The sequence below is a fragment of the Pinus tabuliformis genome, chromosome 3_2 (assembly GCF_031772625.1).
Source record: "Pinus tabuliformis cultivar Carrire ecotype Pingquan chromosome 3_2, CPIR1, whole genome shotgun sequence".
Lineage (NCBI taxonomy): Eukaryota > Viridiplantae > Streptophyta > Pinopsida > Pinales > Pinaceae > Pinus > Pinus tabuliformis.
Window position 1 is genome coordinate 554,990,836 of NC_142302.1, and position 72,089 is coordinate 555,062,924.

At 37.6% G+C, this 72,089-nt stretch overlaps 1 pseudogene; it reads left to right on the forward strand.

Annotated features, from left to right (window-relative positions):
• Nucleotides 1-12,189: 12,189 nt before the first annotated feature.
• LOC149181723 (putative receptor-like protein kinase At1g80870 pseudogene) lies at nucleotides 12,190-12,687 on the forward strand (annotated as a pseudogene).
• The last annotated feature ends 59,402 nt before the right edge of the window (nucleotides 12,688-72,089 follow it).

Genomic DNA, 72,089 nt, shown 5'->3' on the forward strand with positions numbered 1-72,089 from the left:
GTTTGCCTAAGATCAAAATGTTTATATGGACTCTCTTAAAAGGGAAGATCTTGACCAGTGAAAACTTAAAAAAGAAAGGCTTCCAAGGCCCATCACGATGCCCAATGTGCTTGCAGGCTGAAGAAACCATTCAACATTTATTTCAAGAATGCATTTTCGCCAAAGAATGTTGGCAGCAGCTCATAAGTCCTCTTGAAATTAATATAAATTTTGAAAAGCCTCTGTCGGACTTTCTCCAAACTTTGGAGAAGGCCTATCCATATACAACAAAGAAGAAAGTCATGATACAGAGGATCTGGAAATGCATCCCAGTAGTTCTTTGTTGGCAAATTTGGTTGACGAGAAACAAGTGCATCTTCAAAAACCAAACTCCAAGAATAGGGAAAACCCTCTCAAAAACTTGGGGATTAACTTCTGAAATACTTAATGTCAAAGGAACAGCATCAACAAACTATAACACTCTTCAACAAGAAGAGCGAGACTGGCTCAACAAAGCCATAATAAATAACAATGGACAAAAAGGACAAAGGAGGACAACTTCAGAAAATAGCTGGAAAATGAGAATGAATGAAGAGGAACTCGCAACTTGGAAAAAAAATCAGAGAAGACATTGTCTCTACTTTGATGGGGCCTCAAAACATAATCCTGGAAAGGCAGGGGCAGGGGGAATTATTCTTGATCCGGATGGGAAAGAAAATGTTACATATGAATGGGGACTTGGAGAAGTCTCAAATAATAAGGCTGAAGCTTACAACCTGTTAATGGGAACAAGAATAATAAAAAAAAAGAGCGATACAAGATCCCATTATAATAGGAGACTCAACCATAATAATAGAGGCAATGGCCCGTCACAAAAATCCAAGCAATGAGTTCATGAATAGAATATATAGGAGAATCAGGAAGAATTTAGAAGGCTCAGGAGATGTAATCTTCAAACACGTCTTACGAAGCTATAATCAATAGGCAGACCATTTTGCTAATCAAGTAGTGAAAAGAAATGAAGGGAGCATTTAGGAAAACAAAGAGGAATATCACAACTCTGTCCCATAACCTCCATCAAAAGATCACAAGCATGATTTCCAACAAAAACAAGGAACAAAGTGCACTCATAAAAGAAATTAAAAAAAAGCAACAATCAGAACTCAGCAAAAGGCATATCTTTGCAATGACAAGCAGAAAGTCACGAGAACTTAGGAAACATCATAGCAGCTCAAAAAATCACATTAGTGTTGGCAGCAAGGACGATTGCGATCTTGGTCACAAGAACCACGCAGCAATCCATCCCATCGGCGAAAGGCATTGGGCAGCCCCCAACCTCTACAAATACATTTGGAAATGCAACATATCATGCAACTCCAGTTCAAGGAAAAGTTATATGTTTGAACCGCTCCTCATCTCCCCTGTTCTGCTCCAAGCATCTCCACCTTCCCTAAACTCCTCCCTGTTTACTCTTCACTGCCCAAGAATCCTACATCCCTTCATCTCCTCCACTCTCCCATCCACCCTTGGTGTGAAAATCCTCAGCTCCCAAACACACTCCCCCACAAATGATCATCCCCACCTCGTAACTCTTCCCTCCTCAATGACCCTCTTTCCTGACTGTCACATTCAGGATAGCCAAGCTTCAGCAAGCAGTAAAGTTCAGAACAAAAGACAGGCATGCAACAATAGTAGAAGAAGGAAACAGTTGCAGACAAAGAAAGAACATCAAGCAGAAGGAACAGTCGCAACCAACAAAAGGAACAACGCAACAATAGAGGGAACAACAAGCAGAAGGAACAGTCGCAGCCAATAGAAGGAAAAACAAACAGAAGGAACAACAAGTAGAGGGAACAACCGCAGCCAACAGAAGGAACAACGAGCAGAAGGAACAACACAACAACAGAAGGAACAGCAAGCAGAAGGAACATCACAACAACAGAAGGAACAACCCACAGTAGGAACAACAAGCATAAGGAACAACACAACAACAAAAGGAACATCAAGAAGAAGGAACAAGACAACAAAAGAAAGAACCTCTTAGGAGAAATCAGTCTACAATCCATGAAAAAATACCAGAGAATCAATGTTATGTAAATTTGTTTTACTAGTAGGACAATATGTTAGACAATATTCAAGAGTAGCTACAGAACTCTATGAATTTTTAAATATAAGCACAAGAGAAGGGACTGCGTTGCCAGCACATTCTCATGGCTCAGTTTCTACTTATGCTACAATCGATTGTAATAGGAGCTTGCTCACCTCAACTTTTGGTAATATATCCACTCCACCTCACCATCACCTTAGATTTATGTCTCCAGCAGCCGAGGAAGAGAATTTCGTGTGCCTGTCTGCTACGTGTTTTTGGTTGTAGCTTATTTTTCTCCATAAACAATTTTATATCTTACATATAAATACCTGTGTGAAGAACATAGACCAAGTTCGAATCCACTCATGTATTAAGTTCAGATTACTGCTCTGTAGTTTTGAAAACTCATTTCCTGTGTTTTTTTTTAATATGAAGACCGCAAGTTTCATGGATATGTGAAGGAGTTTCTTGGAGTTTTGATTAAGTATGCATAACCTGAGCAGCTGCAGAAGGCCCATGCGCTGACTAAGGTTTCATTTCATTATGTTTTGTCTTTTATAGTTAAACTGTAAATTCATTGTTTCTTCTGTAATGTTTATAACCATTTACTAACCTTGTTTATAATGCAGTCTTTATCATTTTCTTACTAACGCAGAATAGCTTCTTTCAGTGCAGAATAGTTCTTTTTGCTTAATTTCTTTCTAGTTTCTTATTAGTAGTTAGAAGTTGAATTCAGTAGTGTAGAGTAGTTTGTTTCATTTGTTGTTTCATTAGTCTTTAGGTTTTCAATTAAACTGATCAGTGCCATTACTGTTCTTGCCATTTTATTACTAGTTTAGTGACTCATGGTGTAGGTGAATGTTTCTAAAAAGCCCTTCTAGTTGATGACTCATCTTAAACTAAGTGGTTGAATACTTCATTCATGCAATGAGTCTTTTCTACGTTTTGCATTTATTTTCTTAGAATAATGGAGTACAAAATTCCTCAAAATTCCATCACAAGGAGGTTTTTCTCCCAAAATTGAGAGACATAGTAACTAAGCACTTCATTTAGTTTTGTCTCCATAATAGATAGTTGCAATTTCACTTTCAGTTTAATATTTCATTTATTTTTGATTCTGTAATTGATTAGACAGTAGTTGCAATTTTACTTTTTAGTTTGTAGCTCATGATTTGGAAATAATGATATGATTGGAAATAGAAACTCTGTTTTCATTTCTTGATTAAACTTTACTTCCAAATCTTACTTAAAGCTCTTTCAATTCTCATTTCTTTAGGTTCTTAGCAGTCTTTACAGAAGTTAGATTTAAGATTTTGTTAAGCACATTGTAAATCAGTAGGGATTAAAGGATCAAAAACCCCCAAAACAACATAAAACTCAAAAAACAATGAAGTAAGAAAGGGTCATCTAGCACATATAGTGCACTACACTTCATCAGTTTATGATACTTGGATTGATAATTTATGTAGAGAAATTTAGGACACTAAATTGACCAAACATTTTGGCGCCGTTTCCAGGGAAGTGTAACTAGGTAACCTTATCTCTTACATTAAAAAAAAAAAAAACACAAAACAAAACAATGACATGCATAGAGAAAGAGACTTTAGGGGTAGATTATAGCTAGGGGCAGAAGTTCGATTCCTACAACACCATCCACTACACCAAGAGTAAGAAAAGATACACCTCCATCACAAACTTATACTCCTAGCCATAGGATTCCTAGAATTCAAGGGGCAGAAACTCAATCAAAAGATTCTCCTACTTCATCTACCAAAACAGTCCTAGGATAGAAAATTTTTGAATCTCCAACAGCAGGGATAGCATTTTTCACCTCCACAAGAGAGCCTATTGTAGTTGAAGAATTAGGAATACCTGGTGAGGAAGAAGAAGTAGAAACTCTCTCTCATAGTCCATTAATAGAAGAACCAGAGGAGGAGGGAATAACCTTGCAAGTTGAACCCTATACTGACTTTGAAGAAACTATAATGGAAGAAGAGGAACAAGATGGAGAATTCTCACTGTTTGGAAGAGGGGGTAGGAGAGGTAGAGGTAATAATGGAGGAGGTATAGGTAATAATGAAGGAGGCAGAGGAAATAGGGAAATAGATAACTTATTTGGATTCCCTATAGTGGATGAGGAAACACATACCACAATGAAAAATATCTCACCATCTATCCTCCCAAACTTCTATGGGTTGAGAAGTGAGGACCCTGAAACATTTTTGTTTGAGTTTGAAGTCTTGTGCAGAACTTATGACTATCTAGAAGACTCTCAAAAACTTAAATTGTTTCCTTCAACACTAAAAGGGGCTTCTTTGAAATGGTTCATGGGGTTAGTCATTCAATCCATTAGAACATGGAATGACATGAAAAAGGCATTTTTGGATAGATACTTGGATTACTGCATGCCTACCAATCACAAATATGAGGTGTTCAAAATGATGCAAAGAGAGGATAAAAACTTAGAAGAATTGATTGAGAGATTCAACTATAATTTGAAAAGAGCAAAGATGAAAAATTTAGATGAAGAACTTTGAAAACTCTTTTGTTAAAGGCCATTAGAGATGAGTGGGTAGATATCCTTAATATGATGGAGAAGGGATATATCTCTCAACTTCCGTTGAGTGACATATTAGAACTATGTGTTTATCTCTCAACAGGGAAATCTAAACAGGGAAAGGGCTGAAAGATCCTTCTCTTGTTAGAGCAAACAAATCTGCAACTGGTTCTGTAAGTAGGGAAGAAATTGGCAATATGCTTGATGAGTTTAAAACTGACATTCTAGGGAGCCTTAGTGAGCAACTAGACACCCTTAAAATTCAAAACAAACAGAAAACGGAGGCTAATGCTTTAGCCATTTTTTGTCCAAAATGCAGAAAAAAAAAACATGCTCTAAGGGAATGCCCTTTAGATGCAAAAATTGTAGAAACTTGTATGATTTGTTTGGAAAGCCATGAAACCAAAGGTTGTCCTTCAATCCCAAGTCTTAGGGCTGTCTTTCAAGAGGAAACAATCCTAAATCTTGTAGAACCTTTTTGTTTTGTTGCAAGAAGACCTTGGCAGGGGCCAAAAAATCAAGGATTTAACAATCCAATGTATCTTCAGCCTCCACCAAACTGGAATTCTTGGCAGCAACCTTGGCCTCAACCTCAATCTCAGTATCAATCTCAACCGTGGGCACAAGGGGTACAAAATCCTTATGGGAGATTTGCTCAATATTATTAATATTCTCCATCCTATCAGAATTTTCGTCCCCCACAAAATCAACAACAAAATCAGAAGCCACAACTTCAAAATCAGAACCCTCAACTTTCATTGCCATTTCCACAACAACCTCCACAACAAAGTCAAAATCCTCAACTCTTGCTGCCATTTCAGCAGAAACCAAATCAACTACCTACCCAACCATTACCAAACCGCAACAATAAAAACCCTCAGAATGCTTACATGATAGAAGGACAACAATTTCCAACTTACATGATTACTCCTCTAGATCTTGATGATGTTCAACTAAGATCTGGTAGGATATTAGAAAAGGAAAGACCTTCTGTAGTTATTCAAGAACAAGACACTTCTAAGAAGATTCTCTAAAATTCAATAAAAGTTTTGAGGGAACATCTCTCCAAAACCAAAACATTAAAAAAGGAAAACAAAAAGAACCAGTGAACACAACTCCTATCATTGAGCAACCAGCATATACTTCTACGCATCCTTTTCCTGAGAGATTACAAATTGATAGAGGGGTAGAAAAATAGATCTTATTGCCCAATTATGATTTTCTAGATGAATTGAAGAATGTCTATATAGAGATTCCTTTGCTACAAGCCATTAGAGAAATTCCAATTCTAGCCAAGGCAATAAAGGAGTTGAGCATAAAAATACTAGGGAGAAAAGCAAGAAACAAAAAGAATTCACCCTGTAGGAAAGATAGCAGACATAATGATGGGAAAAATTACCACACAGAAATATGTGGATCTAGGAAGTCTAATTGTCAACACACATATAAATGGAATTGAAATTCCAAATACATTGATTGACTTAGGGGCAACAATAAACATTATGAGTAGACAAACTATGGAGCAACTTAAACTTCCTAATCTTCTTTACACACCTACCTTACTGCAACTTGCAGATAGATCAGTAATCAAACCAGATGGTGTGCTAGAAGATATTTCAGTATCCTTAGATTCTTGGGAATATCTTGTTGATTTCATGATCTTAACTCCCAAGAATAATTTAGGAGGACACCCACTCATATTAGGAAGACCTTGGCTGGCCACAACTGATGCTTTTATTAGTTGTAGATCTTGTGACATGTACATTTCTGATGGTAATTCAACAAAGAAATTTACTTTTATCCTCCAGCAAAAGAAATCACAGAAATAGTTGACAAGGAATGGATTGACGATGAAGATGATATTTAGCCTCTCTTTACTATGTCAGAAATTAGTGAAGATAGTCAAATTCTGAACACATTGGAAAATTTTGAAACATCTTCAGAATATGATCATGTACAATTTCAAGAAAAATCTAATGTTGAATACTTGTCATCTTGGCAGATGTCTCTCTATGCTATGGAAGAGTTTGGTAGCTCTACAATTGAAATTTTTCTAGGTAGGACATTGAACATAAACAAAAACTTGGAGAAACTACAACAAGAAGAGCTAACCAAAATATTACAAAAACATTTTCCTGCATTTGCATGGGAGTACACCGAAATGAAAGGTATTGATCCTAAGACTTGTATCCATCATATCTATATTGAGGAAAACAATAGACCAATCAAACAACCTCAAAGAAGGATGAATCCAAATCTTAGGGAAATTGTGAAAGAAGAGCTCCAAAAATTACTCAATGTAAACTTCATTTACCCAATTTCAGATAGCCAATGGGTTTCTCCTTTGGTAATTGTGCCTAAAAAGAATGGTAAATGGAGGTTGTGCATTGATTACCGATAATTGAGTAAAGCAACCCTTAAAGATCATTTTCCTTTTCCCTTTATAGATAAAGTGTTAGATACATTAGCAGGTAAGAAGTATTTCTCATTCTTGGATGGTTTTAGTGGTTATAATCAAATTTAGGTAGCACCTGAGGATCAGGATAGAACCACATTTACTTGTCCATGGGGAAATTTTGCCTACCAAGTACTTCCTTTTGGGTTATGTAATGCTCCTACAACATTCCAAAGAGCAGTACTAGGAATTTTTTCTGATCTAATACATGATTGTGTAGAGGTATATATGGATGATTTTACAGTCTATGGAAACGCATTTGAAGAAGCTTTGGAAAATTTGGAAAAAGTTCTTAAAAGATGTAAAAAACAAACCTTTCACTAAGCCATGAAAAATGTTTTATGATGTTTATAGAAGGTATTTTTTTAGGACATCACATTTCAGGAGATGGAATTAAAGTTGACAAGTATAAAGTTGAAGTCATCTCTAAGTTATCAATTCCAAATTGCCAAAAGGATGTTAGAAGTTTTCTGTGATTTACAGGATACTATAAAAGGTTTATAGAAAACTTCACTAACATAGCATCTCCACTCTTCAAATTTCTTACAAAAGATTGTGAATTTAGTTGGAATCCTGATTTCCAACTAGCATTTGAAACCTTGAAAGCAAAAAATTCGGAAGCACCTATTTTAAGAGGTCCAAATTGGAAACTTCCTTTCCATATTTCCACAGATTATTCAGATACAGCTCTGGGAGCTGTATTGGGACAAAAATATTTGATTCCTTATGCCATTTACTATACAAGAAAGAATTTGACTCCCACTGAGTTGAATTATACTCTGACTGAAAAGGAATTTTTAGCTGTTGTTCATGCAATTAATAAGTTCAGACACTATATAACATGCTATGAAACGTTTATTCATACAAATCACTCTACAATTAGATATTTGATGAATAAACCTACTACTAATGGTAGAGTTACAAGATGGCTTTTACTTTTGCAAGAATTCAACATTACTGTGCTAGATTGATTAGGAGCTCAAGACCAAGTGTCGAAAAATGCTCAAAAATAAAAGTGTTTAGAATTGGTTTGCACCTAAATGACCAAATAGAGCTCATCCTCCTGATTCTGGTGCCATGAACAGTTCGAAAAACGGACTTTGTATGTAAAATTTATCTCAATCTCAAAATCGCCCAATATCCTCCATTTTTTGAAATTTTTCAAAACAAAAAAATTTAAAATAGAATATTCCACAAAATATTCTAAAAAATATTCCACAAAATATTGCAAAAATCAAAAATATTATATTTCTAACAAGCCAATAGCATGTTGCCACGTGCCAAGCCCAGAAGCCACCACGTGGCACAAGTGACATCAGCATATATGGGTGCATTTCAAAGTTTTGGGTATACTGTGGATTTAACACATGACCTCTAGTTTATAGGCACTATGACTTACCAACACACCACGCAAGCGGGACGTGAAATGAATTGGGCATATGTCTATTTAAACGTTAGCAGACTGCCAACCAACCAGCACGGAATCCAAGGCCAACCGCGCTTCTAACGGTCACATGTGAGCATGTGCACTTAAGAATTAAATGTAACTTATGTTCTGGCAGAAAAATTGGCGGTGGCGCCATTTTTGGCGGTCCCGCGATATTTGGCGGGTTTATCTGGCCTTAACTAAAGTTAACTTGAGTATTTATAGGGGCAAACAATTCATTGAATGAGTCATAGCTTTGGCTAGGAAAGTCCTTTTTGGACAAATTTTTTTATTTTTTATTTTGGGTCTATTCGACATTCTGAAGCCATTGGCATAGGTTTCACAACCAACAGAGATCATTTGTAGGTTCTTTTGCTTCGTGGAAGTTCCAGGAGCCACCAGGGCCATATCAGTTTGGGAGCTGCATTGGGATGTGTGCAACCATTGAATGTGAAAAGAAGGTCATTCTTGACTGTAATCAGTGTTTTGAGTCCATTTCTACAACTCTTTTTGCCTGTTGAGGCATTCTTAACCTCGAAATTCTTCAGGGAAGCTTTCTGGGACACTAGGACACTAGGGTCATTTTAGTGCTTGAGCTGTTTGGGGGCTGTATTCATCTATTTTCGGTTATTCAAAAGCCTAATTATGTTGTCTTCAACCTTCTGAGTCCATTGGCAGAGGTTTTAGAACCATTTGAAGTCATCTTCACCTCAAATTTCTTAAATAAGTTTAAAGGGCCAATAGGGCCATTTGAAGAAAGTACTATTTAAGGTACAATTTCACTGTTTAGTGCTTGGGGAAGAGCATTCTTAGTTGTTTCCTATCTTCTAATTCTGTATTTACAGTCAGATTTTCCTTTAGAGGCACTTATATACTTGTATTAGCCTTTGCAGCATTCTTAATACAAGAGGACAAGCCCAGTTTGGGAGGCTTGGTCCAACAAATGTAGCCCAGGAGGGGTGAACTTCTTCATCATCTTTGTGTCATTATTTGTTGAAGGTTTCATGATAAACAAATCTGATATAATGTGTTAAACAAAAAATTTAAATAACTTGCATCCACACAAAAACACCTAAACAGTTTTACAAACTTATATGTTTTATTCCGCAAGACATCAAGCTTCAAGCATGAGTATTTTAATGACATCTAAGTGTTTACTTCTATTATTTCTTTAGGCAGAGCCTGTAGAGGGCCAGGTAGCCTCTGGATCTCATCCTCTTTTTAGAGGTGACATATCCGGTAAATGCCCCTACTATCTATCTCTGTATTAGAAATAAGAAGTTCTCACATTTTCAGAGGTAACCTTGGAGTTGGTTGCACATTTAAAATTATTGGAAATAGATACCTTGCACCCTTTATTCAAGTACATTCCATTTTCAGATCAGGTTGGTATTAGAGCAATAGGTTTGCTTGATTAACATCACAATAGCTTGAAAGGTGTTTTAAAGCAGTGTTGAAGATTAACTGGTTTACTATTTTGCAAACTGCACGTTGTTTACGTTTGCTGAAGTTTGGGGATAGCTACTAATTAGCTAAGTCTTGGATAAGACAAAAAGGGATAGAAGATATTTTCCTTACCCCAAAAGGACCTAAAAACCATTCCAAGATTTTCACTTGATTTGTGTGTTGTTGGCTGCTTGAATATGTGATGGCTATAAAGACATTTGGATGAAAAAGCTTTGTCATTTGTTTTGAAAAGCTTTAAGAACATTGTTGAAGTTAATTTGTTCATTGACATTATAATGACAACTTCATCAAGTGAAGTTTCCTCCTTCACAAGGTTCTTCGATGAGGATATGAAGCATGAATTCCTTATATTGAAGGATATGGTACATATCATATTTGAGGATAGAAGAGAAAGCACAAAGCTTCATGAGAAATTGTTGGCCATGAAGCAGGTGAAGGAAGAAATTCTTCAAAGATTGCATGATATGGAGTTGCAGCTTCATCAATCCCAAGAGGCTTTGACAAAGAACATGCATGAGAAAGAGGTAATCCATTCTGATTTGTCTTTAGTTTCCTCTTTAGAAATATGTGTTGGATCTTTTGAAAAGCATACAAGGGGAGTAGGATCCAAGTTAATGATTAAGATGGGTTATGAAGGAAAAGGATCCAAAACCTGATAATGGAGGATGGATTGAAGTACTTGGGTTTCAAGATCAAAGCGGATGGATATAAAATTGTAGATTGGACCTGATTGATTGCAAGGTGGAAAAAGATTAAACAATTGGAGCCATCGGTTACTGTCCAGAGTTGGTATATTGGTGCTCATTAAATATGTTTTGGAAGAAACTTTGTTCTTCTGGATGTCTCTGGCCTGGATCCCTCAAGGTATCTTACAAAGGATTCAACGAGTATGTTTCCATTTCTTATGGAAGGGACATAAGGATGGGAAACCCTGTGCATGGGTCAAATGGAACAGAATTGCAGCTCCAAAAAAATGGGGAGGCTGGGACCTCAAAAACCTTTCTGCATTTGCACAAGCACTGGCAGCTAAACTAGGATGGATTCTCCTGAAGCACAAGGGCCTCTGGACGGAGATGGTTACCTATAAATATATCTAGCCTCGTATAGCTATGGACTGGATACGGTTACCTGCCTAGAACATGAAAGGAATATCAGTGATTTGGATAGTTGTTATACACACCCTTCCCATCATAAGAAGTGGTCTAACTTGGAGAATTGGAAATGGTATGTCTACTCACATTAGGACCGATCCATGGATTGGATGCTAGCCATAGAACAAAATCATTGGAATGCTGGTGGAGTTGGATATGGAAGCTGAAAGACCCATCGTGTACTCGTCTCCTGATGCGGAACATAATTATGGATAAGACCCCATCCGAAACAAATCTCAGGAAATGCTCTTTTCAGGGACCTTCATGGTTTGTTTTATGTCGTGGGGGGGAGGAATCAAATCACCATTTTTTTCTATCCTACCATATAACTCAGTAGGTCTAGGAGTAGGTGATACACACTCTAAATTTATCTCTACATTGGGATGGCGATTGTATACTAAATGCGTGGAACCACTGGTGGTCTGAAGCCTGTTAGGTAAACTTGACTCGGGATAGAGTCAAAGTTGACCAGGTTAAACAATGATGGTTTTGGGGCACATGGTATTGTGCACCCATAATATTCTACCCGTGGTATTATATGTAATGGAGCTTATAAAAGGCTGGAAGGACTTCATTGTCATGTAGGCCTGGAGGTGAGCGGTGAAGGCTCGCTTGGTCGGATTGGCTAGGGTTTTGGCCAATGCTAATGAGATATCATTAGGTTGGGTTTTTCCCCGGATTTGGGTTTTCCCGGATAAAAATGTGTGTTTATGTGTTTATGGTTGTTGCTGGTTATTTTTATATTTATTCCTTTCGGTAATTATTTATGTTATACAGTCAATTTCTTAACAATTGGTATCAAAGCCAAATGTTGGCTTCAAAGGGATGCTTTTGTTGCCAAGGTTTTTATTGGCCTAGTGAATGAAAGAAATTTGATTCGCTGCACTCATGGAGGTCTCGATCTGAATATTTGAGGTAGCATGTTTATGAGATTGCTATATTACTAGTGGTCGAGTTGCGACACAATGCTCACGTATGAGAGATCGATGTTGATCTGGACACCGTTAAAATATAGGCGCAAGTGGCTGGAGAGCAGATCCATCCAAGGGGAAATTGCGTAATAGAATGGAAATTGCCATCAAGGTTTTGCATACCAATTCCGTGCAGAGAGAGCGTGAGTTTCAGAATGAGGTTTCAGTTATAGGAAAGGTCAGCTTGCCGCACATAGTGGGCCTCCTCGGTTTCTGCGTGGATCGGAAAAGAAAGCTTCTGGTTTATGAATTTGTGCGAAATCGGAGCCTTCAGGGTGCTCTGTTTGGTGATAAATATTATGTGCAGCTCGACTGGAAGAAAAGATTTGGGATTATGATGGATGCTGTCAAGGACTTGGCTTTCTTGCATACCAAATGCGATCCTACAATAATTCATGGCGACATTAAGCCTAGCAATATTCTACTGGATGGTGGGTTCTCTACTAGAATTGTCGATTTTGGCCTCGCCAGGTTGAAGGTAGAGGATCTGGAACAGCAAAAAGAGGATCTCGAGGGGCAGAAAGCCAAAGGAAAGAGGGATGAAGTTGCACCGGTCGATGTGATCGTCGAAGATGATAAGTCGGTGAGGTAAGAAATGGAGAGTGTGATGACTGCGGATATGGGATTCTCTGCTATTGATGGAGATCCAGGGTGTTTGGGGAATACGCAGTCGCTGGAAACTTATGGTAGTAGTTCGGTATCGCCAGAGCAGAATCCGGGCTTTCTTTTGAGCAGTGCTTCTCTCGAGGGTTCGAATGATGAAACAGAAACGGTGGTGACCAAGACCCATGACGAAAGAACCCCCTTTGATATTGTCGATTTGGAGAAAAACATGGGAATGTCAAGCAATGGGATCGTGGCCAAGACTAGATCTGTGGACTGCAGGAGCACTGATTTTTCCAGGGATGATGATGATAAAATGAGCATCGATAGCAGGAAGAAAAATACTCCAACAAAGGACTGGTGGTGGAGGCAGCAGGACAGTAGTGGGGAATTCAGCGTTAAGGACTATTTTATGGGAGTGAATATATGGTGGAGAGATATGCAGTTAGTATATGTCTATGTTTTGATCTAAGGACATGAAGGCAAGCGATATGAGGCTCATCATCAAGAAGTGATGGGTAACAGCATGTCTTGCGTGGTGGGATGCTTTATGCCCACGAGGAAGTTTAAGGGGGGAATTGTTAGGTAAACTTGACTCAGGATAGAGTCAAAGTTGACCAGGTTAAACAGTGATGGTTTTAGGGCACATGGTATTGTGCACCCATTGTATTCTGCCCATGGTATTATATGTAATGGAGTTTATAAAAGGCTGGAAGGACTTCATTGTAATGTAGGCCTAGAGGTGAGCGGTGAAGGCTCACTTAGTCAGATTGGCTAGGGTTTTGGCCAATGTTAATGAGATATCATTAGGTTGGGTTTTTCCCCAGATTTGGGGTTTTTCGGGATAAACATGTGTGTTTATGTGTTTATGGTTGTTGCTAGTTATTTTTATATTTATTCCTTTCTGTAATTATTTATGTTATACAGTCAATTTCTTAACAAAGCCCCTAATCCAAAAACCCAAAATCTCCAATTAATGGTGTGCTGGCACATTTGGATGAGCAGGAACATCAACATATTTCGGGGAAAGCAAATATTCTGGCCACTCATTATAGCTAAGATATTCAATAGTTACATGGAAATTTCGGATGATGAACTGGTAGCCACGGCTTGAACCATCATTCTAGAGGTCATAGATAAATTGCACCCTTGGGTCTACTTCGACGGTTCGGCATAAGATCAGGGTTGTGGAGGTGGAATTATCCTACATTTTTCTGAGACACATATCTTCCATGTTTGCATGGGATTGGGGGATGGCACAAATAATTTTTCGGAGCTCCTTACACTTCATCATCTTTTATACCTTGCATTAAACAAAAACTACAGTCATTTACAAGTTTTTGGGGACTCCAAGATCGTTATGAACTAGTTCAAAAACATTTCTATATGCCATGCTCATACTCTCATAACCATATTGGATGATGTTTTTTTTTTTTTTTTAACTCATTTTGATCATATTTCATGTTCTCATATCTACAAGGAGTGCAACGAACTTGCAGATAGGCTTTCAAAAGTGGCAACACGTCATCCTAGAGGGGAATGGTTGATCAATGGGCACAGACCAAAGCAGATCTACCAATACTTCAATAGATTATACATCAATTAGGATCTGCAGAGGACTGAAAGGCCCTAACTTATTTTTCAGTTTTGATCTATTGACTACAGAACAGTAATCACCGTCGGTGACATTTTGAAATTTTTTGAATATATGTATATATAATGTATATGATCAGATACAAGAAACATACCCTCCTCTGGGTTTTTTTTATAGACTCCTTTAGATCTAAATAGACCACAAATGATTACGGTCACTTACTCTGCATATGCCTATGGCATTTACATATTTGTAATTTTCCTTGATAATGAAAATTACGATACTTTTCCCCAGGAAAAAAATAATATATATATATATATATATATATATATATATATATAAGACCATGTTGCTAAATTATTTTTGAAATAGTAAATTACCCAAAACCTTATCATCATTATATTTTGGTATTATAAACAACTAAGTTAAAATATGATCTTTAATCAAATAAATTTTAGAGTTACAAGTCTAAAGTTGTGTAAAATTAAATATTTAACTTTGAATATAAGGTAAGGTTGCAAAAGTCAAGAGTTGTATACTACACATAATCTAAAAATTATAATTAAAAAGATCTTATATGTAAATTGTTGTGGATATTCCACTGGACAATTCATCACAACAAATTTGATAAAACTATATTTAAAAATTTCAAACCTACATTATTAGGGTTTTATTTCTCTTTAGATTTTTGAATATGTAGATTATTATTAATTGTGTATGCATGCAAATTAAAATATGCAGAAAATAGAGAAAAGTGAGATAAAAACTCACAAATCACGATTTAACACAAGATATGACTTGGGAAACCCTTTCAAGATAAAACCTAGCTACAAGGTGAGGTTGCTCTGCTCACTTTCTTCAAATAGTAAATGGTTGCAAGTACAAAGAAGTATGACTTGTGGTTTGTGGGCTACTACAATGCACAAATTATTTGTGTGTGACATATCTCCTATCGCTCTTGGCTATTTTTTCTCATCTATGGAACAAATGCACTCAAAAGAATGGAACCCCTTTTCCTCCTAGTGGCTCGGTTATACACAACCTGATATCCTACTAGTTGTTATGTTTGACTACCTCAACTCTTAACTACAGTTACAATATGTAATATTATAGAGCCTTCTTCATCATAATCATGTGGCTAGCCCCTTTTCCATGAATAATGAGGGCTAATGTGGCATCCTCTTGAATTATGGCGACGAAATTAGGAAGGTCAACTTTTGAGTGGCATAATTTTTGCATACCGACTCCGATTGATGTTATTCTTACACCATTGGAAAGGTCTCTATGTGTAGAATATGAATAACAGGTGTGACACTAAAGCAACAAAGTTTTACCCCAAAAAACACTTTGTTTGATGCTTCAAAATTCTCCTGGAAGATTTCATACCCAAATTTGCCAAACTAGAACCTAGCGATAAAAATGGTCCTGTGAGTTGATTCCTCCACTTTTTCCATTTTCAAATCATCGAGATAGATGGAAAAAAATATAATGATCCAATCCGATCAAGTTCTCTTTAGCAATATAAATTTTATTATTATTTATTATCTATTATTATTAGTAATTTAACATTTTTTTTTAATGTTAACTACCATAAATAAATAAATAAATAATATATATATATATATATATATATATATATATATATATATATATATATAAGATTACAATATAATAAAAAATAGTAATTTGTCTTATGTATAAGATTAGGTTTAGAAATTTTTTATCTTTAAAGTATCAAAGGATGGTATCATAACCCGCTGCAAATCTGAACTAAGGTTTTTGCTTAGGTTTTTTGTCACTGGTCACCATGGCGGGGCGCGGAGGAGGGAGTTCTGCTCCCTCCTATAGTAAAGTGGTAGCAGACAAAAGCAAGGGAGTTGGATCGCATCGCTTGGAGAAACCAACGGAGGTGGCTACGGAGGCTGCGAATAAAGAAAAATCGGAAACCATCGAACCTCAAGGACAGGAAGAGAATCATGAGGAAGCTAGTAAGGAGAAGAGGACAGAGATTAGCAGTCAGAAAGATGCTCATATGAGTACATCAGGGGCCTATAAACCCAAGTCGAACACTATTCCTTGAGTCGTTTTAAGTGACCCAGCACTGTAGGTGCACAAAGAACACATGGCGGAATATTCTATTATATGTAAATTTATGGGGATTTGGCCAACGAAGAAGGTTTTTCAAGCATGGATAAGGAACCACTGGAAACCAAAGGGGAAAATTGACCTTCACCTTGGGTCCAAGGGCTTCTTCATGGTAGAGTTCACAAGCTTAGAGGATAAATACAAAATCTTCGAGGGAGGACCCTATTTTTACGCTTCTGCAGGCCTTTACATGAGACCATGGGTAATGAACTTTGTCCCAGAACGAGAAAATTTCACCTCGGTGCTGGTATGGATAAGACTCTACTCCCTTCCTTTAGATTATCGGTTGCTGGAGTCTCTAAAGGCTATTGGAAACAAGCTAGGGAATTTTATAAAGATCTCATATGCTACTCTAAGAGGCAAATACACTTCCTTTGCCCGGATATGTGTGGAAATGGACTTATCTGGGGCAACTCTGGATGTAATAATTTTGGAAGTGTGTGACGAGGAACGGGTGCAGGCGATAGACTATGAACACATCCCATTTAGATGTCGTAAGTTCCATGAACATGGGCACCTATACAGGGACTGCCTAATGAACAAGCTGGAGAGCAACACGAAAGCCACTCCAGGCAAGGATCCCGAAGGTTTTACTAAGGTTGGGGGGGAAGGGAAAGGAGGCAAGAGGCACCAAAAGAAAATCATTGAAGACAGACAACCGAACCACAATAGTTTCAATATATTAGAAGAAGGAGTCGAAAACAATGGGACAAACCAGGAATCGAAGAATATTCCCACTAAGAAGGAAAGGGATGTTAATATGGAGGATATACCAAATAACAACAAACAAACGAATGATTTGCCGAGAATGATGGAGCTCAGTAGGGACCACGAGAACAACCCAAGTGAGTCTAGAACGGAAGACCATGAACTACAGGAGATTCTAAAGAGGAAGAATTTAGATCTAGAAAAGTTTCTGGAGCAGGGAATACTCTCTGCCAAAAGAGGAGTTTGACAGGGTTCAACAGCTCTTCCTCTGGAGATCACAAGTGAAGTGTTCTGGATTCAAAAGAAACCATGACATCCAGGAGAATAAGGGAGTGAAAACGATGTAGGATACACCGATGCTTTCTTCCAAGAAACCGGGTAGGAAAAGAGGAAGAAAAAAACAAAATGAGTTGTTGTCTAAATGTGGGAAACTTATGATTAACTCAAGTAAGATGAGGGATCTTACTAGTTACTCCTTTACAAACCTTTCTTAATAAATCTCACAACCTGGAACATTAGGGGTCTAGGAGGTAAAAGGAAACAAAGAACTCTTAGCAATATAATAAAAGAAGACAAATCAAATATGGTTTTTATTCAGGAAACAAAATGTTCGATGGACAAGATCAAAGAGATACACAGCAAATGGTTAATCAAGTATGAGTATCTAGAGGTTAAAGTGTATAACTCGGCGGGAGGGATTATTACTCTATGGGATCCTCAAAAAATTGGAATCCTGGATGTTGAAGCTTCTAGGAACTATATATCGTTGGTGATTCAACCTTTGGGTGATAAGGAGACCTACATGATCACTAACGTCTACGGTCCTCAAAAACTAAAAGACAAACTTAAGCTCCTCACCTCCCTTGACGAGCTGAGAGAGAGATATCCATATATGACCTGGATTCTGGCAAGGGATTTCAATATGATCAAATCTCTTATAGAGAAAAAAGGTGGTACCAGAAAACTAGGTAGAGACTCCATTGCCTTCCAGAACTTCATGAACAACATGGGCCTAGTGGACACCAAAACAGTAAATGGCACTTTTACTTGGAATATTAAGAGGGTAGGGGCTTCTCAAGATGCCTCTAAATTAGATAGATTCATAATCTCATAGGACCTACTTATCATAGGCCTTGATATGTCAGCTTTAATCCTTCCCTTCGGAGACTTGGACCACTGGCCTGTCCAGCTTGAAGCTAATTTTCTGGGTACATCGAGTAACAAACCTTTTAAGTTTGAAAATGTCTGACTCTCTCACCCTGACTTCACCAGAAATATTGACAAGTGGTGGACAGAAGATATGCCCATTCAAGGCACTAAAATGTTCGTGATGCAGCAGAGACTCAAACACATCAAATCTAGGCTTAAATATTGGAACAAAAAAGAGTTTGGAAATATTTTTGAAGCCAAAAGAGAAGTTGAGCAGAAACTCTAGGAGATTAATCAGATCATCATCTCAGAGGGTTTTACTGAGGAACAGAAAATTCAAGCTGACTCTCTTCAGAACGAATGGGAAGATCAGTGCATGCAAGATGAGATTTCCTAGAGACAGAAATCGAGGGTGCAATAGATTAGAGAAGTAGAAAGAAACACGAAGTTTTTTCATAGATCAACCTTGGATCACAGATCTCATAATAGAATTTCCAAACTTAAATATTCTCAAGGGAAAGAGCTCGTCTCTCACAAAGAAATGGAATTTGTCCTAGTTCAACACTTCCTTAGCATAGCAGAGGAGCCTCTTGTCGACAGATCTCGGTTCATTAACAAATTCACAAAGTTCATTCCTAAGCTTGTAACTAGGGAAGACAACCACAATCTTAACAGACCAGTGTCTGAAGAGGATGTTAGTGAAGTTATCAATGAGATGCAAAATGGAAAAGCTCCTGGCCCTGATGGTTTCAATGTGGATTTCTTCAAAGCTTGTTGGAAAACAGTCAAACAAGATATCCTTGATGTTGTGGAAGACTCTAGAAGATCCAAAATTGTTTTGAAAGCTCTTAATGCCTCTTTCATAGCTTTGATTCCAAAGCAGGAAAAAGCTATGACACCAGGCATATTCAGACCCATAGCCTTATGTAATGTGGTGTACAAAATTATTTCCAAAGTGATCACTAACAGAGTCAAGCCTCTTCTTCCTGCTCTCGTCTCAGAGTAGCAAACTAGTTTTGTGGAAGGAAGGCAGATTCTCAACAACATCATACAAGCTCACGAGGTGGTGCACTCTATTAAGAGAAATAAGCAAGTTGGTATGATCATGCAGATGGATCTAGCGAAAGCTTATGATAAGCTAAGTTGGTCTTACATCAGGGCAGTGCTAAGAACTTATGGCTTCACCACAACTGGATAAGATGGGTTATGGCCCTTGTATCCACAGCTAGTTTCTCCATTATGCTTAATGGGTCAACATCTAAAACCTTTATGCCCTTTAGGGGTCTTAGACAAGGGAATCCACTCCCCCCCTTCCTCTTTATTCTCATGATGGAAGGGCTAGGAAAAGTGATCAAAATGGCAAATGATGAAGGAAGAATCCAGGGTCTGAAACTTACCCCGGATGGCGTTGTGTCTACTCATCAACAATTTGTTGATGACCCGATGTTGCAGCGAATTCCCATGGTCAAGGAAGCCAGAGATTTCAAACAAATATTGAACGACTTTGCTTTGGCTGCTGGTACAAAGGTAAGCCTTGACAAATCAAAGGTGTTTTTTTTCAATACTGACATTGCTATTTAGAGGAACCTCACCAGAATTCTCGGGTTTCAAAGGGATCATTTAGCTTCCAAGTACCTTGGAATGCCTCTTACTAACAAACCTCTAAACAAGGGAGTGTGGGAGCTGGTAACTAATAAACTTTAGGATAAAGTCAAGAAATGGACTTGCAGGTCTTTGAATTTGGTGGGGCGTCTTGTGCTTACTAAGCTTGTACTTCAGGCTATAACCATTTTCATGTTTTCATCTCTTCATGCTCCCAAAGGAGTTATGCAACAAATCAAGAGTATTCAACAATATTTTCTTTGGGGAAAAGGGAAAGAGAAAAAGAAGTGGGATTTGGTAGCTTGGGATAAGCTCTGAAAACCAAAGGCCCATGGTGGTTTGGGGCTTCATGACCCTGAAATCCTCAGCAGAGTTTCGGGAGCCAAACTTTGGTGGAGGTGGCTCAAGGAATCAGCAACCCCTTGAGCCAAGCTTTCCAAGCAAAAATATGCAAACAATTGGCAAGAGAAGGATCATATCAGAATGTCAGGGCTCATCAAGGGTTCCCACATTTGGAACCTTGCTTGGGAAAATAGAGCCATTGTCCAGCAACATAGTTTCTGGGAGATCCAAGTTGGGAACCTTGCACGTTTTTGGGAGGATAACTAGCAGCATGAACCAAATTTGTTTAGAGAAGAACTAACCGCTCTCAAAAATGACACTGACAACAAAGGTTTACTTATGGTAAGTGACTTTTGGGATCAGGTAAGGGATAATGGGAAATGGAGAATATGGAAGAATCTTGGTTACAGTGAAGAGAGTCCTTTGAGGGCCCAGGTGGATTCCCTTGCTCGTGACTTGGAGTAGAGGAAGATTTTGGTGTCTTCCTCGTCTGACCACCTGAGATGGGATCAAAACACCGAAGGCACTTTTAACCTCAAAGAAGCTAAACACATGGCCCTAGTTTTTTATTATCTAAACCCTGATCAAGTTTGGAATGACATTTCGCAAAACTCACAATGAATGAAAATCAAGTTGTTTATGTGGTTGGTTCACCAAAATAAAATTCTCACATGGGAGAATCTATTGAAAACGGGAATTTTTGGCCCATCCAAATTCCATCTATGTGGCTTACAGGAGGAGACGATGGAACATTTACTAAACCTCTGCCCCTTCACCTCTACCTTGTGGGATTGGGCGGCATCAATCTTCAGGCAAACTGATAGGGACAGACTTAGCATCACCAACACTCTGAAGAATTAGAGGAAAGACTTCTCAAGTAATGAAATCATTAACAAGGCTTGGACTCTGGTTCCAAGCTTTATTATCTGCGATGTCTGGAAAGAACGCAATGGCAGGATTTTCAAGAACAAAATAGGCTCGACCCAGAATATCATTTCCCAAATTTTACGACAGCTCAAAGATACAATAGGAGCCCTTATGTGGAAATTTCCTAAGGACCCCCCTCACCCCAGGATGCTCGCATACTGCAGCAATTAGGTGTCCATTCTCTAGTTCCCCAAGGCACTGTCAAGGGTGTGAGAAAAATAATTGTTGGTAAAGATACCCGACAACCTTCTCCTTATGGTTTTTTGAAAATCAAAATACACGGGGCCTCAAAGGGCAACCCAGAGATGGCTGGATTTGGTGGTGTCATAAGAGATGAGTAGGGGCGCATAAAGGATATCATCCACAGTCATTTGGGGACTACCACTAATAACATGGCGGAGCTCATGGCCTTAGAAAAATGCCTGGAAATCTGTTGGAGTCAAATTTACACAACGCCATCATTGAAGCTGACTCTGAATTGGTCATTAATGCGGCCAAGAAAATGTGTAATGGAACGACACCTGGAAAAGTGTCGAAACATTGGAGGCTATCACAGGTCTTTCAGTGTATTCATTCCCACTTGCGAACCCTAAGAACTGTCAGCTTCGTTCATGTGCGAAGAAAAGCCAATATGTTAGCTAATCGTCTAGCGAATGAAGGGGTGCTATGTAAGGAAAGCTATATTCGGTATGACTGGGAGTCTATACCCTCTAGTAAATTGCGTGATGATTGTCAATGACAGGCAGCCAAATACATGGCGAATCTCCAGACCAATAAAGAATGAGCAGGAGGAAGACCAATGGGAGATGAAGGAATGACATAAAACCGAAGTGAACAGAAGGACGAAGAGGTGAGGTAATGATGCACAGGAGGCGTTAGATCAGGGAAGATCAACAGACATAATTGGTGGAAAATATTAGCGGGAGTAGTAGAGAGTAGAAGTCCTTAAGCCTGGTTGAAGTGCCGCATTAAATCCTGAACGTCATTTTTATTTCCAAACGTTGACATCACATGTCATTACAGGGGTTCAACTACTTGTAACACGCGTGCTAGTTGAATAGCCGCAGACCGTCGAATTTAAGTGCCCCCGTCATCGAATGGTTATCATTTTTCAAAGTGGTGGGAGGTTAAGACTATGAGCGAACCCGAATTTTTATAGACCAAAGGTTCATTTTCTATATTGGGTCCGGAAAGTTGTTAAGAGGCGCGTAAGTTCCCGATGCGATGTTGCGACAACCGTCGGATCAAGAACCAGATCGACGACAGAGATTTAATCACAAATCGTCTTTCGGTAAAAGACTCTGGTCAGCGATAAACCTAGTTTTTGCGATTTTGCGATGCGCCGAGGTTTGTGAGGTTGCGATGAACTTTGGACCATCACATCAAAGGGTTGATCGAATGGCGAAGGTTTACTCTCGCATTTCGCAGGACTCAAGGGTTGGCGGCTTGCAGTAACTGAGATGTGCGATAAGCCGAGAATGAGATGAAGTGTCTAAATTTGTTTTTGTTTGTGATGTTATGGGTTTGTTTGACCTTGTTGTTTGTTTCTCTTCAACGAGTCTGTCTGTTGCTGGTCTTTACACTTGTAAAGACGTGTACCATATGTAATCTTGTTTTATCAGTGAATTGAAGGCTCCACTCTTACTTGACCAAAAAAAAAGATTAGGTTTAATATTAGGGGCAACAAGAGGGGTAGGCGTGTTTTATGATCCTGACGAGGTCAAAGTTGTAGAGTATTCATGGGGCTTAGGATGCATGACAAACAACTAAGTTGAAGCTTATGCCCTCTACTAGAGGATTCAATTAGCCAAAGAAAATCAAGTAGCTTCTCTCAATGTATTGGGAGACTCCCTCCTTATTAAGCATTTGGTGAAGAGTTCCCTTCAAGGGACAGAACATTAGAAAGACTTATGAAAGGAATTAGAAAATCAGTAAAAGGGTTCTCTTCGATAAAATATTTTCATATTCTTTGTGATCTCAATAAATATGAAAACTTATATGATGAAAGGTGTAAATTAAGATTGAGAGATTTAAAAATCAATGGTCAAATTAGGCCCTCCCCTATTCTTTAGAGCTAAATGGATTAGCTTTGCACAATTATGAAGGATTGCACTATCTATCAATAATAGTATGACATGCAAATTTATTTTTTGATGGGTCAGTTTGGTAAGGTATATACCTAAAAATCCCCCCATTTTTTGTTGTCTAGTTTGGAATCCCTTTGGAAAAAAAATTGTAGTTTGCTAGATAAGTGGGCTTAGGAAGAAATTTTGAAGATATAGCTATGTACTACCTGATGTATTTTATTTGATGTGATCCATGCGCAACGCAAACTTGCATATAAATACAAAATTCTCATATTGGTTTAAAAAAAAGAAAAAAGACTAAGTTTAATATTGCATGTAAGCATATTACCCTTCTACTAAAACTTAAAAGATTGGTGGTATATAATATTAAATTATGTGTAGATATTATTTAGATTAACACATTTTTGTTTGTTTTTAAGTATGACTTCATATTGCTTTTAATTAGTTATGAGCTTGGTTTTCTTGAATGTAAAGAAATAAGTTAATGATCCAAGACTAAAAGTATTTGAAAAAAGTGAATGTTTATCCTTTTATAAATTACAGATAAATTATTTAAAAAATCTAGAATTGTCTATACATAATGCAGTTGCACATGTTTGGAAAATATATCAATAAAAACTAAATAATATCATTAAATATTATAGATTTTTCTATATCATTAAATATTATAAATATTTCCATATTTTGAAAAAAAAGACAAGTAAATTTAATAAACAAAGGCTACATATTACCTAGTCCAGCGACTTACTTTAAATATACATATATTTTAGAATCTAAACTATGTGTGAAAGTAGCATTGGATGTCATAATAAAGCCACAATTTTTATCCAAAGTTCGTCAATTGTTTGCTACTTTTGTAATGAAAAGAATCTACATTGTTGTCTATTGTAGAACACTACTTTGATGAGGTTTGAAACTGGATAATTTAAACACACATAAAAGCTTTTGTTATGGAAAAGTTCCACAAGCGTACTTAGGATAAGGAGCTAGGAAGAAAGAAAAAATACTATATTGAAGTGTTTAATCTCACTCATAATCATCAACCAAAAGCATACATAGAGGCAAATATCTCTTGGAGAGCCAAAATTCTTATTGCGCGGTTAAGGACTAATTCTCATCAACTCCGTTGTGAAACATGGCACTGGAAAAGACCAAAGGAAGTGTGGGAGGAAAGGGTATGCATTTTTTGTTCTTCCAGAAAAGTGGAAACCAAAAAACATTTCATTTTAGAATGTGAGGCCTTCAAAAACAACATGGAAATTTATGCAGGTATGCTGGCAGCTAGCTCTTGGGATAATCTATTTAGCGAGGGGTTTGTTGAGAAGCTGGGAGCATTTATTGTGAAGCTTCACAGAAAAAGGGTCGAATACATCAAGCAGATGAAGAAGAAATATGTCCCATAGGCTATCTTTAGCCTCGTGGAACTTAAAATAATTTCTTTCTTTCTTCTTTCTTTCTAAAGAGTACAACTACCTAACCGATTGGAAAATGCAAAAAGTGTTTTGGATAATTAATTGTCAAAGGCTTCTTATTTCATTAAGGTGGATGAGGATTTGTTGACTTTTTCTTTTAATTGAGAGTCTAAATTGATTCTCAATGGAATATGCTTAGTCTTAATGCTTATCAACAATTGTAGTCTATTACAGAGTTTGTTAGGTTGCATTGACTTTTAATAAATTTTAAAAATTAGATTCTTGCCAAGTGGCTCTAAGCCCACCAATTTCTTATGGATTTGAGATTATTCCATTCTAATAAGTTCCTCCATGATAAGTTCCTCATTATTATTTATAACATTAATTTTTATATAAGCAAATTTTATTTAGTAAAATGGTCCATTGCTTTTAATAAATTTAAAAAATTAGATTCGCCACATGGCTCCCCACCCACCAATTTCCTAGTGATTTGAGATTATTTCAATTCTAATAAGATCCTCATTATTATTTATAACATTTTTATATATAAGCAATTTCGTTGTTAGCAAAATGGTCCATTTTACGATAAGATGTGTAATTCCTTTCTTTTCTTAAGTTAAAGTTGACCTATAACCTCTTTATACAGGGTTAATGAGGTAAATGTGTGCATTAGTGAGGAATTCTTCATGTTACAGTAGTTTTTTTTATTATATTTATGAAGCCTTCGTTATATCAACCACATTAATCTTTTTAATGTGGTTATTTTTTAATTGAGGGCCTAGATTGATTCTCAAGGGAATATGCTCAACATATGCTTAGTCTTAATGTTTATCAACCATTTCATTATAAAGTTTATTAAGTTGCATTGATTTTTAATAAATTTAAAAAATTAGATTTGTGCCAAGTGGCTCTGAGCCCACCAATTTCCTAGGGATTTGAGATTATTTCAATTCTAATAAGTTCCTCCATGATAAGTTCCTCATTATTATTTATGACATTCATTTTTATATAAGCAAATCTTATTTAGTAAAATGGTCCATTGTTTTTATTATTCATCAAGTTGTTGTTGTCGTTACGGATCTGCGCAGCCCTAGCCAGAGAACGCAACACGCAGTTGTCCCTCAGCAGCCTCCTGCTACTAAGGATCGAGCAAGATGGATTCACCAGAGGATGGAGATCCTCTCTCTGATCACCAGCAAGAAAATGAAGGAACAACAAAAGCTTTCGCCTCGCTCATTTCTGCAATGGGTCCAGCAAAGAATCAACCGTCAGTAACTAAGTTTGTTAAAATATTGGAAGACATCCCTGAAATCTCACTCCCCCCCGCTCTCCCCCGTAGAGCAGCTTTGTCCCTGGTGGAGCATGGATTAGTCGGGCAGTTTACTGGGTTATGGCCCTCACCCAAGACCATCCAAAAATGGGTAGAAAGGAACTGGACTGTGTCAATAAATGGGAAAATTTCAATCAGGTTTTGTGGAAGAGGGTACTACACCTTCCACTTTGAAACCAAGGAGGATCGTGATCTGATATTTAGGAATGGCCCATACTTCATGGATACAAGGGGACTGTACCTAAACAGATGGACTCCAGATTTTGATCCAGAAATGGATGTACCCAGCGTTGTCCCAGTCTGGGTCAGGTTGCCACATCTTCCCCTCCACTGCAGGGGAGATGATTTAGCTAAAGTTATAGGAAATGCAGTCAAGAAATACATAAACAGATGTGAGCCAAAGGAAAATATGCATGCATGCGCCAAAATCTGTGTAGAAGTGGATTTAGGGAAAGGGCTTTCAGAAGCGATCAAAATCAAAGTCGATCAGTGGACGCATATTCAACAGCTGGATTATGAACAAATCCCCTTCAAATGCAAGGTATGTCACAAATACGGCCATTTTGCTAATATATGTACAAAAAAAAAATGAAAATGAAAAGATTGAAGATCCGGAAAACAAATGGGAACAGGTTAAAATAAAGAAGACAGCTAACAAACAACCCATTCATCCTTCTTCGCAGTCCCTCATATCTTAAGATCCCCTCCCTCTATCACCAAAAGCAGACAACAATCCTCTCATTAGCCCAAATCCTTTTGAGCCATTGGATCCCTTAGTGCCCCCATCCCCAGACATAGATCCAAATCTAGATCCCACCCCCATACTCTCAACCCCTCAGCATCCCCTCCGATTTCAAACACTCAATCCCCCCCCCCCCTCAGAAGATAGAATTCTAACAAGAAATCAATCAAAGGAAACACCTCAAAATGTAGAATATATATATAAAAAAAAAAGCAGGAAGAAAGTCAAACAAAGAACTGAGGGATGAAGCGGCAGCAAATTAAATGGCATTAGGAACACAGAAACCAATGGAATCCTTCTTGGGAAGAAGCACAGGAAACAATGATAAAATCCAACAAAGAGGAAAAGGTCCCTTACACCACCCAACAAGCAAATAATGAGAGCGGTCTCCTAGAACTGCTGAGGAATGGGATCATCCTTTAAAGAAAATGCCACGAGAGACATTCTGGCAAAAGAAAATCTAGACATTCTTGTGATTCAAGACACCAAAACAAATAGCCATGAAACTGAAAATATTAAAAAAATAAATAAAAATTATGAAGGGGAAGCAATACAGGCAACATGAGCGTGAGGAGGAATTTGCACAATATGGATGAAAGGGCTCTGGGAATTGATACAACAATAAAAAAAATATCATCACTGGCTACAAACACACCTATTGCAAATAAGCACAAAAGAGAAGTACAGTGTCATAAACATATATGCTCCCAACCACTACAAGGAAAAAGAACAATGCTGGGACACCATAAAGGAAGCACTAAAAGAAACACAAACTGGGAAAATATTTCTCGAATGGGACTTATATTTGGTAAGAAGTATAGAAGAAAAGTTTGGAGGGACATATCACACAGACCCATCCAGGGATGCTCTGGAAGAGATAATGGAACAACACAACTTAATAGACATTCCCCCAAACAATGGAAAATATACCTGGAGCAACAAAAGAGTGGGCAAAAACAACATTAAAGAAAGGTTGGATAGAATTCTGATTCAAGAAAACATAGCAGTGCACAACTCTATTAAATAAAAAAATTTACATACCACGACATCCGATCATAAGCCGGTGGCAATAATGATGGGAAAAATGGAAAATCAAGGACCGCTCCCATTTAGATACAACTCAATTTGGGACAACAATACAGAAATCAACGAACTAATCAAGGAAGCATGGGCACCAAGAGTATCAGGATCACCCCAATATATTTGGGAAACAAAATTAAAAAATTTAAGAGCCAAGCTAAAGGAATGGGCAAGAGCAAACGAAAAAAAAAAAGAGCTGCAACAGAAAATGGACAACATGCAAATTGAAAAAGAAAGCAAAGAAGAAGACAAGTAGGATTATCTAAGAGAGAAGGAGATATTTTGGGAAATATATAGGGAAAACAGGAAAGAGGAAGAAGAGGCCAGACTGAAATCCAGAAGCCTATGGCTCAAGGCAGGGGATAAAAACACCTCCTTCTTCCACAATACTATGAAGATAAGAAGAGCAAGAAATCAAATAGAAAAAATACAAGCTGACGGTCAAGAGGTCAAAGGTGTAGAGGAACTAAAAAAAGCAGCCCACAAGCACTTTAAAAATTTACTTTCAGCTAAAGAAGAAACGGTTGAGTATGAAAACTTCCTACAACATACAAAAAAAAAAAATTAAAAAGATCAAAACACAGAAATGTGCAAAGAGATAACAGAAGAAGAGGTGGTGGTGGCCATATGGAGCCTACATCCAGACAAATCCCCAGGGCCAGATGGTTTTACAATATCATTCTACAAATTCCATTGGAATACAATTAGAAAGGACTTTTTAAGAATGTCTTCAACAACAACAAAAAAAATAGGAAGCAATACAAAATCCTCCTATCTCGCTTTAGTCCCAAAAGAATCCAATCCCCCCACTTTCAATAGATTTCGCCCCATTTCTCTTTGTAATTCCTCCTATAAGATCATAACAAAAATAATTACAAATAGAATCAAGGAAGTGCTCCCAACAATCATATCTGAAAATCAGGGAGGATTTGTGCCCAACAGGCAAATCATAGACAATGTAATATTGTACAGAAAGTTGTACATTCCAATATGCAAAGAAAAGAAAAAGGAATCATAATCAAATTGGATATGGAACATGCATTTGACAGGGTCAGCCTCTAATATCTAACGGCAATCCTCAAGAAACTTGGATTTTCAAGAGAAATAACAGAAGTCATCCAGGCTTGCATCTCCACTCCTTGGATCGCTCCTCTTATAAATGGAAGGCCCAACGAATTTTCCAAAGCACAAGAGGCCTCAAACAAGGATGCCCTATCTCTCCCTTCCTATATATTTTAATGGAGGAAACTTTAAGCAAAGCCTTGGAAAAAAAAAATAAAAAATAAAGAAACATCACCGAGCTTAGAATAGCAAGAGGAGTAAAGACAATAAACCACTCTCTTTTTGCTATTGACACCCTATTGTTGGGAGGCGCATCAACAATAATTTCAAGAAGGTTCAAAAGAATACTGGACGACTTCCTACAGGTTTTAGGTGGGCTCTTAAATAACATTGAATGCAGAATATATGGATGGAATACACCTCCTAGAACCATGCAAAGGATTTCACAAATCCTAGAAATCCCCATACAGGAAAAATGGACTCACTTCCTTTACTTGGGACTCCCTATATCAAAAGAGAACATGAAGATAGAAATATGGACCAAACAGATTGAAAAAATGAAAAATAAATTTCAAAGCTGGGAATGATGTGGCTAAATATGGAAGGAAGGTAATATTAATTAAAGCACTCCTAAAAACATTGTCTATCTACCAATATGAAATAATCTTGGCCCCGGCAAGTGCCAACAAACAAATGGAGTTAATTTTAATAAGCTTTTTATGGCAGGGGGTAAGCAAGAAAACAAAAAATTCAGTTTGGTCAGGTGGGAGCAAGTAGTATTACCATATGAACAAGAAGGCCTATCAATCAGACTACTTGGGCTCATGAATACAACCCTTGGAATGAAAGTAATATGGAGACTAATCACAGGAAAAAAAAGCTGGTGGAAAAAAACACTCATCTCAAAATACATGGATGGCTCTAGGAAAAGACTGCTTAATGGAAATATCCCATCAAGACAATGTACTCAAGCCTGGAAGCTAGTAAAAAAGACAATTCCTTTAATGAGAAACTATATCTCTAAACTTTTAGGCAATGGAAAAACAATATCGGGGAGGATAGAATTATGGGAAAAGAATCACTAAAGACTCATCCAAACATTGAAGGCATTCAAAAATGGATGATAGGAAAAGGTCTAAATACTCTTCACTCAATCTCTCTTTGGAACCAAAGAGAATGGCAAGATTGGAAAATCTTAACAATCCCTGCAAATCTAGAGGTGCAATGGAGCAAATTAAGGCAGCTTCTAAAAGGGGCAGCACCAATAAATTATGATGAGGAAGATGACTTCCTTTGGGATCCAAGTGGTGGAAAATACACAGTGAAGACTGGATACAAAATCCTACAAGAACAACCAAATCAACAAGATTGGGATTGTTGGAAGGCTGTCTGGAAATTAGAAAGTTTGCCTAAGATCAAAATGTTTATATGGACTCTCTTAAACGGGAAGATCTTGACTAGTGAAAACTTAAAAAAGAAAGGCTTCAAAGGCCCATCACGATGCCCAATGTGCTTGCAGGTTGAAGAAACCATTCAACATTTATTTCAAGAATGCATTTTCGCCAAAGAATGTTGGCTGCAGCTCGTAAGTCCTCTTGAAATTAATATAAATTTTGAAAAGCCTCTGTCGGACTTTCTCCAAACTTTGGAGAAGGCCTATCCATATACAACAAAGAGGAAAGTCATGATACAGAGGATCTTGAAATGCATCCCAACAGTTCTTTGTTGGCAAATTTGGTTGATGAGAAACAAGTGCATCCTCAAAAACCAAACTCCAAGAATGGGGAAAACCCTCTCAAAAACTTGGGGTTTAACTTCTGAAATACTTAATGTCAAAGGAACGGCATCAACAAACTATAATACTCTTCAACAAGAAGAGCGAGACTCACTAAACAAAGCCATAATAAATAACAATGGATAAAAAGGACAAAGGAAGACAGCTTCATAAAATAGCTGGAAAATGAGAATGAATGAAGAGGAACTTGCAACTTGGAAAAAAATAATCAGAGAAGACATTGTCTCTACTTTGATGGGGCCTCAAAACATAATCCTAAAAAGGCAGGGGCAGGGGGAATTATTCTTGATCCGGATGGGAAAGAAAATGTTACATATGAATGGGGACTTGGAGAAGTCTCAAATAATAAGGTTGAAGCTTACAGCCTGTTAATGGGAACAAGAATAATAATAAAAAAAGAGCGATACAAGATCCCATTATAATAGGAGACTCAACCATAATAATAGAGGCAATGTCCCGTCACAAAAATCCCAGCAATGAGTTCATGAATAGAATATATAGGAAAATCAGGAAGAATTTAGAAGGCTCGAGAGATGTAATTTTCAAACACGTCTTACGAAGCTATAATCAATAGGCAGACCATTTTGTTAATCAAGTAGTGAAAAGAAATGAAGGGAGCATCTAGGAAAACAAAGAGGAACATCACAACTCTGTGCCATAACCTCCATCAAAAGATCACAAGCATGATTTCCAACAAAAACAAGGAACAAAGCGTACTCATAAAAGAAATTAAAAAAAAGCAGCAATCAGAAATCAGCAAAAGGCATATCTCTGCAATGACAAGCAGAAAGTCACGAGAACTTAGGAAACATCATAGCAGCTCAAAAAATCGCATTAGTGTTGGCAGCAAGGACGATTGCGATCTTGGTCACAAGAACCACGCAACAATCCATCCCATCGGCGAAAGGCATTGGGCAGCCCCCAACCTCTACAAATACATTTGGAAATGCAACATATCATGCAACTCCAGTTCAAGGAAAAGTTGTATGTTTGAATCGCTCCTCATCTCCCCTGTTTTGCTCCAAGCATCTCCACCTTTCCTAAACTCCTCCCTGTTTACTCTTCACTGCCCAAGAATCCTACATCCCGTCATCTCCTCCACACTCCCATCCACCCTTGTTGTGAAAATCCTCAGCTCCCAAACGCACTCCCCCACAAACGATCATCCCCACCTCTTAACTCCTCCCTCCTCAATGACCCTCCTTCCTGACTGTCACATTCAGGATAGCCAAGCTTTAGCAAGCAGTAAAGTTCAGAACAAAAGACAGGCATGCAGCAATAGTAGAAGAAGGAAACAGTTGCAGACAAAGAAAGAAAATCAAGCAGAAGGAACAGTCGCAGCCAACAAAAGGAACAACGCAACAATAGAGGGAACAACAAGCAGAAGGAACAGTCGCAGCCAATAGAAGGAACAACAAACAGAAGGAAAAACACAACAATAGAAGGAACAACAAGTAGAGGGAACAACCGCAGCCAACAGAAGGAACAACGAGCAGAAGGAACAACACAACAACAGAAGGAACAGCAAGCAGAAGGAACATCACAACAACAGAAGGAACAACCCACAGTAGGAACAACAAGCAGAAGGAACAACACAACAAAAGAAAGAACCTCTTAGGAGCAATCAGTCTACAATCCATGAAAAAATACCAGAGAATCAATGTTATGTAAATTTGTTTTACTAGTAGGACAATATGTTAGACAGTATTCAAGAGTAGCTACAGAACTCTATGAATTTTTAAATATAAGCACAAGAGAAGGGACTGCGTTGCCAGCACATTCTCATGGCTCAGTTTCTACTTATGCTACAATCGATTGTAATAGGAGCTTGCTCACCTCAACTTTTGGTAATATATCCACTCCACCTCAACTTTTGGTAATATATCCACTATCTGATCTTGTTAAAAAAAAAATGGTCCATTGCTTTTAATAAATTTAAAAAATTATATTTGTGCCAAGTGGCTCCCCACCCACTAATTTCCTAGAAATTTGAGATTATTCCAATTCTAATAAGTTCCTTATTATTATTTATAACATTTATTTATATATAAACAATTGTTTTTAGCAAAATAATTCCTTCATTTTCTTAAGTTAAAGTTGACCTATAATCTTTTTATACATGGTTAATGAAATAAATGTGTGTATTAATAAAGCATTGGCAATAAATTTTTTTATTATATTTATGAAGTCTTCTATTATATCAACCACATTAATATTTTTAATGTAATTGTACTAATTTAAATAAAATTAAAAATTATTGTTTTAAAATATTAAAAGACATTAAATTAAATATATATCTTTATTTCATTATTCTTTTAAAATAATTTTCTTTTATTTTTTAAATTTAAGATTTTATATCAAAATATTAATTACATGGTTAATAATTATTTTAATCTTAATTTTAAAAATTATGTTCGATATTTCAATTATTCTTTATATATAAAATGGTTTCGTAATTAATGATTTTGTAAAAAAACAAATAAATTAAGATGCTGACCCACTAAGCGAATGTTGAGAATGGCCCATCCACAAAGAAAGATACATACAATATGTGTTTATAGTTTACCCACATTTTTCCAATATTTTGTGGTTGATGTTAATGGTGTCACTATGTATCAATGTACCAATACATTAATAAAAATGAATCATGGTAAAATAAGATGATAATCAATGAAATTTAAGGAAAAATATATATATTTTTTCTTATTTGTAACATTGATTTTGGACAAATTTGTTTAATTTTTAATTCAATGCTAAACTAATTAGGCCGATAGGCTTTCTTATGCATCAACTTCTTCGTCAACACATTAGGGGAGACATTTTCAACCGTTGATTTGAAGTGTCACTGCTTTTTCCAAATTATCGGTTGAGTTGCCTTCTTTTCACCTCCGAGTTCTGCTGTGATTTCTATGATATGGCAAGATATTTTTACTGCTTTTTCTCTTTTTTTATGTCACTCTTGAAAATATTTTTACTGCTTTTTCCCATTCAACATGTGGCACACATTTTTTTATTTTAATGGAAACCAGAATTTGAAAACAAAGCTTTCTATTATTACCTCGGTATTGTTTCCGTTTTCGTCTGCACTTTGACTGCTTTTTCCAAACATCGGTTGAGTTGTCTTCTTTTCACCTCCGAATTCTACTGTGCAATACGCGACATACAGCTCATTCCAAGTTTCACTGCGAGAGCAACTTTACATCTATTAACGATGCCGAGGGATAAAGCAATTCGAAGTTCAACGCTTTACCCTTAATAAATCTTCTGCCAGCTATTTTTCATGTGTTATGTCATTTGCATGATGCAGTAGTAAAGAAGATCCCTCGCACTCAGCCGTAGAAACACCGGTGCCTCAGAAGGGGCACTGAAGACGACGGATCCCCACTCCGCCTCTCAACTAGATTTCAGTATGGATCTATTTATTTAACTACACGTTCACATTCTAATTAGTATAGTAATGGCTTGCGAGGATTGACTTTCAGACACATTTTTTTAAAGAAAAATCACAGTGCCAAAATAAACAATAGATTTATTTGGAAAATTACTTGGAAAAACCACAATTTTTTTGTTAAATAAAAATTTATAATGATTTACAATTTTGTCAACTCTAATCTTCTGGTTTTGTCAGGTAGAGATATAATTTTTAATCAATATTATATATAAATAATTAATAATTTAGTCAAATATTATTAACACAATAGCATGTGCTATGCATCAGTCTCCAACAAGATCAAAACCATCACTATAAACTCTTCCAAAATTTTCAAGAATTTATAATATTATATTATTTTTATTTTATTTATTTATTTTTACACATATTAAACACTAGTAAAAGCTTCAAGGAATAGTTTTTATTGTTAAGTTTCTTTCCAATTGAAGAATTACTAAATCAAATCTTTTAGACGTCTAGACAGATAAATCTGCCCAAAATATTACCCATCAGAAAATCCAAACAAGATTAGGCCTTTGAATAGGCTGCAACTTGTTCAGCAGTTTGTCTACGTTCTACACAACATTTGCTTATTATGTTTTGACTTTCTAAATGCAATATACAAGTATGGTTTTCAATGAAATATATTGGTAGGGGATAGTCATCGTGGTTATTGCCTTGGTCACTAGCAAGCTTCGTATATGCTTGACCATCTACAGAAGTTTCTTGATTTTGGGTAATTAAATTAACCTCTTGATTTTGGGTAATTAACTTACTCTAAAATGAAATAAGACATTCAATGTGTTCCTTGTAATATAGATATAAACAAAACATCTAAAAAAAGTAATTGCACAATGATCCAGAAGAAAACAAGGTTTTCCACAAACCAATTAACTTTTCTAAAAAAATTCAACAATTCCAATTTAATAATCCTATCGGCCTCTCTTTGTACCTTTTGGGACAATTGCTAGTTAATAGTTCATAGTCAATAGTACATGGGTGATATGATAGTAAATAAATTATTTTATATACTCAAACACATTATGTTATATATATATATATATATATATATATATATATATATATATATATCTTAGTCAAGTGGTTTGATAACGGGAGACCCAAGGATATTTACGTTGTCAAAATCACTCTTGGATTTTATTTAGTATTGGTCACACTAGCCCTTTATAACATGACTGGATTTTTTCTCATGAAATTTTGAAAAAATGACTTTCACATCATAGAATGACTTATGAATACACCCCATCAAAGTCTATTCTACTTCCCATATGTCACGCCCCCAATTCTTTTTTTGTTAAATTGGTCGGGTGCGGCACCGCCTAAGTCATTAAGATGTTCCATCGTTAACAATCTTTACGGACTACGCCTTAACAATCATATTATTAATGTGCGAAACTTCATTAACAATAAGAGTAAAATCAACTTGCAAATGGTAATAATAAACTCTTTTATTATTTCCCAAGTTTACAACCGAGGAGGACGCCTGCCTGTGCAAGAGCGCACGGCGGTCGTGTCAACTCCAACCGAGGACCGATATACAACATACAACATACAATATGTAACTCTCGCGTCGTTGGGCGGGTGGGTGCACCCATGCCCGAACCCACTGCCAAACCACAACACGCGACGAGCTACCGTGTCAACCGATTCTTACTTGAACGCCCGTCTCGGCAGTCACATCCAACCGTGCGTCGTATTACCGCCTGCACCTCCCTTAACTGCGCATTATCCTTATGCGAGTGGAGAGAGTGAAGATCGAATGATTCCCTGCCAAATGAACCGCAGGTCTTGCCTTATATATACACATCATACATGTACGTTTTATCCTGGCCGACCCACCAAATGTTAACATGGGTGCCCCCTCAAGTCACGTTCTACCACCGTCGGCTTGGGTGGGTGTTCACCGCCCATCACCATCGTATAAAACACATCGCAAGTCATATAACCTGCGCGCCTGAGTGCGAAGGCACTCTAACACTTCGTCGTTTTTTTTTTGCTAACCGGAGGAGCGCGCGCCTGACGCAAGCCGCAGGGCGTTACATTCTCCCCCACCAGAAGTCATTGTTGTCCCGACAATTCCTGTCTTCCATCTCAATCTTCTGTCATATTTCGCGATCTTGTCCTTCCATCTCCAAAGTGAGTCCTCCGTTTCCCAACTCTCTTCCTCCAGTGCATTCTTCCATCTACAAAGAAATTCCCGTCTCTCGTGGCGACCAATTCTCCTAGTCCTGCGGTTCACAAGCTTCTTCAGTTCTAGTCCTGGTCTGTCCACAATCCCGGCTGGTCCTCTCAGTGGTTCAACCCTCTCTGGATGGTCTGAATCAAGTCAACATCTCTTCAGCTGGCTCACATGAAAAACAGGGTGCTTCATGTGCATATGGCGTGGAAGTTCTAGCTCATAAGCAACTTCCCCCACTTTCTTCTTCACTTGAAACGGTCCCTCATACTTCTGTGTCAGTTTGCCTGTAGTCCCCTTGGCTGGCTGAAACTGCTCTCCAGTAATCCTGAGAAACACCATATCTCCCGCACTGAACTACGCTTCCCGTATTCCACGATCAGCAAACTTCTTCATCCGCTTAGCAGCATCGTGCAAGCGTAACCGTGCTAACTCCAAGGTCTCCTCCCAAGCCTTCATGAACTTTCTCGCATGAGGACTTCTCAAGAAGCCTCCCGTTACTATGGTATGAGGTGCAACCGACATCTTTCCATTCACCAACTCAAATGGACTATACCCCGTCACGGGACTCTTTTGAATATTGTAGCTAAACTGAGCAATATCCAAGAGTTCGGGCCAATTCTTCTGATCGGCCGTCACATAATGTCGCAAGTAGTCCTCCAGCAATGCGTTGATCCTCAAGTTTTGCCCATCTGTTTGAGGATGGTAGCTCGAACTCATCAACAACTTCGTCCCGACTAACTTGAACAATGTGGTCCAAAATCTCCCTGTAAATCGCGGATCTCTATCCGACACAATACTCAAAGGCATCCCCCAATACTTCACTATGTTCTTAAAGAACAACTCCGTTGTTCGCTCAGCTCCACATGGTATCTTTGTAGGAACAAAGACAGAATACTTGGAAAAACGATCAACCATGACCATGATTCCACTATACCCATGCACCTGTGGTAGCTGAGTGATGAAGTCCATCGAGACACTCATCCAGGGCCTCTCTGGAATTGGTAAAGGTTGCAACAGTCCTCCTTGTCTCTGAGTATCCGATTTGTCCTGCTGACAAATGATACACGTATGTACATACTCCTCCATATCCTCTCTCATCTTTTCCCAAAAGAATCCTCTCTCCAACAATGCCAAAGAACGACGCTGCCCTGGGTGGCTAGCCCACGGTGAGTCGTGGCACTCCTTCAAAAGGTGCCTCCTGAGTCCGGATGACTTTGGAACATAGAGTCGGTGTCCAAAGAACAAGAACTCGTCCCGTAGAAAGAACTTTCGTGTCTTCCCTTCCTTTATCTGCTTCACTATATTCTGCGCCAAAGTATCGGTTTCAACACCCTCCTTGATCTTGTTTTTCATCTGTTTTGACATCTGAACTCGACTCCTATTCCTAGCTGCCCGGTCTTCTTCGTCCTCCAATGCTGCAAGTTGTCCCTTCCTGCTAAGGGCATCTGCTACCGCATTGTGTCTACCCGGTCTATACTCGATAGTCAGGTCGAATTCTGCCAAGAAGTCCTGCCAACGAGATTGCTTCACAGAAAGCTTCGGTTGTGATGCAAAATAACTTGCTACAACGTTGTCAGTCTTGACAATAAACGGCTTCCCAATCAGGTAATGCCTCCACACATGAAGACAGTGGATGATCGCAGTCATCTCCTTCTCGTGAACCGGATACTTTCGTTCTCTATCCTGCAACTTTCAACTCTCATACGCCACCGGATGCCCATCCTGCATAAGAACTCCTCCTATGGCAAAATCTGAGGCATCAGTGTGCACCTCAAATGGTCTCTCGAAGTCAGGCAACTTCAGTATCGGTGTTGTAACCATCCTCTTCTTCAAATCATCAAATGCCACTTGACATTTATCCGTCCAATTCCACCTCTTGTCTTTCTTTAATAGGTCGTTCAGTGCCGATGTCACCTTGGAGTACCCCTCTACAAACTTTCGTTGGTAGTTGGTCATGCCCAAGAATTACCCTCATCTCATGGACATTCTTCGGTTCAACCCAGTCCTCGATCGCCTTCACCCTGCTCGGCTCCATCCGTATGTACCCTTGACCAACAATATGCCCAAGGAACGAAATCTCAGTCTGAGCGAACACACACTTAGACTTCTTCAAGAACAACTGATTTGCCCTCAGTGCCTTGAACACCATCGCCAAGTGCTTCTTATGATCCTCCATGTTATCACTGAACACCACTATATCGTCCAAGTACACTACTACGAACGAATCCAAGTATGGTCGTAGGACATCGTTCATCAAAGTGCAAAACGTAGCAGGAGCATTACACAACCCAAATGGCATAACAAGGAACTCAAAACTACCATACCTTGTTACTATCGCGGTCTTCTTCTCGCCCCCTTCAGCTATCCGCACCTGATAATATCCATGCCTCAAGTCCAGCTTGGAAAACACTCGGGCTTTCGCAAGCTTGTCAAAGCAATCAGCAGCCAACGGCAAAGGATACCTGTTCTTTATCATCTGCTTGTTCAATGCACGGTAATCACAACACATCCGTAGCTCATTCGAATCCTTCTTTCGCTGGAATAATACTGGAGCTCCATAGGGGGACCTTGAAGGTCTAATGAAACCTGCCTCAGTTAACTCCTTTAACTGGCGTTTCAATTCCTCCAACTCAGGCCCTGACAAACGATAAGGTGCTTTAGCCGGGGGTTGCTTTCCTGGCTCAAGCTCAATGCTATGGTCCACTGCACGCCTTGGTGGAAGCTTCTTCGGTAGCTCATCAGGCATCAAATCCGCATATTTGGTCAGCAACTCAGATATCTCAGCTGGAACAGGTGTCCCCACTCCATCGCCTTCAACATCCTTGAACATCACCGCATATGTTTCCATATTTGAGTCCTTCATGGCCTTCTCCAAACTCAATGCAGAAACATGCTGCACCTTGACTTCCGCCCTTTGCCTATGAGTGGGAAAAGTCCAAGTTCGTGTCTGTCCAACCAGCACAACCTCATCACAGAAGGGGACAACAATAGCCTTGTTGCCCTTCAAGAAGTCTTGTCCAAGTATCACATCAAAGTCGTTCATCTCCATCACCGTGAAGTCCAACTGACCTTTCCAGTCTTTCATCTGTACAAGTACATCGTGTACCAAACCCGCCACCTTAGCTCTAGAGTTCACTGCCTTGACCTCCATATTCGATGGGGTGATCGTCAGCCCAGCCTCTTTTGCCAACCGTGTCATCATAAAGTTATGTGTGGCACCCGTGTCCACCAGAGCTTGAATGGTCTTGCCATGAACCATCAAGTCCACGAAACCCAGACTGTTCATCCATGATTTCTCCATAACCTTATCAGCTTCACCTGTCATGAGCAACCCAGCTCTATCAGGCTTCACCATATTACCTTCGTTACGAGAAACCTTTGCTCTGATACCACCTGTCACGCCCCCAATTCTTTTTTTGTTAAATTGGCCGGGTGCGGCACCGCCTAAGTCATTAAGATGTTCCATCGTTAACAATCTTTACGGACTACGCCTTAACAATCATATTATTAATGTGCGAAACTTCATTAACAATAAGAGTAAAATGAACTTGCAAATGGTAATAATAAACTCTTTTATTATTTCCCAAGTTTACAATCGAGGAGGACGCCTACCTGTGCAAGAGCGCACGGCGGTCGTGTCAACTCCAACCGAGGACCGATATACAACATACAACATACAATATGTAACTCTCGCGTTGTTGGGCGGGTGGGTGCACCCGTGCCCGAACCCACCACCAAACTACAACACGCGACGAGCTACCGTGTCAATCGATTCTTACTTGAACGCCCGTCTCGGCGGGCACATCCAACCGTGCGTCGTATTACCGCCTGCGCCTCCCTTAACTGCGCATTATCCTTATGCGAGTGGAGAGAGCGAAGATCGAATGATTCCCTGCCAAATGAACCGCAGGTCTTGCCTTATATATACGCATCATACTTGTACGTTTTATCCTGGCCGACCCACCAAATGTTAACATGGGCGCCCCCTCAAGTCACGTTCTACCACCGTCGGCTTGGGTGGGTGTTCACCGCCCATCACCATCGTATAAAACACATCGCAAGTCATATAACCTGCGCGCCTGAGTGCGAAGGCACTCTAACACTTCGTCGTTTTTTTTTTTGCTAACCGGAGGAGCGCGCGCCTGCCACAAGCCGCAAGGCGTTACACCATAAGCCTCAAAATATACTTTTTATTAACAATAAAATATTGTAGGCATGAATAATCAATTTGACATATTTTAACTATCATAGGTTCAAACTAATTATTTGGCATTAACTAAAATAGTTAACATATATTTCATCAATAACCAATTTAAACATGTGGAATTATCATATAATCAAATTAAACATGTAAATCAATTTTCTAGAATTAAGTGTTGTGTCCATTTGATGTCTATTAATAACTATAAATTAAAAGTATGTTCAATTATCATATAATCATATTAAACATGTAAATCAATTCCCTAAAATAAATATGGTTTAAATTTATATATCAAGAAATTATTTACTTTTATTTTTTTATATTTTTTTAATAATTTTATTTAAAATTCGATAATTGTTTTTTTTTTAAATCATAAATTTAATATTTAAATATGTAAAAAAATATTAAATTTATTTATAATTTTAAAAATGTAATTTAAATAATTGAAGATTCTCGTATCACTAAATTCCACCCCAAAAAAAAATTCTGCTCTTACCGTATTGTTTTTAATACGATTTTAGTTTATAAATAATATTCCAAAATAAATAATTATTACTATTATATATTGTATATGGGCACAATTTAATGGGCACAATTTAGGATAGTATGATGCCTTGTGTCATGTATTCATGGGTTGTTAATCATAGGATTAAGTTTTACTATTCGCATGGGTATTTGAAAAGGGTTATTTGTGAGGAAATTATAATGCTATGATTAAAAATTATGAATATAATTTTTAATTAAATGATTACGTTAAATTTATTTTTATATAATTAGATAAATTTTATGTAATTTTATAAATATATGAAAATATATTTTTTAAAGAAATAATTTGATTATGAAATATATTGAAAATTTTATTTTTTTTTTAAATAAGAAAATAATTTATTTATTTTTATATTATTTTTATCTATTAATTTTTATTTTTTTTTAATTGTATAAGTATATGATCAATCCTATTAAAGAGATGTAAAACAGTTGGTGAAGGAGTGTGTTGTTAAGGCACTCCATATGTAAAGGTCACCGGTTCTAGTCTCGTCGATACCAAAAATCCAGCATGGTTTCCGTTGGTGCGGCTCAGGCCACATGCGATCCCCAAGTGACTTTGACGGCTTAGACACCCCTGAGTCGTGGCCTCTCAGCCACAGGGTAAGAGTGATTTTCAGGATTCACCCACTTATCAATAAATAAAAAAAGTATATGATCAATCATATTAAATTGTTATTTATGTTATTTAAATATATTTATTTATTGGTTACACAATATTATTGATTAAGTTTAAAAATATAGTGTTTTGAACATCAAGATGTAGTTATGTTAGTATTGTAGCAAGGCGGGGACATACATGATCCCAAAGTAAATATTAGAAATAAACTATGAAAGTGGATTGAAGATCTCTTCAAATAAAACAAAAACATGTGGCTCATTAGAAGGTTTGTGTATTGTTGTTGAACATTGGATTCGATTTTGAAGGTGATAGGAGACTTGAGTATAATAGTTAGATTGGTTAGCTCAAAGACCCTCCCATCTAACTATTGCTTGGGTAAATGAAGGGGTTGTGATTGTTGATGGGAAGGAGGTTTTCCATTATATACCATAGTCGTATCTCATCAAAATTAATGCAAAGTGAAAGTTCATTTAAACTCCATGTGCCCTCCACCCCAATGGGGGTGACCTACATTGTCACACGAAGAATTGGTGTCGACCTCCAAAGCAATCATGAAGCAATTAAGGAAGGCCCATTTGTTGAGGGGTTGATCGAGGTATAGTTGGCAACAACATTCAGTTTAGTGGCTTATTGTAAGAGGGATAGTGATGTGCCTATCTCACATATTGATGTTGCAGTCAATCTCTCAAACACTCGATCCATCAATTAATCTAGAGAATTTACTATGTGAAAATGAGAATGGAGGTTTCCAATAAATTCTGTGAAGTTTCCAACTTGTCATATGGAATGTTTAGAACTTATTTAGGAAACCTCTCACAAGGAACACATATATCATTCAATCTGGAATTTTTAGGGTGTTAAGAGGAAAAATCCCGGTATGGATGACTATAGTTTCTAAACAATTAGAAGGACCAGACCCTCTTGGCCTGGTCCTTAATCATTGAAGGCTATGAAAGTAAATTTTTGGTTGTCCTCTTCCACTGTTTTTTATATCTAGCATCTTAGTGGAGTGTGATTTTCGGGTTGCAAGAACTCCTCGCTCTCTCCACTTGACTTAGATAAGGTATATTGCTTCTGCAGGTTTTCAATCACATATTGCAAGTTCTAGCTTCTCGCACTTGGGATATTTTGTTAGCTGGTATCCTAGCCTCTCTTGTTAAGTTGAAACTCTCTTTATTCTCTTCTCTCCTACCCATGACTCTCTTAGTAGCTTGCCCATCCTCACTCTCAGTCCCTCACATATCTCACCTCTTGAATTCCACCCAACTACTTGTCTAGATTCATTTGTTTCTCTCACCAATCGTTGGAAATGCAAAGAGAGAGGGCACACTTGAGAAGGGGAAACATAGGCCATGGAACAATAAGCAATTCCCAAGCTCGGGTCCAAGTCTAATACTTAACAACTTGTTACAAGTAACACTTCCCCTTGTTAGCACAACAAGACATATCTGACATTGAGCAAGAGTTGGTCAACGAGAGGAATGAAATTTCATATTTGAGATCTTGGCAAAAGTCAAGAATTGGGTGCCATATTTGGCAACCCCAATAGTTCGCCGAAATAAGTATTTTCACATAGTTGATCTATATTGGCACATCAAGAATTTTCTAGAAAAAGTTTTGTATAATCGTAATGAGAGTAGAGATGAGCTCCTCCTTTGGATGGAGGAGCTCCACTTGCTATATTAGATCATGGATGAGATGATGCAATGAATGGAGGTGACATTACTTTCTGACAGAGAACAAAATCCCTTAGAAACCTCGCATTCCCTTCTCCAACTGGTTAATGGCATGGCATCCATGTGGTAGAAGGCCACTAGCAGTAAAATCAATAGTTTTATATCTTTCAATTTTTTGGTTCTATGTTTTGATGTCTTTTTGGTTTTCATGGCTTTCACAACCCCATTTTGTAATTATGATAAACAATGATTATGGTCATGCCTACTCAAACTATGGATTTTGATGACCTTAAGTATAAACCTTGACCAGTTTCCTCAATCTGATTTTTGTTTTGGCAGACTAGAACCAATGAAGATGACTCTTTGTAGCATGCATTGTATATATTTTCCAGTGTAATATAAGTTTATGAGCTTACAAAAAAAATCTATGTTCCCTCCACAATTGAGCCTCTCCTTCAAGGAAATTTCAATAAATCAACCAGGCTAGCATAGCCTTATAGCATGCTTGATCCCACGTCTACACATGAATTTGAAGTCATGAATAGAGTATTCCAGTTTTGAGTGGGATATTGTAATTTAGGAGAGGTTGGAAGTTATAAAGGATTGGGTTATGGTTCTATCATTTCCTTCATTGGTTGGTAAGCATCTATGTAGATACATTGGATATGTTGCATATTCTAGGTCTAATGATCCTTTGTCTAGGATTTGTATTTGAAAGGCCTTTATCTCTAAGTTCCTTTATTTTAAGTCTTTACATGCTTGCTTTAAAGTATGATACTCTAGTGTCAATTTGTTAGTGCCTTTAATTACTAGGAGTGGAAAATTCTTTAAATGAATTAGCTCTTTCTATGGTTTTGAACTTGTAAAATTCAAACATTTCGCTAGGTATCTTGTGCATGCCATGTGATGGATATGTAGTCACATTTCTTGACTATTAGCTAGATTTTGTTTCTTTACTAAATTTGGATTTCGTGTTCCTAGTCTTGTTTCTTTTGACAATGAGAATAACGATTGGGAGTGGCTTAACATTCTAAAGGAGATAGGAATAAGAAGTTGTGGAGCTCAATTCATGTAAATAATGTTGTTGGTTTGCACATATGCCAAGTGAATTGCTTGTTATTGAGACAACTTTAGTTTATTGGGTTCTCCTTTCTCTATTTCAACTTTGACCTCATGGACCCTAGGGGCCTTCAAGAGATATGCAGGGTGGTTTAAAGTCACGAGGACTAGATTCAATGCAATATAATTGCCTTGTTTTCACTTATAGCTAAGGTACATAACAATGACATCGTACATTTTACGAATTCCTTCAATAATGGGAACTTTGATATGAGAAAAATAGTAGATAACCACACTAGAAGAAGAATGTAACATCTTTGACAATATGGCTATAAATTTGAGGAAGGGAGCTTAGTTTGGCATATCCAATCAAACAATTTTGATTAGTTTGGACCGTAGGGATCTCAAAAAAGAAGATATAATGCACCAACTAGTTGATGATGTGAATATGGGGCAACGAGGCTCAATTCCTACAAATGTTGGCTTGGACAAGGTTTCTAGTTGATATGAATTTCGTTAAATGAATTATTTTTTAAATAAGCATTTTAGGAGTTTTTAAGGAATCTATAGTAGTGATAAATATTGGAAAACCTTGTCAAAAAGACATATGAAAATTTTGTGTAAAGCATATAGTATATTGTGATATATGTTTGAAATTTTGGACATATAGCAAATGTACTAGTGTTGTTCACTTAGTTACAACTTTTATTATAATATAATTTCCCCATTTTAGGTCTTAAAAAAAGATTTCATTATGTGGTACTATTTTTTCTCATTGATGTTCCTTTGTGAGTTTGTCATCAATTTGTAAGTACCATCTTATAGATTAAGAAGTCTTACCAGAGATTTTGGTTTGCTTGGTGATTACTCTCTTTTTGCTTGGTATTAACTGGGTGTAATTTGGGCAGTTAAGAGGAGGGATGTTATTATCTGCATTTAGGATAACTTCCCATAAATGACATGTTGAGCTCTTAATGAGTATATTATTGTGTTTCCTTAAGCCTTGAAATTTTTGGTTTACCTTGGATACCATCCTCATGTGGGGGAATTGATTAATGGTGTATTTCCCAAAGATAGAAAGAATTGATTATATTGTTGCATTGGCCTTAAGCCCTAAAAATTGGTTTACCTTTGGTACCATCCTCATGAGGGAGAATGCTCAATTGTGGTTTTTCCTCAAGAGAAAAGAAAAGAAAAATAATTCATCATAGAAAGGTTAAAACATCGTAGTCTCTAATTTATACATAAGCGGTGATAATCTATTACTAATGAAAACAAGATTACCAAGACAAAACCATGTCTAAATTAAGACCATCACAAAATTCGCCATCGCCTTCCCCACTTTATTTCTTATAAGAAAACCCAAATTTCCAAACCTATCAATTTTAACATAGCCATCTCAATCAAGCTTCCTCTTGGTCTATGATAGCAACATCATGTATAAATCATGTGATTCTTTCACCCTTCCCAACATTATGATTCCTACAAGCCATCTTGTTTTCATGAAAGTGTAAAGTAATACCAAGATGATTGCTACAATAATGGAAATCAAGATAGTGCAAAATGGTTAATATATTGATGATATGGGACCCAAGTGTGAGTCGAGTTCATGCCCTTTCTAAAAACATTTCCAAGTATTTTTTATGAAATTAGTGTTAATTTGAATGGATTTTTTTACTTGAATTGAGTGGCTATAAATGATAGTTTTGTGATGATATAAACGAGTATTGGGATAACATTGGCAATGTTCCAATGGATGGATGCATTGAGAGATGGGAAATTTAAGTGATATCTACCATTAGTTTATCTTAGTTAAACTTTATTGATCATTGCCTATTAGTTAGCTCATCACCAAATTACTTATTCATACATCCATATTTGGCACAGGAATCACTTGCTAGAATTCCATAATTATGGATGGGCTCTAAAATTTGTAGGTTACTTGCAATAAATTCAAATTTGTTGCAAAGAAAATAGCCATGAGAAAAGGAAGACAAGGTTACATCATGCATATCCCTATGATAAAGCGAAGTTAACTAGGAAAACTTTCCCTTTATCTAGAGAATATGAAGAATGCATTATATATATATATATATAATGGTACCTACCTAGTTGATGTTTCCAATGGTCATAAGCTTGTCTCAAATATTAAGCCATACATGTCTAAGTATGAACTAATTCAGGCTATGAAACTACGGATGGCTTATTAAATCAGTTATAGTTTCTTTGATATATATAGTGAAGAAAAAAAAGTATTGCCTACAATTAGATATATTCTTTCATAGTTGTTGAAGTCTATTTTGGAGTACAACTAAGGAAACTAGACTAGACACATAACTTCAATTAGTTCAAAATGTCAAAAGATAAGAGATTGCTCAAAATTCTAAGAGGAAAAACATAGATTCCAATTTTTTAGCCATTGGGGCCTTTCTCATCTAGAAAATTATTTAAATAAAACATAAAAAGAACTAAATACAAAGGAGTAGATAAAAATTCATGTCGATTTATATGAATCAATAGCTTTGATTGGGATGGGCCCCTTGTTTCTACCTAGGGAGCATCCATGATCAGGAGGAAAGCCCACGTACTTTTCCATTCTCGAGAGCCTATGGTCCATTGCAATCAGAGTGTTGTTTCATTTGATTCAGAGTTTGTAACACCCCACCCCACATTTACCAGATCTTACAAGCTCTCCAAGGTAAACATGGGTTGAGAGTTACTATGACATGACCCAACATCCAAGTTCCAATTATGGAAGTTGGGTCTACAAACTGGAAACATACTGCAACCTCCCAGGAGCACCACATCACCCAGATACCAACCAACATCTATTGATGAACTTGCCCTAGGTTGAAACTAATTTTTTACCTGACCACACAACCTAGCCACACACATGTCAAGCCTTCCATTTAGCTAGAACGCTCTATTCACACGCACAGGCTTTCCTCCATGCAGTTGCAGCTGAAATGTCTCAGTTCAGAGAGTGCAGCTAGCAACCTAGATCCAGATTTTTAGGGCTAGTTATAGGTCAGCTACCCATAACAACCCAAAACTTTCCAAAACTCAATATAAGATGATAATAAGTCAGTATGATGAATACTAAGGTTGGATCTCTCTTAGAATTTACCAAACACATACTACACATTTTATCAAACACATGATAAACATGGTAGCTACAAGTCATGAATGCATATTTGTTCAATTTCTTCTTAACTTCAACAGAGAATCATCAAGATGGTTCAATTCCCTCTCAAACTATTTGCAACAACACTTGTTAGCCCATGCATTCATATACCATCTAATAACTTATCAATCCATAAGCAATATCCATAAAAAGATCACATTATTCAACAAGAATGTATCATGCATATAACCAACATTTAACCAAAATAAATCCATGACAAACCAGTCATAAAATCAGCATAATAACCCATACAAGTGCTTATTGATTTCAATAAGAAATAACATATAATAACATATACATAAAGCCAACCAAGTCATGTATTTCCACGTACCACCTAACCATAGATTGGGTTGAACCAAATATCACATTCATCCAATCACCCTCATGCCATATTCCAAGCATGAATGTGGGATCACATGGGTTAAACCAAAACATAACCAACCAAGGCTTCCAGAGGCCAAAACACCTCAACCCTCAACCACAGTGATTTCACCTAAACTGATCCAAAATCACTAACACAAAACAAGCTTGGATGCCTTTTACTTTCTTCACCATACCCAGAGGAATTTTCTTATATCCACCCATCTATCAAGAGTAAGCCCATCTCCACCCTCGACCCTTGGGAATTTTCTCGAGACCACCTCACTAGGATCCAAATTCTACCGGCCATCCAAAGCTCAATCACAACAAGGAACCCACTACACCATGGTTATCCAGTAAATTTGAAGGTAAGGTTGAAACCACTGTCAATCCAAGAAAATCCCATGCCAATGAAAACAAAGTAACCAAATAACCAAATGCATGTACCATGAATTAAAATATCATCAATGAAATCACACATGCAACCTATTACCTGCAATATTTTCTTGTTGTATCTGTTTTTCCATCCTTCTTCTTTGCTACCCAAAAATTCATTTTCTTGCTTGCTTTCGTCCAAGTGGTTTCTCTCTCCAAGTCCAAGTGAATGCTAGAATGCTCCAAGAATGCTCTTCTCTCCTCTTACCAAAACTAAGCTCTCCAACTAAAAATTGATCAAAAGTTGTTAATTGTTTCTCAAGTGCCTTTTTATTATTGATGTTTGGTGTCTCTTCCTTTCCCTTTCCTCTTGTCTTTCATTTCCTTTATTTTCTCTCTAATTGCCCTTGCATGCATATTTTTGTCTCTTCATATCACTTTTCTCCTATTTTTCTTTATTTCTCATATTAAATTGTCATTTATTTCCTTTTACCTTTGTGAGTGTCAATGCCAATTTCCATAGCCAATAATAAACCACTAGTGATGCCCACTCTAATGTTTTCCCCTCCATTCAATATGGAATATGTCCCATGACCTTGGTTTAATTTATTTACATGGAAAATCAAAACAAGGTTGTTACAAACCCCTCCCCATTGGGGAAACGTCGTCCTCGATGTTCTATGATTCTTATGCCTAGAAAAACATATTTCTTATTGGATATTTATAACACAACTTTGCAGTATTTACGATGATATACACATACATGCCTATGCACATTTTCTTCAACCAGAAAATAAACATAGTGCTTATGGAGATTTATAAACACAACTCAATACATTATTTACAATAATATACATATATACATATGCACATTTTCTCAACTAGAACATGTGCATATACGATGCCCACATTAGCAATAAGGGAGTCCATAGGATAACACCTCTACCCTCAAAGTAGTACCAAGGATTCATCTCCTTCCTTGGAAGTCCATAATCCACTGCCAAGGTCAAATTTTGCTCGCAATGTCAAGCACTACAACCCTTGCACTACTTGTTCTCTCATTGAACAATTATTGGCTCATTGTTTTCATTCATAATCCCAATGTTCTTCTGATTCCAATCAACAATGCTATTGACCAAGAAAAATTTATTCCACGACCTTCCCTTCTTTGCTTCCCAATCCCTCAAGCAATCTGGTCACCCCCATCTGTGCAGTCACTCACCGTCCAAGTTCAAGTATCCCCTTCTCTGCTTCACACTCCCTCAGGCGATCCATTCCTTGGAAAGGTTTCCTCACATAGAAAGGTCTCAACACCAAGGCATACCCTTACCTCAAACCATCATCGGTCATATCATGCGTATGGTAATCAATGCAAACTATTAGGTATCAGTGTCCCACAGTGGCCCTACTCTTGAAGTCCTTTACGAGTATACTATTGCATGTTCCAATTCCTTTTGTTGTTATTGTTAATTCTCTTACAGTCAATTCCAACCACCCAAACTAGGCATTCTCCATGTTTTCCTGTATTACTCAAAAGGAATTGTAATAAATTCAAATCATACCTCATTGAAAGTTCATTAATAAGGTGACACTTGCAATTCTATTTAATCCATATCACAACAAATCAAATTATCTCCTTAATCAAATAATCATATATAGAAGTATCACATTTGGTTAGCACAAAACTCAACCATCATAAATCAAAATCCTATATTGTGTTCATAATTCTGAAATTAAAAAATGAAATGAAATATTGATACTTATCTTTCAAATGGTTCTTTGCTTCTTCCTTTGTTCTTTGTCCTTTCAATATACACATTGGATCGGTTTCCAAAATCAATAGGCACCCAATTCCTTCTCATTTATTTGACCACATACACACACTAGATCGGTTGCCAAACCCAACAAGCACCCAATGCCTTCTCTTTTCTTCTCTCCCATAGCAACAAGGGAATCTAGAGAATATACCACCTCCTCCCTCAATATCAACAACAAGGGAATCCAAAGGCTACACCGACTCCTCCCTCAATATCAACAACAAGGGCATCCATACAGTGCCATACCTGCATGTCCCAACACATACACCTACACATGGTGTACCACAACAATTTCACATATACACATGATCCAACACCACACATACACAATACACATGACACAATACAACATGTACTCAACACAACATGTACACATGTACACAACAATAATATTGCACATCCAGAGACCACACTGTCTCTACGAGGCAACCTTGCCTCTAGTGTCTTTCCCACACATTACTGTGTGCATCCACAATCCAAATCTAGGATCTGTGATATTTCTAATTATCCATGCTTGTCCCATTATTTTGCAGATCACACCACTAAAATCAAAGCATAAGCACGGAAAAATCCAAAAATGACTGCTACCTATATTAACTCAAGATTGGTCTCTTCCCAAGCTGGCTAGGGATCCAGGGACTATTATTTCAATGGACAGCCTCCAGGGAACCCAAGTTGTTACACGGATCCAACCCACAACCTCTAGGGAACTCAAGCTACTATATGGTTCCATAGATCCTATCCCAACCCACAACCTTTGGGGAACCTGGGAACCAATCCCCTTCAATTCCATGTTCATAGAATAAACATAAGCATAGTTATAAACACATAATATCAAAATCATATCCATATGATACTAAAATCATAAATCTTCCAGGGCTACTTTACCCACTTGATTCCTCATAAAACCAGGAACCTTTTCATGTCATTCACCTATATAAAACAATCATTCTTCCACAAGAATGATCTCTGATGAGCCTGTCAGACAATGGAATTCATATATATATATATGATCACAATACAATTACAAATGTTCATAAGGTTAGGGTTAAGAGAGCTTCATTTATCCATGCAAAGCATGCACAACATTGAGAACAAAAATTCCCAACTTAAACAGGGCATCTGATACCTCAAGACCATTTACTTTACCTTTCCTCATTGCCTTTCTCATGATTGTCATGCCACTGTCCATTTACCCCCCTGGACCAGCCCAACTGGATGTCATATTATTTCCTTCAACTGCCCTTTATTCATGCAATGGGCTTCATCTAGGTCTTATATTAGCTATTCGGTTTCACTCAGCTCTCCCTGAGCTCCATTAACTTTCCTCTTTTCCCAATTAATCCCCAAAACCCTCAACACATAAAAGGCAAGAACGAGAAGAAAAGGTGAAAAACATAGAAATGTAGACATCAATACAACACCACAAACAAAGTGGCATGACCATGCACCAGTCACAGTCAAAACCACAAATCAAGCACAAACAAATCACAAAACACCGAAAGAAAAAAACTTTCAACATACACCATGACTCAACCCCCATGGTTTCTAGATGCTTCCAAGGGTTCATAAATAAAATCTCAGCCCGTGCCTTCTTCAAGATCCATGGCAGTCTCTTTTGCCATGCAATTCCCTGCATCATACTACCATAAACACACAACTGTCAATGCATTAATAAATATAACAATATACCAGTTACCTTGCCTTGTTGTACCCAACACGCTTCCCTGCAACTAAACACCTGCACATATCATCTCTTAAGGGATTCCAACTCCCTTGACAAATTCAATTATAATTGGAAATTGATTGTTATGCCCACATCTGATCAACTATTTTCCATGTAGCTTCCTCGACCCCAAAGTTATTCCACACACTTTAAATTTCTCTATTGCTCAATTCTGGAGCATGAACTTATTCTGTTGTGCCACTTTGATATGATGGAAAATCCCTCCTACGATGGTCTCCACCACAAGTCCAACACTTCAATGGTTTTCTGTCGTTGCCTTTATTCTACAGCTCCTCAGGCTAAGACCATGTCCTCTCTCATATACATTGAAATTCTTATGCATAACCACATTTTCCTTGTCATCTGCATCCTGAGATCTTCCTCGCTTCTTGAGCCCTTTCCATTTAGTCTTCTCATTACTCTTTCAATCACACTTGAACTTAGGCTTGTGCTTAGATTTCTCATAACACTGCTTCAACTTTCTGATGATTTCCTCTAATGGCTGAAGCTCATCATACTCAATCTGATCATTAAATGTTAATGTCAATCCACTGATGAAACTTTGGAACTTTGTTTTCTCATCCTTGAGATAGGGCTCATATCTTAACAACTCTAGAAATTTAGTCATATATTCTTCATCTATCATGGAACCCATCTTGAGCTCATAGAATTCCTTGGCCTTTCTGTCATAATATCTCTCAGATAGGTACTTCTTCCTGAAGAATATTTTAAACTCATCCCAACTTAGCTCCTCTTCTCTCATGCCTCTAACATACTTAACATCTTCCCACCAGATATATTATTTTCCCCTAAGACTAAAGGTAGCTATCTTAGCTTTCATGTTCTCTGAGTAATCATGCAATTTGAAGAATTTATTCATCCCAAGTAGCCATGCTTCTACATATTTTTATTTCTTCACTTCCCCATCAAAATTAGGAGGCTTGGATTTCTTGAACTCCTTTGGAAAGTACCCCCACTCACTCCTCCTATAAGGATGGTGGCGGTGATGGTGATGATGTCTATTAGAACTAGAGCTAGAATAAAATCTATGAGTACTAGCACTCCTCTCAGGTGTATCCAAGTGTCTACCACTCTTCACTATATCATATTTGTCCATTTTGTACCTTTCTGAGACCTGCTTCCATCTATACCATTAGTCTTTTCTTCCTGTCCATGACTGATCCCCAGTTGTCCTTGCTTCTATAAATCTAAAAGACTCTAGAGAATTATACTGCATTAACCTTGACTTTCTTTTCTTGAGCCCTAGAAATCCTTTCTTGTGCCTCAACCAACTACTCATTGTTTTCCTTGCAACTCACGATTTCTGCTTTCAAAATTCTCAATATGTCTACTAAACCAGGAGCATGTCCCTCTCCTTGCTGCTCAATTGATCTCTCCCATCTTACTAAGGTCTGTTTTGACGTGTACAGAGAGTCATATGAACTGTACCCAACTATTACGCTCTTCATCTATTGGCCTTTTGTTTCCCGCAATATGTCACTATTAGCTAAATAAAAACATAATCAAAATCATACCTCAATGTATCTAAAAGGAGGCTGCTATTGCATCTGCACATGCCAATACATATTAGAGAAATACAACATCACAAGCATACCAACTCATACATGGATATCATAATCATAACATTAAATATCAAACTTGCATGCATAATAACATATAGATAATTGGCATGCATGCATAACAATATGCATTTACCCTGAGGTCCACTACTGCAACCTTGCTCTGATACCACCTTGTAATACCCCACCCCACATTTACTCGATTTTACAAGCTCTCCAGGGTAAACATGAGTTAAGAGTTACTATGACATGACCCAACATCTAATTTCCAGTTATGGAAGTGGGGTCTACAAACCAAAAATATATTGCAACCTCCAAGGAGCACCACATCACCCAAATATCAGACAACATATGTTGATGAGCTTGCCTTAGGTTAGAACTAAATTTTTACCTAACCACATATCCCAGTCACATACATGCCAAGCCTTGCATTCAGATAGAAAGCTCCAACCGCATACACAGGCCATCCTTCGTGCAATTTCAGCCAAGTTTCTCAGTTCAAAAGGTGTGACTAGCAACCCAGATCAAGATTCTTAGGGATAGCTATAGGCCAACTACCCATAACAACCCAAAAATTTCCAAAACTCAATCTAAGATGATAATAAGTCATTACGATGAACACTAAGGCTAGATATTTCTCAGAATTTACCAAGCACATACTTCGTCAAACACATGATAAACATGGTAGCTACAGGTCATGAATGTATATATGTTCAATTTCTTCTTACCTTCATTAGAGAATCATCAACAAGGCTCAATGCCCTATAAAACTAGCTGCAACAACACTTGTTAGCCCATGTGATCATATACCACTCAATAATGTATTAAGCCATAAGCAAGATCCATAACAAGAGCACATTATACAACAAGAATGTATCATGCCTATAACCATCATTTAATTAGAATAAATTCATGACAAACCAACCATAAAATCAACACAATAACCCATACAAGTGCTCATTGATTTACATAAGAAATAACACATAATAACATATTCATAAAGTCAACCAAGTTAGGGACTTCCACGTACCACCCTACCATAGATTGGGCTGAACCAAATATATCTTTCAGCCAATCACCCTTGTGCCATATTCCAAGCATGAACATGGGATCACATGGGTTAAACCAAAACAAAACCAACCAAGGCTTCCAAAGTCCAAACCATGTCAACCCTCAACCACAGTGATTTCACCTAAACCAGTCCAAAAGTCACTAACACAAAATAAGCTTGGGTGCCTCCGAATTTCTTCACTATACCTAGAGGAATTTTACTATCTCCACCCATCTATCAAGAGTTCCAAGAGAAATCCCATATCCACCCTCGACCTTTGGGAATTTTCCCAAGACCACCTCACGAGGATCCAAAGTCTATGGGTCATCCAAAGATCCCACAACAAGGAACCCGCTACACCATGGTTATCCATGAAATGGAAAGGCAAGGCTAAAACCACTGTCAATCGAGGCAAATCCAATGTCAATGACAACAAAGTAACTAAATAACGATATGCATGTACCATGCATTCAAATCTCAACAATGAAATCACACATGCAACTTGTTACCTGCAATATTTTCCTATTGTAGTTGCTTTTCCAACCTTCTTCTTAGTTCGCTGTGAATTCCTTTGCTTGCTTTCTTTCATCCAAGTGCTTTCTCTCTCCAAGTCCAAGTGAATGCTAGAATGCTCCAATAATGCTCTTCTCTCCTCTTAGCAAAACTAAGCTCTCCAACTGAAAATTGATCAAAAGTTGAGTAAAAGTTGTCAATTTTTTTTCATGTGGTTTTTTATTATTGATGTCTGGTGTCTCTTTCTTTCCCTTTCCTCTTTTCTTTCATTTTCCTTTATTTTCTCTCCAATTTCCCTTGCATCCATATTCTTGTCCCTTCATCTCCCTTTTCTCCTATTTTCCTTTATTTCTTATATTAAATTGCCATTTATTGCCTTTTGCCTTTGCCAGTGCCAATGCCAATTTCTGTAGAAAATAATAAACCACAAGTGATGCCCATTATAGAGTCAAGATGATATCTTCCTTGATTTCATTCTTGTCTACAAGCACCCTCCCTAGGAGAAACATGAGATGCTAGTATATTTCCATGATGTATATGTATTGATTGTATCGATCTCTAGTGTGGCATGCATCAGGAACCCAATCCACCACTTATATAATACTATAGTTGGCATTAACATTTTAATTTAAATGAATTACAAGGTTACTCATATACTAATGCTTATGTTGTTTTCCTTTATTATGATAGCTATGGTAAGAAGCATCATCCCCTATTGTATAGGGAATGTAAGAATAAACATTTTCGGTGAGCCTCAATGGGCCTCCCTAAGGTCATCCATGCAATTCAATTAAGGACTTCTATTTCCTACATTTAGCATCCCAAACTCATTCATATGTTATAGATAAAACCTCTTATGTATACTTATTTAACTAGTGCAAATGATTAAGAAAGGAAACACAGTCATCCATCACATGCTCATATCAACATTTAACCTTCATTTCATAATGTTTTTCCCATGTGTATGGCCACCTTTAATTAAAATGTCTTTGTAGATCAATTAAGTTAGATATTGATAATGTTAGTAAAATAATTAAATGTGCACAAAATAAAAATATCAATAAATGAGACGATATATATCTATAAACATTCTAGATTATCTAGATGTAAACGTATCTTGCACATACTAGTAAATTAAAGTGTGCAAGGCTTGCAACATAATAATAGTCACATCACCTTCTAAAAATTGAGCAAAATCTTGACAAAACCACCCCATGAAAAGGTTGTGCCAACAATTTTCTATTCATCGTAGAAATTACTTCTAACTCATGTCAACTAGTAACGAAAGTATGCCAGGGTGGCAACGTGACAATAGTCATATCACCTTCTAAATAGCGAGCTAAAAGCTTCATAAAACTAACAAATTGAAAGGTTGTGCTAAGAATTTCTTATCCATCTTTAATAAATGAACTAAATGTAGTAATAACTTGTGATTCATATCCACAAAAATTAATAACAATAGAATATTCAAACATATTATTTGAAGATGAAGCATGCAATTAACAAATGGTGTACTAAGATGGACATGGGTAGCTTTAAAAAAACACTTTGAAAATAAAAGAAAAATACATATTTTGTTTCTATGCCTCATGGTGTTTGTTCATGTACTTTTTGATCAATGGAAGTCACATTTTAGGGAATTATTTGAAGCTTGAGTTTTAAGGCTAATATCATTTGATTGATTAGCTCAAGGCAATGGAAAAAGAAAAAGAGATTAGTTCAAAAAAAGAAATAAAGGCACTATTTGAAAACCCAATTAAAAGAAGGCATATTTCAAACTCAAAATGTTTTCCATATATTCTTATGAGAGCCTTGAATCTTATTAGTGATTCTGATTTACGATAAATTTATTCATGTTAAACTATTTTTGGTTGGAGCCATAGGTAAATCACTTTGCATATTACCATCAATATACTAATTAGTCCTATGCCTATTTCTTAGGTATCAACTTGAAATATATGTAGAAAGGAACAAGTTCTCCATATTTATTTGTGCCCATCAATTCCTATGTTAATATTAGATGAAAAAGCATAAGAAGACATCATTGCATTCTAAATAATCACATGGACAAAGGAGAAGATATCATTGCATTCCAAATCATAATATGGAGAATTGTGCTTTCTTGAGCAAATTAGAATCCTCAAAATTATACTTGTCATATTAGTAATTTCATGAAAAGTTAAGGTTTCTCTACAACTTTTTTATTTCATGTTTTATGTGTGCATCTTTTGTTAAAAGCTCTTTGAAAGAAGAAAGAAAGAAATTATTTTTAATGTCCACAAGGCTAAAGATAGCCTATGGGACAGATTGCTTTGCCATTTGATTCCTGTATTCAACTCTTTTCCTATGAAGCCTCAGAATAAACACTTCCAGCTTCTCGACAAACCCCTCGCTGAATAAATTATCCCAAGAGCTAGATGCCAGAATATCTCCATAAGTTTCTCTGTTGTCTTTGAAGGCCTCACGTTCTAAAATGAAATGCTTTTTTATTTCCACTTTTCTAGAAGAGCAAAAAAATCATATTGTTTCTTCCCACACTTATTTTGGCCTTTTCTAGTGTCATGTTTCACAACGGAGTTGATGAGAATTAGTCCTTAACTGAGTAATAATAATAATTTTGTCTCTCCAAGAAATATTGGCCCCTATGTATGTTTTTTTTTATGATTATGAGTGGGATTAAACTCATTAATATAGTACCTTTTCTTTCTCCCTAGCTCATTATCCCAACGCTTGTGGAACTTATCCATAACAAAAGTTTTTATCTCTTTATTTTTTATGGGAGACATGTTCAAGCAAATACCCCATTTACAAAACCATTTGTTATTTTGTCACATCCAAGTTTTCTTTCTTTTGCACAATATGTCAATAAAGGCAACCTTATGCCATTTGCCCTCTTCCATTTGCTCAATTTTTTAAAATATCTTTTGACTCGTACCATAGCAATTGCTTCAATAGGAGAAACCCCCATTTCAATGAAAAAGATATCATAAGGAAATACACGCTTAATTTTGAACTTGTTTGTAATCAAGCGCTCCTAAATTTTCTCAATTTATTTCCACTACATGTCAAATGTACTGCTGGCCCACAACTCACAACTATAGAGAATCACCAAAATCACTAAAAGCCCAAAAATAGTTTGAGTGGTCTTCTAGTCCCATAACTCTACCTCTCTACACCTATTTTGAAAAGCATAAAACACTTTCCAGAGCCCCAAAGTTATTTTCTTTCTACAACTGTCCCAACTTATATTTCTGTTGAAGTTAATTCCGAGGCATTTGTAATCCCAAACTTCTTCCAGAGTGTTTCGTTTAAAGTAGAACTTATGATAGTTATGTTTTCTTTTGTTAGATAAAACCAGTACTTTCGTTTTGCTAATATTGACTTACATCCCCGCCCTTCTACAAAAATGCTCAAGGGAAAGTAAGTGCTCTTGCAAACCAAGAGCAACTTTAACAATCAGAATAAGGTCATCCACATGCAAAGTAAGTGATCTGAATTGAATCCATTAAAGACTGGCAAAGAACCATGACTGTATCAGGTCGGGACGAATCTCTAAAAATTCCAAAAACAACGATCAAAAACACCCTGAACCAATGGCAATGGCAGCCAACGTGGAACGATGAGGACCTCGGTCAAAGCGCGCTGACCGAGGCCCATGGAGACTGCGCAGGAGGTCAAAGTAGCCCCTGGGGGCCCCGAATCAGGAAAAGGAGGTGATTTTTGATGATCGCTGGGCGAACAAGGCCGAAATGGAGGAGCCTTAAGCACTTAGTTGCGTTGGGAGCCAGAGAACCACGGGCGAAGAAACGAAAAGCGCTAATCGTACAAGGCGGGACCCGCGCTCTAGAAACCGGCAGTATTGATCAAGGCGCCCTCAAACAATAACCGATTTTGGAGAAGAGTGGAGCGATCCCACTCAACGATCGACGCGTGGCAGCGGAGGTGAGAGAAAACTGCCATTGATCGCTCGTTATCAGTCAAGCAAGTCAACCGCGCGGGATGTGCGTATGATGTTGGATCTGGAGGAGCCCAGATCGGACGGCTGAGATTGCGCCCGATGGAGGAAGTGGAATCGACAGGGAATTAAGCCACGTTCTAAAGGGATTTGGAATCTGTTTGACCACCATGGTGGAGGAAGAACGCATCCACGATGTAACTGAAGAAACGAACTGATGAGCAGGCTGGCGCTGTTCAGATGAGGACACGTGGCCACTCCCTGAGCGTTCATGCTGACGTTGAACAGGGAACTCCAAGCACAGCTGCAGAAGGCGAATCGACAGAGGTGGAAGAGGAACCGAACAGGCATGGAAACGAATGGCTAAAAGCCATGAATAGAGACAGAATACCCAGTCAAGTCGGAGTGAGGTCCGAGAGACAAAGGAAAATACTAGAATCTCGAGAGGAGGACGGAATACACAGAGAAGAAGGCAGTAAAGCAAGAGAAAAGCAGGAAGAGACAGAGGGCCGAGTTGATGCAGTGGCAGCATTGAGCACCACCAAGCTTGAGAGATTCGAGCCACCCCATAGAGGGATTTGTCCAAGCTGAGCACCACGTTGGGCGCTTACCACTGTAGACCAGAAGGTCACAGAGCTGGTGGGAAGAAGAGACTGTGTACTCCAATGGGTTGGGAAATCCAAGAACCACCCTACCAAGCAAAACCTGCTTCAGGAGAACTCACATTGAGTCCCTGCATTGTAATTCTATGTTTAAAGACACAATAAAACAAGGCCACCACTGAAAGTTGGACCGGAGACGTAGCCCTAGAGAATAGCGTGAACTCCTTATTAAAATTGCTTATGTATTTATGGTTGCTTACTATATTTCTCTATTGCCTTTCCATTTAAATGTCTGTGTATTGGCAATCTGATCGATCCGTTGCTTAAACAACACAGAACACACAAGCACATGAGTCTGTAATACCTTTTGTTTAATAGAACTTCAACTGATGTCACTCATAGGGTGATTATCAGATCAAGTGGTATCAGAGCTCTAGACTATAAGGTTAGGCAAGATTGTGTTGGTTTAGCTGTGAATGCTCGCTAGATCAAAGCTCAAATTAGGAGAAGGAGAGTTGGTGGAAACTAACCCTGAAATTGGGAGAGTCTATTCTCGAAAGACAATGTCAAAGGAAGGTTCTATGGGGCCAAACCCTTAATTCATAGAAAGTTTCCTAGCTATAAAGTCCATGGTAAAGGAAATGTATAGGGACTTTAGAAAGCATAAGGATGAAGATTCATCGGGCTTGAAATAAGATAAAGAAAAAGATGAGTCTCATTCCCATGACCACTCAAAAGGAAAAGGGAAAGAAGAAAGCTTTCCTACACCTCCTAATAGCCCTGTGCATAATAAGAAAGCATCTTTGATTAAACTAGATGTTAAATTTGATTTGCCTATATGTGATGGAGAGCTAAATGCTGAAAAGTTGGACAATTGGATTAGACAAATTGATTTATATTGCAAGGTACAGAACATAGACTCAGACAAGAGTAAGATTCAGCTGGCAAGCCTACGCCTAGGAGGAACTGCCTTGGTTTGGTGGGAAGGCAGAACCCAAGCTGATATGAAGAAGCATGGCAAGACCATCTCTGCCTAGAGTGAATTTGTTGTTGCAATCAAAAAGTTGTTCTATCCACTGGCCTACATGCAACAAGCCATGATGAGTTGGCAAACTCTTCGGCAATTGAAAGGGAAAAGTGTGCAAGGGTATACTCAAGAGTTCAGAAAGAGAGCATTGATGTTGGGTATCTCATTAGATTCACTAGAAACTCTTTTGAAGTACATTGGTGGTCTACACAACTACATGAGGCATACCATCCTCATGTTTAATCCCACTAGTATAGATGAGGTATCTGTACAAGCTACTCATCTAGAAGCTAGAGGAAAGAATGGAAATCCAGAAGTTGGGGGACCATCCAAACCCACTGTAAGCAATAGCAAGGAGAAAATAATGCAGAAGTGGAAAGCAAGGAAGGCTAACACTGCACAGAAAGGCAAAGCTTCATGTACTCATTGTAAAAAGGATGGGCATGATGATGAGCATTGTTGGATTCTACATCCAGAGCTGAGACCTAAGAAGTCAGAGGGCAAGAAGAAGAAGACTGTTGCAGCTATTCAGAAAGATTTGGGGTCAAACTCGGGAGATGAAACAATCATTTCAGCCACAAGTATAAAAGGTTGTTTGCTTTAGAGAATGTTGAAATCAAGAGACAGGTGCAGGAGTTGCTCGAGAAAGGGTTCATCAGGCCTAGCACATCACCATGTGGGTCACCAATTGTTTTGGTGAGAAAGAAAGATGGCTCGTGGAGAATGTGCATTGACTACCGAGCACTGAATAAGATAACAATCAAAAATCATTATCCCCTTCCACGCATAGATGATCTGTTGGATCAATTGAAGGAAGTTGTTTATTTCACCAAGCTGGATTTGCACAGTGGATACCATCAGGTCAGAGTTGCAGGGAAAGATGCATGGAAGACTGCTTTCAAAACAAAGCAGGGATTGTATGAATGGTTGGTTATGCCTTTTGGCTTGACCAATGCCCCTGCTACTTTCATGAGATTAATGAATGATGTACTCAGACCTTTTCTTGATGATTTTGTTATTGTATATCTAGATGACATTCTGATTTTTAGTAAAACATAGGAAAAACATTTAAGGCATGTTAAGCAGACATTAGATGTTTTGAAAAGAGAAAAACTTTATGTTAAACTCTCCAAATGTGAATTTGGCAAAACCTCTCTAAATTATTTGGGTCACATAGTAGGGGGAGGTGAATTGAAAATAGATCCCTCTAAAGTGGCGGTCATTGTAAATTGGCCTAAACCCAAGTCTACTACAGAAGTGAGAAGCTTCTTAGGAGCAGCACAATATTGGAGGAAGTTCATTTCAAATTTTTCCTCAATTGCAGCTCCCTTACATGCCTTGACAGGATTGAACAAGGTGTTTCAATGGGGAGAAAAACAGCAGAAAGCCTTCGACACCTTGAAAGAAAAGATTAGTACAACACCAGTACTAGCACTGCCAGATCTACAAAGACCCTTTGAGATCCAAACTGATGCCAATGACTATGCCATGAGAGCAGTGTTGACACAGCACGGTAAACCCATATGTTATCATTCTGATACTTGTAATCCTGCAGTAGTTAACTATCCTACATATGATAAAGAATTGTATGCATTAGTTCAAAGTGTGAAAAAGTGGAAACATTACTTAATGGGCAAAGAAACAGTAATACATACTGATCATCAACCACTTCAATACCTACACTCCCAAACTAAGTTGCAGCAATCAAGACATTACAGATGGATGGGTTTTCTACAACAGTTTCATTTAGTCATCAGATATAAAAAGGGCATACATAACAAGGTTGCAAACATGTTATCTAGACCCATTATAAATGCATCTACCATACTTAAGCATAATTCTGTGCTGCATGAAAGCTACATAGAACAATATGCTTAGGACATGGACTTTAAAGATGTATATGCAACTTTGAGTCAAGGCAAAAGAATAGAAGAATTGGACTATCACATGAAGGATCGACTCTTATATCATTGTGGGAAACTCTACATTCCACAAACTGAGAGAGTAAAGATAATTAGGGAAGCACACACTTCTCTGATATCAGGTCACTTTGGGGTAAGTAAAATAGTTGCACAGCTGCAAAGGTTCTGCTATTGGCCGAAAATGAGTGAGACAGTTTCTAGATATGTAAAGGGATGTGCTATGTGTGCGAAAAGCAAGCCCAGCAACAGAAAACTAGGCTTGTACACTCCATTGCCAGTTCCTTCTCACCCTTGGGAAAGCATTTCCATGGATTTTGTTGGAGGATTGCCTAAATCTAGGAAAGGTCATGATTATCTATATGTTGTTGTGGATAGGTTCAGCAAAATGTGTATTTTGATACCCTGTAGTAAACATATTACAGCTGAACAAACTGCAAGATTGTTCTTTGAACATGTATGGGTTCATTTTGGACTACCCACTTCTATTGTATCTGATCGAGACACCCGATTTGTGGGGAAGTTTTGGTCAAGTCTGTGGGAACTAATGGACACCAAATTAAAGAAAAGTACAGCTTTTCATCCACAAACAGATGGCCAGACAGAAGTAGTTAACAGGACGGTGATCCAGTTACTGAGAGGATATTGCAGCAAACATCCTAAGCTTTGGGATGAACACTTGTGTTATGTGCAGCATGCTTACAGTAGAGCCAAACACTCTTATACACAGAGATCTCCTTTTGAGACCTGTTTTGGTTTCATACCAAGGTCTCCTTTGGATTTTGTCTTTGGTAAAGATACCATGGTTGATAGACACAGTGATGTTGATAGGGCAACTAGCTTCATTGAATAGATCCAGGAGATCCACCAGGCAGTACAGGAACAACTGGAAAAGAGCCAAGCCAAGTACAAGGTTAGGCACAATAAGCATCGGATGGAGCATAGTTTTCAAGTTGGAGACCAAGTCTGGTTGTATATCAGCAAGGACAGGATGCAAGGTGAAGGTAAAAAGCTAAAACCTATCAGGTATGGACCCTTCAGGATACTTGAGAAGATTGGTGAAAATGCTTTTCGCCTTGATCTACCAGCTTACATGCACATCTACTCAGTCATAAATGCAGATTGCTTGAGGTTGTTTGAACCTTCAATGATTGAGGACCCTGAAGAGCAGAGTCAATTACCTTCTGTTGATGACTTGCTACTTAAATATCTTAATGAATTACGGGAACACACAGTGCTAGACAGGTTGGTAAGGACGACGCCCTGTGGACAAGTGGAATACCTCAGGATTGGGCTTAAAGGTTCGAAGCCGAGCAATGCAAAGTGGATTGAGATTGGGCAAGTGAGACAACAGTTTCCTCAATTAGTCGATGCTTGAAGAAAACCAACTTTTGGTGGTCCAAAAGCTCTTTCAATGGGAAGGTCGTGATCCAAATTGGATCCATTAAAGACTAGCAAAGAACCATGACTGTATCAGGTCGGGATGAATCTCTAAAAATTCCAAAAACAACAATCAAAAACACCCTGAACTAGTGGCAATGGCAGCCAGCGTGGAACGACGAGGACCTCGGTCAAAGCGCACTGACCGAGGCCCATGGAGACTGCGCAGGAGGTCAAAGTAGCCCCTGGGAGCCCTGGATCGAGAAAAGGAGGTGACTTTTGATGATCGTTGGGCGAACAGGGCCAAAATGGAGGAGCCTTAAGCACTCGGTTGCATTGGGAGCCGGAGAACCGCGGGCAAAGAAACGAAAAGCGCTAATCGTCCAAGGCGAGACCTGCACTCTGGAAACTAGTGGTATTGATCGGGGCACCCTCAAACTGTAACCGGTTCTGGAGAAGAGCAGAGTGATCCCACTCAACGATTGACGCGTGGCGGCGGAGGTGAGAGAAAACCACCGTTGATAATGCGTTATTGGTCGAGCAAGTCAACCGTGCATGACGTGCGTATGACGTTGGATCTGGAGGAGCCCAGATCAAACGGCTGAGATTGTGCCCGATGGAGGAAGCAGAATCAATAGGGAATTAAGTCGCATTCTAAAGGGATTTGGAATTCGTTTGATCGCCACGGTGGAGGAAGAATGCATCCACGATGTAACTGAAGAAATGAACCGACGAGCAGGCTGGTGTTGTTCAGATGAGGACACGTGGCCACTCCCTGAGCATTCATGCTGACGCTGAACAGGGAACTCGAAGCGCAGCTGCAAAAGGCAAATCGACAAAGGCGGAAGAGGAACCGAACAAGCATGGAAACGAATGGCTAAAAGCCATGAATAGAGACAGAATATACAGTCAAGTCGAAGTGAGGTCCGAGAGACGAAGGAAAAGACCAGAATCCCGAGAGGAGGATGGAATACACAGAGAAGAAGGCAGTAAAGCAAGAGAAAAGCAGGAAGAGACAGAGGGCCGAGTTGACACAGCGGCAACATCAAGCACCATCGAGCTTGAGAGATTCGAGCCACCCCATAGAGGGATCTGTCCGGGCTAAGCACCACGTTGGGCGCTTACCACTGTAGACCAGAAGGTCACAAAGCTGGTGGGAAGAAGAGACTATGTACTCCAGTGGCTTGGGGAATCCAAGAACCACCCTACCAAGTAATACCTGCTTCAGGAGAACTCACATTGAGTCCCTGCATTGTAATTCTCTGTTTAAATACACAATAAAACAAGGCCACCATTGAAAGCTGGACCGGAGACGTAGCCTTAGAGAATAGGGTGAACTCCTTGTTAAAATTGCTTGTGTCTTTATGGTTGCTTACTGTATTTCTCTGTTGCCTTTCCATTTAAATGTCTGTGTATTGGCAATCTAATCAGTTCGTTGCTTAAACAACATAGAACATACACCATCACATGAGTCTGTAATACCTTTTGTTTAATAGAACTTCAACTGATGTCAGTCATGGCGTGATTATCAGATCAGGAAGCCTTATAACATACTCGCCCAAATGGACACTATCACCCCCTTGCAAATTTAGCCACTTTTCAAGTTTGTCAATATATAAACCAAAAAGGGTAGGAGACAATGGGAAACCTTGCTTGACCCTAATATCACTTTTAAAACATTTAGAGATGCATGTTGAAGTTCTAATTTTGACTTTCACCTCTTCATACAACCTATACACAACTATTATAAAATGCCTAGGAAAACCAAGTTCCTCCATTATGTGCCAAAGCTTATCCCTAGCGACCATGTCAAAGGATTTTTTGAAATCAACAAAACAACAAAAGACTTATTCCCTTTTCTCCCAAACTTTTTCAATGATGCGCCTTAAAGTTATACCATGATCAACTGTGGAATGTTTAGGTCTAAAACATGCTTGTCCTTTAGCACACTTATCTCTTTCTTCTATCCACTTGTTGATTTTATTTTCTAACATGCTTCCAAATAGCTTTGAAAACAATGGGTTTATCATTATGGTCCTAAAATTAGAGGGATTATTGACATCACCAATCTTGAAAATATGTATTGTTATACTAGTTATCGAATCTGTGGAGAAACCTTGTTTTATGATGTTGTTGAATTTTTTTGTAATGTGAGGTGCAAGAATTTTTAATCCCCACTTTAGATACTTTGCTTGGAGTGAAACTAAGTCTTTTTTTTTTCCAACACCCAACTTCTTGAAACCCATCTCTACCTCTTGCACCTTGAAGAGCTCAGTATCATTGTTGACCAAGGGAGGAGGGTCAACCTTGGGATCCTGCTCATAACATCGTCTTATATAGTAGAACCATTTAGAAGTTGTAATACTATTTTCAATTTGCATCTTTCTTAGTTGGAGCACTATCAAAAATAATTTGTGGTTATTTTTTCCAAGGAAGGTTAGTTCTCTTCTCGAAACCATGAAATCAACCTTTTTATTTCTTAATATCTACTTGTAAGTTTTGAGGTGTATGTTATCCTTGTTTAACTCTTTTAACATTCTCTTTGCCTTTTTGCATTCCTCATCAAACCAAGCATTAATCAGAATGAGATATGTTTCAAACTTCTTATTTTTTTCTCTTTTGCACTCTGCGAGTGTGCTTTGAATTAAATTTGTTAATTCGTGACTATGAAGGCCATGGATGAGAATTTTCTCCTTCTCGAAGAACCTCTCTAGTATTATTTTGAAGGTTTTACAATTTTATGGAGTTAAAATAATTCTGTCCTTTGGGATATTTTCCTAAACACACTGAGTTTTTGACCCTAACTGCTTCTTTTTGCAGTCCAAGAGAAACTTAAATAAATTTCCTTGTGATTTGATTTTAAATCCCAAAGTTGTTCTCCAATCAAAATTTCCTCCATTTTATCACATAGACCATGCGTGTAAATTACATAATCTACTACACTGCTCCATTGTAAGTAGTGCAAGTGAAATTACCAGACTTTTCCCATCTAGCCAAACCATTACAAATGACTAAATCAAAAGCCCCACATAGAGTAAGCAATTTTTCAACAAAGAGATTGCATCCCTTGTCCTATGAGATTCTTTCCCATGAAATAACAATGAATAACCTACCCAAATTAGCTTAGCCATATAAAGTAAATGACTCGTCAACATCAACCTATAACAAGAACATTACCAAGACTAAAAGTAATAATACAAATTATCTAAATTGTAACTTTATTTTAAATTATTATTATTACTTACAAAAAATTATATATATATATATATATTGAATTCTTTCTCTTGTATGCTTCATGATTTCGTGATCATTAATTGTTTCCACAGTTGGTAGAGTAGATTCAAGTCTAGTGTTTTATTAAATTACAATTAGCAGTTTGAATCTACAAGGAATTTCTACAATTTTAATTTAATTATTAATATTTATTAGGTGTATGGTAAGGTTTAACCTTCAAAGATTTAAAATATTTTTAATAGTAATTAAAATAGATAATTAAGATTTATTTTAAAAATAGTTATATATGAAAAAAATAATAAAGAAATAAACTCTTAAGGTTTATTATTGCTTTATTATTTTTTTCATATATAATTATTTTTAAAATAAATCCTAATTATCTATTTTAATTACTATTAAAAATATTTTAAATCTCTAAGGTTAAATCTTACCATACACCTAATAAATATTGATAATTAAATTAAAATTGTAGAAATTCCTTGTAGATTCAAACTGCTAATTGTAATTGACTAAAACAATAGCCTTGAATCTACTTTACCAACTGCGGAAACAATTAATGATCGCGAAATCATGAAGCATACAAGAGAAAGAATTCAATCAACACATTACACAATGATTTCCTCAGGAAAGCCACAGCTAAAAACCCCTATTATCTGTATATTGCATTGGTAAGAAAATATGAGAAGATTACAATGTTTTGCTCAAGCCCGAGAAACCTTTGCACTATCTCTATCTGTCTCATTACTTCCTAGACAAGCTTTGCCAATACTTAGCCAATTTCTTAGCATTCCAGGATCCTACTTCCTTTCATTATTCAATGAGGAATTACGCCCATATTTAATAGGAATTTTCCTCCATTAGATTGTGCAGTTCCTTTAGGCTCTTCCTCTGACTGCATACACCATCTATACAATTCAGATTATTATACAACTGATAGTACACCGCCATTGAACTCCAATCTCAATTGGGTAACTCTCAAATCTAACATTCATGAGTTATTTATGAATGAATTATCAGTTAACTACTTGAACATTGTTGGAAATAATACTGAGAGGGGGGGTGAATCAATATTAGTAACTCAATAATTTTTCATTTTCATAGGCATATTTGCATATGCTACTTTAGCTAAGTGGACCAGTGTGTACACGCGACTATTATTATGGAAACCAACGTATATGCAGAGAACTTTTGATTTACTTAATCTATCATGTATTGAACTTTTTAACTAGTATGTCAAATGTTGTTAAGACAGTGTAGTAAAAGAAGAATAAAACATAAGAATCACACATGAACACTAAGATATAAGGTGGAAACCCAAAGTGGGTAAAAACCACCTGTTGTTATCGTCTCTGTCTTCTTTTACTAATAAGAAAATTCTATTTACAATTTTGTACTGGTGTAGACTTATACCAGTAGGCAGGTTTCTACCTGCAGAAGGCTGCAACCTTCTCTCATTTTCTAGCTACTACTTGAAGGGAGCTACAACCCCCTAGCTCTTGTACTAGCCGATATGTTTACTAGTATGTAGGTGCTAACCTACAGAAGGCTACAACCTTATTTCTTTCTCCAAGGACCATGTTTCATAAATTTTCAGACTGAAACCATCAACAACATCATAAATGCAATTCAATTATTAAATATATCTGCATCAAACAATCACCTTTTGAACCAACCTCAACCGAATCAATCAATCACTTTGACAACCCATCAATCTCATCATACAAAATACTGTCACCAGACTGCAGTCACCAGAACCCAAAACTTTGCAACAACAAACAGAAACAACTAAAACACACTTTATAAGGTATACCCTACTTCCATGTGTCGAACCTGCGTGTGTATGCGCTTTTACCAAAGCTAACCAGGGTACAGATCTGCAAATCAAATTTATGATATATGCGCTGCTTTGATATGCAGAACCAACGTGTATACGCTCCTTTTCTAATGTGAACATGCGTACAAATCTGTAAATGATGATTTAAACATTACAATTATTCCAAATTTCAATCATACCCCGATCATCACATTTACAGACTACAACATGCATCAGTTATTTAGATACATGATCAAACCATATAAATATAATTCATTTCAAGCCTTAAGATCCTGATACATCATTAGATCTTATCCTTCATCAAGTGCTAAGGTTCATCCTTGGTTCAGATCCAACAATGCACCAGAACCCAAAAACCTACATACTAGATCTCACACTTCATCAGATATTCGATATTTTCACACCTTGACCTAATGATCTTCTCCTCCTTTTATAGTTTTAGGCCTTTCTCAATACCATGGACCAAAACCACTTAGGACCAATACCTTGGACCAAATACTTAGGGTCAATACCTCAGACCAGATACCTTGGACCAATACCATGGATCAAAATACCATGGACCAAATAATTCGGACCAAAAACTTAGTTTTCCAAGGTATACGAATTTTTTATTTTGTGAAAGTGCGTGTGTATGTATATGTGACTTGGTATACAGTGAACCTACGTGTACACATGGCTTGGTCAATGGTGAACCTGTGTATACTTCTCTTTCTTCATTTTGTGAAGACTGATCTGTAATTCTTTGTTGTTTACCTGCTATACTATGATATTTCATTTGAGTGATTTTCCATCAAGGACAATACCTGTATCATAATTCCAACAATCTCCCCCTTTGGACTTGATGACAACAACCACACCAAGTCACTCTCCCCCTTTGACATCAAGGGCAAAGGGTCATGCCCCCCTGAGTACATGTTGAAATATTTGATATGCTAAAGTGTACTAATGGAGCTCCCATGATCGAGTCCATGCTCCCCCTGAGCACAAGCAAAGTCTGCAAGAAGATTACTCTAAAGACCTTCCTATCACTAATGACTCATACATACATCCATCTCCCAACCAAGTGGGATATACCAAATTTGAATCATCCACCCATCCAAGTGGGGATATACCAATTGTTTATACATGACTGAAATATAGTAGTTATTGCATCATCCTTCCCATGCATAGTGGGGGTACAAATTACATCATGTGACCAACAGGGACTCAAAAGACTGCAACAAGCAGAGACAAATTATTACATCATGGGTCTTGATTTGACCTTTACATTGAATGATATACATGATATTTATAACAAAGACCAAAAATCTAAATCAGACCACGATAATCATCAGCAACTATCATACAACATGTATCATTTGCTCCATAAGCATCTTTTAACAACATCCAGACCATCAACCTGTATATGTCCATAAAAAAGAATCACCTGAATCAAAACAACGATGCGGATTTGTACCAAGATATTCTAAGATAATGCCAACAATGCATTATTATAAGCATATGCTCCCCCTGAACCTGTGCCAGATGTTTCAAGGCATCATCATCAATCAGATATACATCAAGTTATCAAAAATTTATGAGAACCAACATATTTCCACATGTCATCAGTAGATTGTAACCATCATCAAACAGAGCAGATAATTCACTGAACCATATCAGACCCCTTTCTCCTGAGTCTGGCCCACTGCTTTTCCTCAAACCAACATATATGCGATTATTCCCATAGAAATGTACGTGACTATACTTCATGAAACTCACGTATAACAACCTTTCTAAAAAAAATATTTTAACAGCAGGATGATGCAGCAACTACTCCCAGCTTCTGTTTGAGATATTCAAATGTCTCTCTGGGCAGTGGTTTAGTGAATATATCAACAACCTGTTCTTTGGAGGGAACATACTCCAATTTGACCTTTTTTTCAAGCACTTGTTCTTGTAGAAAATGATATTTGATGGGTATGTGCTTGGTCTTGGAGTGCATGACTGGATTTTTTGAGATACTGATGGCACTTGTATTATCACATAGAATGGAGATGGGTGTAGTACATGTGATCTGAATGCCTTGCAAGATTTGCATCATCCAAAGTAGTTGTATGCAGCAAGATGCAGCAGCCACATATTATGCTTCAGCTATAGATAATGCAATTGAACTTTGTTTATTGTTGAACCAAGACACTAACCTGGAACCCATATAGAATGCACCACCACCAGTGCTTTTTTTATCATCAACACTTCCTGGCCAATCTACATCTGCATATGCATGAAGTGTAAGGTATATATCTCTAGGATACCATAAACCAAGTTCTGTGTTCCTTGAAGATATTTGAAAATCCTTTTTACTACCTGAAGGTGTGATTCCTTTGGATTTGCTTGGAATCTTCCAACTATTCCTACTACATGCATGATGTTAGGTCGGGTTCCTGTTAGATAAAGCAGACTATCAATCATGGATCTGTAAGTTGGTTGATGTATTGTTGCTGATTCATTATTTGAGCTGAGATTGCATCATGTTACCATTGGGGTACATACAGGTTTATAATCTTCCATGACGTACTTTTTCAAGATCTGTTTGAGATATTTGGTTTGTGACAGAAAAATACCATCTTTATTTTGTTGAACTTGTAGACCACGAAAATAGGTAAGCTCACCAAGCAATGACATTTCAAATTCTTGCTGCATTACTGAAGCAAAATTTCGAATCGAGGATTCTTCATTGCTACCAAAAATGATATCATCAAGATAAACAACAATTATTAGCAATTTACTATTGTCAATATTTGTATATAGATTGTTATCTACTGACCCCTTTGAAAAACCCTGTTGGTGGAGATATTTGTCAAGATGGTAATACCAGGTCCTTGGAGCCTGTTTTAGACCATAGAGAGCCTTTCTGAGTTTGCATACAAGTTTTGCATCATTTCCAAGAATGAATCCTTCTGTTTGTTCAATATAGACTTCTTCTTCTAAGTCTCCACTAAGAAAGGCAGATTTTACATCCATTTGATATATTTTGAATTTCTGAAAACTAGAAAAAGCAAGAAACATTCTTATGGCTTCAAGTCTAGCAACAAGTGCAAACGTTTCTTCAAAATATATACTTTCTTGTTGAGCACATCCTTTGCAAA